The sequence below is a fragment of the Merops nubicus genome, unplaced genomic scaffold, assembly GCF_000691845.1.
Source record: "Merops nubicus isolate BGI_N331 unplaced genomic scaffold, ASM69184v1 scaffold6123, whole genome shotgun sequence".
NCBI classification, from domain to species: Eukaryota; Metazoa; Chordata; class Aves; order Coraciiformes; family Meropidae; genus Merops; species Merops nubicus.
The window spans coordinates 29998-80754 of NW_008598185.1; the positions used below are offsets into that span (position 1 = coordinate 29998).

Sequence of the window (50757 nt, forward strand, 5' to 3'; positions counted from 1 at the left end):
CACTCGAAGCCTGGAAGGGCTTGAATGACTTTGTGATGACCAGAGGTGCCCACAATGAAGCTAGCTGTGAAGGAGTGGGACCTCTCTAAACTGCTGGGCCTTCCCAGGAAGGTCAGCTGGAGTTTGACGTGGCACCAGAGCTGAGACAACGATTTGTGCCTCCTGAACTCCTCCCTGGATTTTAGAACCATGGCTTCACGCCCCAAATTTGGGGAGCTCTGCACAGCACACAGAGGATGGGGGTTATTCCCTCCCTCAAGAAGCTGCAAGAAGTTAAACAGCTGGAGGACCAAAGCCCAAGCCCAGTACTGGAAAATCCAGCAAGGGAAAAGCTGAGTTTGACCAACCCTGCACAGGGTCTGTGGCTGAGGAACTTGAGTTTCTTTGTCCTTTTGTCTCAAGAGAACAAACCAGACTTTGTGCACAGCTCTGAAGAGACAAAGGACGAATGCAACCCCAGCACACTGGGCTTCTGCCCACAGGGAATGCAGAAAAGCCCTAAAAGGCAGAGGAGGGGGCAAAAGTCCATCTCTGAGCCCACCCAAGATGCTAAGGAGCCTCTCAGCATTGTGTCTACGTCTCCTACTTGCTCTGGATGAAGTCTGAAGCCTGAGCAAGGGGTTTCAATACAGGCTGGGTGGGGGAAAAGCTTCCCCATCAGATGTCAGAACTGCACAGGAGAATCCAGCAGTTGACATCACCACTGCTGCCTAAAGACAAAGCTGCCCCATAACCCACAAACAAATTTTGGAGTCACCTCCTACCACACAACCAACCTCCACCTCCAGCTTCTCGGGCCTTGCTGGCTCCACAGTTTTGTCTGGATGTCAGCATCTCAGCCAGCCTGGGACAGAAGGAGCCAAGTGGCTGTTGAAGGAGACAAGTCTGTGCTGCAGCCTCTGCTGGGATGGATTCCCACCAGGGCTTCACTGGGACTCACTAAAGGGCACTGCCTGAATCTGTGGAGCTGGATTTAGCCTAGGAGACCCAAGCAATGAGTAAACCTTCTTGTCAGAGATTATTTTCAGTCAGTATTATTAAAGATGCTAAATGGTGGAGAGGAGAAAAAGAAGCTCAGAGGATGTTCTGAGCAGGAATCATTCCATCAGCTACAAAGGGGACCTAGGTGTGAAGAAAGGTTGACAGGGTTGGGTTGTTCAACCTGCAGGATAAATGACTCTGAAGAGACCTTCTTGTGGCCTTTCAGTCCTTACAGGGGGCCTATCAAAAGCTGGGGACAGACTTTTGAGCAGGGCCTGTTGTGCCTGGACAAGGGGAGGTGGTTTTAAACCAAAAGAGGGAGATTGAGACTAGAGTGAAGGAAGGGATGTGGGATGTTTTCCCAGGTGCTGAGCCCCTGGCCCAGGTTGCCCCATCCCTGGAACCATCCCAGGGGAGGTTGGATGGGGCTCTGAGCACCCTGCTCTAGCTGCAGATGTCCCTGCTCAGGGCAGGGGGGTTGGACCAGATGGCCTTGAAAGGTCCCTTCCCACCCAAACCATTCCATGGTTCTATGCCTGAAGGCAGCCTGCAAGAACATTGGACAGTCACTCTGAGCAAGGAGCTGAGATTAAATGGGCTCCACCCAGTTGCCCCCCACCTCCACCCTTCCATGCAACAGCTGATGGAGAAGAGGAAGGAGAAAGTGGGAGAAGCAGAGGGGCCATGGGGACTTTGGAGGGAGGTTTGCTCTTCTCCCCCTGCCTGCTGCCACCACAGCTTGGCCTTCACTCTCCAAAACAGAGCAGTGATTTAAGGTGATGCCATCCTGGGGGGTGTCCAGCATAAACACTGCAACAAGACCAACGTTTCAGGAGGTGCTTGATGAGTGGAGAAAGCCTCCAGAGAGCTGCCCACAGGGCAAACTGCAGCATTTCCCCTTCTCTGATTCACCCTTGCTCCTGGCTACCCAGCAAGATGAGGTAAGGAGCAGATGCAGAGAAGAAAAATGAAAAATGGTTGGGAAAACACAGCTAAAACCAGCTGCAGCAACCATCTTGCAATGCAGAGAGCTCAGCCAGGGGAAGGACACGTTCCAGTGCCAGCAGAGAAACTTGGATCCTTCTGTCCATGAAGGAGCATCCATACCCTCCACCTCTCTGCTCTTCTGCAGCACCCATCCCTGGAACCATCCCAGGTGAGGTTGGATGGGGCTCTGAGCAACCTGCTCTAGCTGCAGATGTCCCTGCTCCCTGCAGGGGGGTTGGACCAGATGACCTTGAAAGGTCCTTCCCAGCCCAACTCATTCAATGTTTGTTGGGTTCATGAAGCAGCGTGGTGGCAACATCTCTGCAGGTGCCAGGGCTGTGTGACACCCCCAGGGTCACACCCGATGTGTTTTTAGATCTCCTGCATGGAGCAGCACCAAAAAAGAGCCAGAACCTCCTCCCAGATGTGAACTTCCTTCCAGGTGGCTGTAGAAGTGTAGGCATCTCAGAAAGGTTTCATCTCCCCGAGGTGGCTGCCGAGAGAAGGGATTTTTGGGAAGCCCAACATCCCCTTGGCATGCCAATCAGCTGAGCAGCCAGGCCATGGTTGGGGTGACCAGTCTGGTGCTCTGCAGCCACAGAGCGTGACCCCCAAACTGGGCTCTGCAGCAGGGCTGGGAGAAGCTTCCCTGAAGTCACTGCTGCCAGGGCTTGGTTCTCAACTTTCTTTATGCCAGTCTGGTGGGGACCTGGAGCAAAGGAGGCTCAGGGGAGACCTTCTGGCTCTGCACAGCTCCTGACAGGAGGTTGGAGACAGGGAGGGTCAGGTTCTTCTCCAAAGGAGAAGAGGAAATGGCCTCAAGTTGCACCAGGGGAGGTTTAGGTTGGACATTAAAAAAAGTGTCTTCCCCAAAAGGGTTGTCCAGGGCTGTCCCAGGCTGCCCAGGGCAGTGGTGGAGTCCCCATCCCTGGAGGGGTCTCAAAGCCATGGAGATGTGGTGCTGAGGGACACGGGTCAGTGGTGACCTGGCAGTGCTGGGTGATGGTTGGACAACAACCAGCTGGAGACAAGAGTGGAGAGGCCAAGAGCTATTTTCTGCCCCTGCAGCTATTCATGTTGGGAGACATGACCCCTCTGATGGACACGGCCATAAATTGCTTAAACAAATGCAAAGTTCAGACAGCTGAAGAAAGAACTTGTCTCTCTTGCCAGAAGGATTACAAACCACCAATGTTTTCACAAAAACCCCAAGTCTGGGCAGCTGGCTTGCAAGAAGGGTGACAAGATGCTGGAGCTGGTGAGCAGGGCAGGTGGGGAAAGACTCAGGGTCTTGCCCAGACAAGACTTTTGGGCAGGGGGACTTGTTTTGCTCTTATTGCTCCCAAGAAAAGATGCAAGGTCACCCAGAGAAACTGCTGCTCCCTTTTCTCTCCTTGAAGGTGGGGCAAGGGAGGGGTTTTCACTTGGCACAACACCAGGAGCAGCTGGTAGTTGTTGCTAGTCCAAAAGCACCTCAAAACCATCACAAACCATCCAAAAAAACCCCAGTCAAAGCAACATTTAGGAGCTGTGTGCAAACCTAATGAATGAAAACCTCCACCCCTTGCCATCAACACCAACACAACTGCTGGTGGCCCAAGGCTCAAAAGCAGTCTTCAGATCCTCAAGCCAGAGGATCTTTTGTGCCCAACACTGTGGGCATGCCCTGGGGTTCCCACCAGTGTGGAATTCCTGGCATGGAGACATGACCCAATGTGATCTATCCAGAGATAGGAGACAAGGAGCACAGATAACCTTCTCCCCAAAATCCCACCTAGGGCTCCTCACCCACCCAACACCCCTCAAGCTGCTCTAATGGAGGCTATTTTTTCCTGGTTTACTGTGGAGAAAGAAAGAAGCCTCCAGAGGAGAGAGAAGCCACCAGGAGCTTGCACAGGCACATGAACTTAGCTGGGCCAGGTCATCAGAGCAGATGAACTGGTGGGTTCCCAAGTTCAGCTGCACAGAGATATGCACCCAGGTATGCAGCTGCTCCCTTGGGTGTGCTGCCAAACCCTCCCCAGATGTTCCTATGGATGATTGGCACATGAAGGAACCTCCCACCCACCCCCAAAGGTTCTTTTCTGAGCAATTCTTCCCAGTCCCTCTCTGAGCAGAAAGCTGTTACTCCTTACCTTGGTCTGAAATGGCTCATTCTTAGACCTTTCTTCTTCATTTCACCACCCAGCTCCATAATCTGTTCATGGTTTGGTCTTTATTGCAAGGATAACAACCCCAAAGCATATTTAGGAAGCAAAACTTGCTGCACCAGGAGCTTGAACACAACAGCTCAGATCCCACATGACTTCACAAAGGATCATTTAGAGCAGGAACATGAGCAGCTGAAATTTTAGGGTTTAGTGCCTGGGGTCTCCAGTTCAAGAGGGACAAGGAAGTCCTGCAGAGAGCCCAGCAGAGGCTACAAAGATGCATGAGAAGCAATATTTTTGGTTTAAAAGCTTCCTCTTGCTGCAGTGTGGCTTAACCTGCCATCCCTGCTCTGATACTGAAACATCTCTTGAGATCCTCGGTACACCAGCAGGCTGAGCAGATCCCAAACCCACCCAGGGCAACAAAACCACCTCTAGCTCTCCCCCCTACCTAGGAAAGGGGCCTTCAGGTCCCTTTATAACCTGACCACAAAACTGGCAGCTGCTGGGGACTGAGTCCCAGCTGGGGGAGGTCAGCAGTGATTCCCAATTTCCACCCCAGAAAGGTGCTGGGAGGAGATACCCTGAGTCAAAAAGAAGCAGGGGAGCACCCTGGTCCTAGCAGGATGGGATGGGGTTGGGTTGGGTTGGGTTTCTCTTTGCTCTGTGGTGGCAAAGGTTGAAGGCAAGGATTGCTGTTGCCCATTGTGGAGGGAGAGCAGGAACATCATTCTGCCAGAGGACAGAGTGGGAGGCTGCCTGGTGTGCTCCCCAACAGCTCTGAAGGCTTCACAGAGCCCCTAACCACCCCCTCCAGATTGGGAAAGTTGATGTACAACACTTGGGAACAGCCCTCACTACAAGGACATTGAGGTGTTGGAGGATGTCCAAACATCATGGCCAAGAAACCTGACGTGGCCCAAACCATTGGGGCGTTTTTAGCACCTTCCATCCAGGAATCTTGTCCCTGTGTGACCCAGGAGGTCTTTTTACCTTCCTCCCTTGGTGCTCCACAGCCTGAGGTGGTCAGGAACAGGAGCTGGGCCAGGATTGGTGATTTCCAGGGCCCCTGCAGCTGAACCAACCACAGCTCTTCCCCACAGGGTTTGGTCCTTGGGGTCAGAGCCACAGCTGGGTGCTTGAAATCTCCAGAGCTTCTGTAGACAGCAGCAGAGAAGATTGAGACAGCAAATGTGGATTGAGGACTAAAATAATTCAAAATCATGTTGTTGGGCTTTTTTTTTTCAGGTAACCAATATGCACAAGCTGCTCACAGCTCTTGGCTGTGCAGAACCCTTCCCTGTGCTGCATTTTAGCCATGCAGGAGAATCTCCATGGCATTGATCATTGATCAGATTGATCCACCAGGGGACAGAGGGACCTAACTCATTGGCTTTCTTCAGGGGCATCAAAATAAACCCATGGAAGGGTGAAGTCCCCTGGGCTTTCAACAGCCCCAGACCCTTCTTGGATGAAGTGATGGTCCTGAGGGAAAGGATGTGACCTCCTGACCCTCCTTTGGACAAAGCCAAGTGCCAGCAAGGCTGTGGTAGGCAGGATGGTGCTTGGTGCATGAGTGACAATGTATTTTGCTGGAGAACAAGGACTTTTTTATGTCTTTGGGAGATATTCATAAGTTTCTCTCTTTTTGAGACATGAGAGCCACTTGGAGCTTTAGATAGGACAAGGGGAAATGGCCTCAAGCTGCACCAGGGGAGGTTTAAGTTGGACAGAAGGGAATATTTCTTTGCAGAAAGGGTTGTCAAGCCCTGGAAGAGGCTGCTCAGGGCAGTGGTGGAGTCTCCCCATCCCTGGAGGGGTTTCCAAGCTGTGGAGATGTGGTGCTGAGGGACACGGTCAGTGGTGGACTTGGCCGAGCTGGATGTGATGATCTTCAAGATCTCTTCCAACCAAAACAGTTCCATTCTCTGGCCCCAGGAACCAGCAGGGCTAACAGCCCTGTGCCCCAGCATGCAGGGAGGGCAGGCACCAGCCTCCAGGTCCCCAATTAGGTGGGTGGAGCTCCAACATCTGGGAAGGCAGCTGCTGTTCCCTGGGGATTAGGCAGAGGCACCACCGTGATGGGACTTCCCTGGGAGGTGGCTGGTGGATGCTGGAGCCTCTCAGCACCTCAGCAAGGGCCTCAGGAGCTGCTCTGGTGGCCTGGAGAGGAGGGAACCTGTGGTCACCCATCCCTGTCTCTTCTCCTGCCCATGGCCCTGGTGTCCCCCAAGTGCACTGCCCTCCCCAAGGGTGGCTGCTGGGGAGCAGTATGGGAGGAGCACGAGCAAACCTCTCCCAGGAGAAACTGCCAGGAAGGAGGGAATGGTCCAAAAAGGCTCAGAGCTACCCCTGGAGCTCAGGAGATCCAGCTTGGTCATGGGCTGAGGTGGTTGCCAGCAGGGCCACCAGCTGCTGAGGCACATTCCACTTCCCCATGCAAAACCAGGGCCAGCTTTTTATATCCTCTCTAGAAGCACAACCTCTCTCTCCAGAAGTTCACATGAACACGATCATAACTACACAGAATCGTAGGATGGGTTTGGGGTGGAAGGGACCTTTCAAGGTCATCTGCTCCAACCCCTGGACATCTGCAGCTAGAGCAGGTTGCTCAGAGCCCCATCCAACCTCACCTGGGATGGTTCCAGGGATGGGGCAGCGACCACCTCTCTGGGCAACCTGGGCCAGGGGCTCACCACCCTCAGTGTCAAAAAAATACTCTAATTGTCAAAAGAACCCCAAAAAAAAAACCCCAAACCCCCCAACTTGATGTAGTTAAAGCTGCAAAGCAACCACATTCAGATGGCTTTCAGGCATCTCCTCTGGACCATCTGTCTTATGGACAGAAACATCTGAGTATCTTTTAGATGAGTGCCATGTGTGTCTCTTCCACGACTTCCAGGAATTTCTGGGCTACTGATCACTGTCTGCACAGCCAGAGATGGTCTTTTGTTGTTCCAAAATCTTGTGATCTGACTTAATTTTCTGGCTGCTGCTTCCTCTCTAACAGGCTCCCTTATTTTGTTAATTCTTTTGTGTTTAAAATCAACGTGACCTTACCTCTGGTTCTCAGCTTGATCTGTCCATGTCCCAAATAAGATGACTCTATGGGGTATATTTTTTCACAGAATAGTTTTCTTTAGGTTTTTTTAGAGCTTGTCTTGCAGGGAAATGATGGAAAAGTGGAGAGGTGGAGATGTTTTTCTGATTTGTCTGCTTGAGAAGCCATTACAACACACCTTGTATTCAGGGAAAGCTTTGTGCCTGCATCTTTCCCAAACCTTCTGAAGCCACCACGTAGGGATCTATGGGGTATATTTTTTCACAGAATAGTTTTCTTTAGGTTTTTTTAGAGCTTGTCTTGCAGGGAAATGATGGAAAAGTGGAGAGGTGGAGATGTTTTTCTGATTTGTCTGCTTGAGAAGCCATTACAACACACCTTGTATTCAGGGAAAGCTTTGTGCCTGCATCTTTCCCAAACCTTCTGAAGCCACCACGTAGGGAAAAGGACTCTGCATGTCCTCCAGCTCACTTCAGGTGGTGGTATTTAATTAAGAGGGGAAAAAACACCTTCTCTCAACAGGAACTGTGGCCTTGAATTCAAGATGCTTCTGAAGACCTCCTTTGGAGGCCCTGAGAAGGTGCTCCTGAGACAGGCAGAGGCTGCAAACGGAGCCTGAGCTTTCTGCTGCTCCAGGGAAACTGAAAACCTTGCTGAGCCCCTCAGCTGGAGGCCATAAGGCAGCAGATGTTGCCACCTGCTGCTTACACACAGGCTGACAGTAGCTCTTGGGCCATTTCAGGGCTTGGAACTGTTTTGTAGCTGAATAAAGCCTGGTTGGGGGAGTGCTGCATGTTCTAGGGACTAACAGATGATTTAGAGAGAGGGTGGTGAGCCAAAATCCAAACCAGTCCATGATTCCATGACTTTTTTGTGCTTGTCACTCAGATGTCAGTGAGTCCCCTTCCACTCTACTGCTGGCAAACATGACAGACCAGGAAGCTCCCTTTGCTGCTTGCAAATGAGGTGGGCAACCAGAGCAACCACACTTCACCTGCAAAGCCTTCAGAGGAGCCCCAGTAGGTGCTCCTGCAGGAAGGGGACAGGGGTTGAACCACTGCCCTTATTTGCAATTCAAAGAATTAGGGAATTCAAAACAATGCAGGGAGTCAGCAGCTCCTAAAGGAGAGGAGCAAATTATTCTCAAGGTATTTCAACAAGCACTCATGACCAAGGCAGAGTTTTTTTGAAGTTTACTAAGAGGAATCCCATTTCTGCTCTCAAGAGCTTGTCCTTGAGAGACCTTGAGAATGATTTGTGCCCTCTTCATCCACTTTTACAAGCTTTAGAGATTCAGAGCAGGGTGCAGCAGGCAGGGGTTACTCACCCCCACAGCCTCTGCAGCAGCACTGCCTGGTGGGATTTAGGAGATGTGGAGATGTGGTGCTGAGGGACATGGTTTAGTGGTGGGCTTGGCAGTGCTGGGTTAAAAGCTGGAGTCAACAGAGGGGGGAACCCCTCTGCTGGGAGCCCAGCAGGAAAGCTCAGCCTGGAGAAGAAAAGGCTCTCTACTCACTTCTTCATATAGGAAAATGCTTCTACATTTTCCTATCTATAGTCAAAAATATATTACAAAATAATCCTGGGCTGTATCATAGTAACTCTTCAGCTTATAGACTTTTTATTGGCTACACAGCTGCTCTATATTGCAAGCTGCACAGGTTGATGCCTCCTGTTCTCAATTTTACTTTTAAAATACTTCCTTCAACTAGAGAGTGCAGAAGGTCTGAAAAAGAATTATACATTTTGGTCAACTCGTGCTCTTCGGGTGCAGCCTGAACTTACTGTAAAAAAATAGCCAAAGAATTTAACAAGAAGTGCCAAAAGTCCTCCCAAAAGGCCAGTGCTCCATTTCAGAAGAGGACTCAGCACACTTGGTTTCTAGATGCCCTGAATTTTCATTCAAATACAAATGCTGTGTTATAGAACATCTATGGGCCCTCATACAAAAGATCTAACAAGAGCTTCTCCTAGATTCTGATCATCTGGAGTGTGTGGGTGGGAGGACAGGGTGTAGGAGTGGGGAAAAGAAGATAAGCTCAATTAAAACAAGTTTCCTGCTAAATGGAATCCCTGTTTCAGAGCAAATGGGAATGCTCAAGCACAGGCACATCCACAGGTTTGCTGAGTCCTACAAGCTGTGCAGAACCTGCAGCTTTTGTCCTAGCTGGTAACTCCTGTTGAGCTCAATTTAATGAGCCCTTTTACTCATGTAAAAGTGAGCAGAAGCAGAGCCATAGCAGGGGCAATACAAGGGACATCTGCAAGAAAGTGAGACATTCATCACTGCTGCACAGGCAAAAAGAGATATAAAAAGTCTCCAGTTTGGTCACAACGTACAGGGTGGATTTTAAAGATCAAGCTCCTGGGTATGACACGTATCAGAAATGACAGAAATAACTGAAAACCAAGACAAAATAAAGCCACTGTGCTTGCCAAGGAGCTAACAGGCACCCGGAGAGGCTGCAAGGGTGCTGTTGGAGAAGACCCCCAGCAGGCAGACAGAGAAGCTGGCAGGAGGTGTGAGCACCAGCGTGTGTGTGGGTGCCTGGTGCCCTCTTCTGGGCGAGCCACGAGTCTCCTCCTCCTGCCGACTCAGCACAGCCAACCAACAGGGGATCTGCTCACAATTCCACATCCACCCCTCAAATTCCTTCCTCAGACCCACGGAAGACACGGGTCCATCAAGTCTGGCTGGAAGAGAGTCCACTCCTTTCCCAAGGAAGCCCTTGGCTGCTCAGCTCCTCCGAAAGCTGCGACCCAGCGGCGTGTTACATCACAACATTGTTTATTATGTGACTTTTTACAATACAAACAAAAAAAAAATACAGAAAGGCAGGATATGAATGCAGCTAAATGCAAAATGGTTGATGTTTCTCTTGAGGCCATAGTCCCATTTCTAGTAAAATAAAGACTGCACACGGGGTAGAAACAGGTTGGTAGTTAACTCCACAATTTTGCCTAGAAATGACCTATAAATGAGTTTTTTTCCTGCTACTTACCATAAAAATGTAAAAAGGGAGTTAAAGGAAAGTTTTACTCACTGGTTCCTACCATATGAAAGAAGCTATATTCTATTTAGGAGGGCCAATATATGGAAAAATATCTAAATTAAATGTTATTACAAAAAAAAAAAAAAAAAAAGAAGCAGTAATGAGATCCTTCTGGCTAAAGAAGTTACTAAATGAGAATAGCATATATTTCAAGAATCCAAAACATAAAAGGGTTGTTATAAAAAGCTCAGGTGCACTGTAAGCCTACGACTTTTGTTTTTCCATGTGTACTTTTAAACAATGGAAGTGTCAAAAATAGGGTCAAACTGTGTTAGACTAAATTACATTATTGTATAATGCTGCACTGAATGGAATTCTTGTATTATAATAATAATAATAATAATAGAGAAGCATTGTTTGCATCATATTATGGCAATTAATCCTCACTAAAAACCGTCTAGAGTCCTTGCATTTAATATCCTGTAAACCATCAAGCCACCAGAACATGATTGTACAACAGTAAAATGTTTTCCTTTTGCATTAAAATGGCATGTTTTTTAAAAAAAAGAAAGGAAGAAAAATATAAAGGTACTTAGAGCTGTTATTTTTTCCAAGTACACAACACCCTAGACAATTCAAGGCATCTCATTCTCCATCAAAATTAACCAAAAAAAAAAAAAATAAAGAAGAAAATTTGTCATGCTGTTAAATCCATTACTATGGATACAACTGGTGCAAAATTGGTCAAATGGATCCAACAAACACTGATGTCCAGGCTGGCATATTGGCAACTAATACGTAACTGGTGGTCAAAGTGATGCTTTTAAAATATCTTCCCTTTCTTCTTATTCTTTTCCAAGGTTCTAAAATGATAGAAAAACAAAGTTCATTAAGTTCCACACCCATGCTCTGATTTGATGTAAAACATCACTGATGTCTAGCTCTTAAAACAGGTATTTACAGCTTTACTGGTTGAAATACACTGGCTGAAGACTCCAGCTTACCTGGAAGAATTCTGTTGTTCCAAAATCCGTTGCTGAGCTTCCCAGTTTGCCTTCTCATCCTCAAACTGGCGACGTTTCTCCTCCAGCTCTTTGTGCTGTGCCTCCAAATTCTTCTTCATTTGCTCGTGGCGTCGCTGCAGCTGCAGGAGAAGTGACAGAGTCAGTGCAGAGAACACCACGACTCCTACAACCAACATCAGCCACTGTGTGCAAGAAAATGCAGCATTACATCTGATATTTTCTTCAGGGAAAGTAACTCTTGGACCAAAAACTCTTAGGGTTATAGATACTGCCAAAAAGAGAAGCAAAAAGGGTGCTAATCCCATTGCCTCACTTGGCAGATAACAGAAACACACCCCAAATGCTGCCTGAGGGACAGCTAGGAGGTGTCAGCAGCTACAAGGGGCAAACAAAATGAAATTCAGGAATACTTTCTGAGGCAAATGTGTAGAAGCAAACTGCAGAGTGCTTGAGTATCAGGAAGGAATAAATGAGCAGGATCTTTGTGTGGGGGAAAAAACGCCAAGGTTTTATTTCACCCTCTAGTACTGGTGAGAGCAAGGATCTATTAGGGAAAACATTATGAAGTGGATTCATTTATTCACTAATAAAATGAATTCTGTTTAGTGTTATTAAAGTGAATTGTCTACCCTGGCAGAAGAGTGGAGGAAATCTCTCCTGCAAGTTGCTGGGACAGTTGATGGAATTGCATGAACATTTCAAACCTGCCCTGGCAGGATGCACTCACTCAAAAACTCATGAGTTTTTGTACATAAAAGAAAAAAAAAAGTGATGTTTTTTGTTGGTTTGTTTTTCATGTAGCAAGAAGAGTATGGAGGCCAGAAGTATCAATGGGTTCAAGAAGATTTGAGACTGAAATTGAGGCAGGATAAACCTCAGTGATTAATTAAACACTGGGACCCAGATAGAACATCTAGCTTTACAAGCCTCAGAGTGCTGACTGGTGTATCCCAGCATTTAGATCCTGATCTACTTCATGCTCCAAAAGGAAAAGAAAAAAAAAAATCAATCAGGATTGATGTATTTTTCCCTTGGATCTGGTTTGCCTTGGCTCCTTACAGTGCCTGGGCTGCCAAGCATTTCAACTGCCCTTCCAAGTTCCCTCACTCTCCCTCGAATTTGGAGCCAAACTTTCTTTAGGAGCTTTGACAGTTTTGATCTTCTCTGTTAGGCTCCTTGTGAGAAGCTGCCTGTACAAAACTTGAAATTCACTTGCTACTTAAATTTTGTAAGCCTCTTAAAAAATAAAACAAACCCAAACCAGTTTCACTGTGTGGACTTCAGCTGGAGGTGATAGAAATGCAGAATTAAATATCCTTTAAATTTGTGTATGTCTAAATGACACCAAAAAACCCAACATACCCCTGTCTCCTTCTGAGTCTATTTAAGACAGTTTGATTACCTCAGCTTCAGAGTCCTTCAGTTTTTGCACTTTCTCTTTGACTTTCATCTCAAACACCTGTTCCATTTCCATTTCCATTTTTTTCATTTTGGCTACATGCTCCCTCCTTTCCTCCTCCATCTGTGCCAAGGGGCTCCTGCCATAAATCCAGAAGAAGAAGAAGGAGTTAGCTAATAAGAACTTTGTTCCTGTCTGTTACATTAGGGCATCTGTAAGAAACAAGATAAAAATGCTGAAGCATTAAGATAAATCACATGTTATGCACTGCTAGCTTAAACTCCATTTGCATTATTCTATTAACATTTAGTCAAGCTTTCCTCAAAAAAAGACATTTTGTACAACATCTTTTCCTCCCTCACAACTGATTTAGGCTAACAGGAACTCTTGGCTGTCTATCTTTAGTTGAACCTGGTCATGGGAAGAGAGGAAAGCAAATTTACAACAAAAATGAGCATCTTCCAAAATGATCTTCAGGCGTCTTGTTCTTTCCCGTTCAAATATACACAAAAATTAATGGATATTAAACTTTCCAAAGCATTGCAGACAGAAGTCCCATTTTCCTCTCTAAATCAACATTCCAACAGTGTTGAGTGCTGTGGTCATGCTGCTGAGGAGACAGCAACCTGGCAAAAAATGGTTTGGGCAGCTGAACATCAGGGTTTCATGGAAGTGTGAGTTGGAAGATTTTCCTTTGGAAAACTAGTAATAAACTTAAGGTATAAAAATACTGCATATTATTTTTAATTTTTCTATACACTTCCTGGTAACTACTTTCCTGAATTTTTAAAGCTGTATAAGCCTGCTATCCATGTTATGGTGGTACAGGTTTTAAATAGCAAGTTTCACCTTAAATACCCCAAAAACCAAGATGATTTTGATCTAGTGATGATTGCTACATACAGCCTTGGAAGACTTTGCTGCTGTTCAGCACTGAGCAATCAAAATAAATCATTGCTCTTGTGTTTCAGTTTTGAGTATGTTTGGGTTTAAATGACCGAGTTTTAAGTATTGTGTTGGTAAAAATGTAGAACTGAATATTTGGAACTGTTCCAATCAACCAGCAGAAGGTATCTGGTGTAATGGGGGGAAAAGTCACTCAGGCTAGCAAATTGTAAATTAGAAGTGGAAAGCCTAAGCCCTATCCAAATAGTATTTTGGTTTTCAATTCTTAAAAAAAAAAACAAAACCACAACAAAATACACAACAAAAACATCCTGTTCTGGTTCAAATCATGCAAAGCCTAAGACCTATCCAAATAGTATTTTTGTTTTCAATTCTTAAAAAAAACCAAAGCCACAACAAAATACACAACAAAAACATCCTGTTCTGGTTCAAATCATGCATAAAAAGCAGTCTAAAATGAGAAAAGAATTGGCTTTCAGCTATGAATGAAACATAAGTAGCAATGTCTATTTTGATTCAGATTTTGCCACTCATTCTTAAAAACATGGAGGTTATATATATATCAAATATCTGGTTTGATTATTAATGGCTCATTTTATCCTTCTTGACTGTCCATTTTAATCAGCTCCCCATTGATTCACTCTATCTCTGATGAACTCAGGGCCATATGAACCTTTTCCTCAAATACCAATATTTTTAGAGGTGATAGTTGGGGGGCAAGGAGGAAGAAAATGGCATTTCTATTTATAAAAAAATAATTAAATTGAATCTGAACTAATAGCTGCAAATCTTGTTGAGTAAAATGCTGTGTAACTTTCAGAACTGAAACTGATCCTTAGTGTTTAGCCCTTCAAAAGGCCAACTGCTAGTGACTTTTGTCAAGGAAAACAAATACAGTTCAACACAGGTAACGTACAATAATACACAAAAATAAGAAGAAAATGAAAGATGAGGTGAGTAGCAGCACTTGTGGAAACTAACCAGCTGTCAAAACAACCCTGTTCTTGTTGTTACCTTCCAGAAGTGTAAAGTTCTCAAATGAAAAAATTAACCTAGGAAGCAGCTCTGACTACTGAGGAATCATTGCTGCAGTTTCTACAGACCCAGAAGGGGAGAAGAACTGTCCTAACCTAATAATTTAATGGGGACACTATGTGAGCTGTATTTGAGAGTGGTAAAAATCAGTCTGCACAGAAAATTTGATGAACTGACAACGAGCATTTACAGCTGAGAGCTTCACAACATAGGTCACAACTGATGGTGTCAGGTCCCAAGTATTTAACGTGGGTAAAAGTTCATCAGCCTGCACTTCAGGATAAAACTATCTATGGGACTTGAAGAAAAACCCCCAAATTGAAGGGAGATGTAAACCATTTAACTGATGGAACAGGGTGTGTGTTAAGAGTCCTCCAAGTGAATCTCCAAAAATGAGAAATGATTCTTGGGATGAGCAAAGTGGAACCTCTGCGAGCCAGTGAGAGGATAAAACCATGGTCTGGAAAGAGTCAAGTAATTCCCCAATCCCATGAAGAGCTGTAAATTTACAGATCAGGAGGGAAATTCCACTAATTCTTCATCAGCATCTAGATAAAGATTCTTTATAAGCATCTATGTAAAGCTGAGCTACGGATAGAAACTGGGGGAATTTCGCAATTTATGCACTTCTACTCATTGTTGAAATTTGACCAAATTTGTCTTCAGGTTTAGCCAAAAAGCTGCTAAAGAAGATGGGTTTTTACAGAGGTATTTGTCATTGATTTATTTATTAACTCCTAAAGTTTACATTAGCACAGCTTTAGAATAAACAAACTGCTGGGGAGGGAAAAAAAAACCAATGCCAAGAGCGGGATAACAGGAAAATGTTTTAAATTTGAAACATTAAACAGTGAAACCCATTTTGTGTTTATAAAATTTTTGTCTTTAAGTTTTTTGGAAAAATTTAAATGACCACTTACATGCCTTCAACTGTGTCAAATCTAAAAAACAAAAAATACAGAGGCTTAGCTTAGCATGCTTAAATAAAACCACAAAACCAAAAAGCAATAAATTTAAAAAGTAAATTCATTAATAGAGGCCTAAAGCTAATTGTGTTCCCCCAAAAGCAAATTTTTTCCACAGTAAAAGGAAAGACTTGTTAGTTAAAGCTTGTTATATTTATTTCAAATTCAGTTAGTCAATCACTACACCATGTAAATCTTAATGCTGGTTTGATGTGTGGATACTTTCAGGCATAGTTTCCCTAAAATATTCACGAATTTAAAGCGATTTTAAATATTTTAGTGACACCAACAACCACTTGCCCTAAACAAGTTTTTGGAAACCGATGCCATATGGAGGCTTATCTGTTTGATTTAGTGAAGGACATTGTGTTCAAACCCCCTGAATGTCCTGGTGCTACAAAAAGAGCACTTGGGTTCCATGGCCAGCAGAGGTCTCACCGGTGGCAGGGCTCAGCTCTGCACAAGGCTGGGCTGCAATCTCACCTCCCCAGGAAAAAAAAGGTCTGAAAACAAGATGCTGGTCATTCAGTCTCACCATATAGTAGGATGGGCTTCATAATATTAGAACCTTTTTACAGAATTCGTTAAAAATCTAGGCAAAAGGAGTTAGATGTGGTCTAAGCTAAGCAATCAGAAGGGCCTACACGTTGTGTGTTTTGTTACCCTGTGTGGCAGGTCACTGGACACCTTGTAGATGGCAAAGGCTCATCTTTAAATCTACAACATGACTGTCAATATAACAAGGTTTTACTTTTAAGCCCACTGAAGATAGCAGCTTCATACAGCAAACTGAAAAGATTTCTTAAGTGAAAAAACTTTAAATTTCAGAGTAAATGCCAATTTTCTCACATATCATGTAGTACATGTGAAGTTACAATTCTCACATAGTTTGAAGAGAGAAGTTATCCATATATGTGAAGATTATCCTTGATATTTTATTTTTCTAATGGTTGGGATGATGTTGAAAACCTGAAGAAAACAGGCACTAAACCTAAACCAGAAAAAAGGCTCCATAATCACAGAAAAAAAATATATGCTTTGGATTGCTCTTAGGCCAACAAGTCACTGGTAGAACAGTCAGTTTTACCAAATCAAAGGGGACAAAATAGCAAAAATTATCAACTGGACTGAAGAGACTGCTTCAATTCATCTGCACAGGATCACTGAAAATTGTAGCACATACTGATTTGGGCTTTGTTCACAGAAATGTGTTACCAGTTGCATGAAAAACAAAGACATGCCAAGATCATAAAAATAAAGCTGTTTAGAAGGTACAGCAGGTCAACCCAGTCTCCAGCAGCTGCAGGAGGAGATAATTTTGGAAAAGCTCAAGAATCACTGTGTGTACATCACCCCTCCTGCCTGCTCTCCCAGCTCAGAGAAGCTGAGCAGCTTTGGAGTTTCCTGAGGCAGAGGCTGTACCTGTGTTGAACAGCAAGCTTGGAACACCACCAGAGAGCACCACAGCAAGTCTCTGTGCTGGAGACACAGGACCTGCCTCCTGTGGAAGAATCAGATTTCCAGAGGGCAAGTCAAATGCTCTGTTTTGAGACAGACACTTCTCTCAGGAGGCAAGCATGAAATTCCCAAGAGGAGGCACAGACAAACTGTTAACATCTGTTCTTCCCTCTTTCAATTAATTTCCAGGAAGATACAGGGTTATAAGGACAATTCCTTCTATGCTGTTTCAAAGTTTAAAACTAAATAAAACACATAACAAGTCAAAAAAAAACCATGTTGAAGCTGAAAATGCTGTGACACAAGGAGAAGGCAACAAGACAAGAATCACAAGACAATAATGCTCCCTTGTAACCAGTATATCATTCAAGAATTTTACTTAAGTCACCCTGTGTTTGGAGGAACAAACTCTAAGGAAAAGTTCAAAATATTTCTTAGAAGTTTGCAATAGATTTTGCCATCTGAAAAAAAAAAAATCAAATAAACTTATTTTTTCTCTTGAAAAAAATAGAACCTGATTGCAAAGAGCACCAGTTGTATTTATTCACCTCTGAGCTGCAGCACTGAAAGGTCTTTTCCAGCCTTAATGATTCTATGCTCCCTAAAATGAAGGTTCTTCAAAAAATCTAAGAAAACCATACTGAGATATGGAAATGTATTTAAAAAAACAACACAAAACCAACTAAATCCCCAGATCTAAGCAGCTTCCTATGACATCCCAAATGACAATGAAAAAGCTTCACTTTTCAGTGGAGTAATGGAAATAATGCACTGAAAAGCACAGTCAGAGCAACTTAGGGGTCCTGGAGGCAATGTAGAGTTTTCTATTCTGCATTAATACACTGTCACCTCAAAGGTGGCTCAAGTGTTTGTACTCAAGCAGATTTTCTCCTCTGATGTGTCCACCTTCCCCAATCTGTTCTCAAGTGTGCAAACTACCTCAACGTGCCACCCCACCCATTCGATTTTTCCCCAATGACTGCCTCATTTAGTAAATCCAGTTCTTACAACTCCTCCTCTCCCTGCTATCACCACTGAACTGTTACAAGGAGAAGTGTAGCTGCAGAAATACTTCTAATTATTTACTATTTGAACTCAGAAGCCTTGAGGAGCACATCAGGGATAACATGACAGCAAGAAACATGATGGTGAGGAGTAACCATTGTGTTCTGGATACACACATGTGAAAACTTTTCTTTTTTAAGGCTTCACCTCACTCCAAACTTGACCTATATTTCAGGATGCTTTTGAAGAGGAGCTGGAACTGACAGATCCTATGTTATTTTTTGTCAGTGCTGAGCAGGGAAGTCTCCTGTAGGCTCACACTACATCAGACTAAATCATGTCCACTTACATCACAGCCACTTTCAAAGCATTAAGACAGTGTAGAGCAGACACTCCTTTAGTGAAAAAATAGCTTTGTAGCTGCCACATGGATGGGAACAACAGGTATTTCCATCTAATTTCAGGGATCTTTTTCAGGGAGAAAAGCTGTAATTTGGCATATCATTAGCTGAACAGAGTAGTACCCTATATTTTGGTTGAAATAAACCTGTATTTAGATATAGCACAAATAAAAGAAAGATAATCACTAATTTGATCACTAATTATTGTTGATACAAGCAAAGGAGGGAAGTTTTAAGAGCCTAGCTATTCTCAAGTAGCATTATAAACTGCAGAATACAGTAGAGCCTGCTTCTAAATCTTCCAATAACTTCATCAGGCTGGCAAACAACGTGCTGTCAGAAGTAATTAAACTTACATATTAAACAACTAGCAACAAATTCTCCAAAGCCTACATTGCAGCTCTCCCCTCTCAAAAGATAAGGATGTTGCAATAGTTTCCCTGCCATCATAAGCAACCACAGAAGGCCAGGGCAGCACTTCAAAGATGACAGCAGTGGGTCTGGATTTTCAAAGTTTCTAAGCAAATATTAACCCATTCTTCCCAAAAACATCCCTGACATGGAGTACTGAGCACTCATGGAGAAGAACCAGGAATTCCTGAAGTAGTACATAAACCAAAATAAGAACACTAATGCTCAAAAGCTTTAAGTACCAGTGAAATAAAACTCAAACAGAAGTAGTAAATGTAAGGATTGGCTTCAGAACTGGATCTGACTAAACCTCAGTTATTTATCATGTTCAGTTAAACTAGTGTAAACCTTAGTGAAATAGAAAAAAAAACAAAACAACCCAAATTGTAAGTAAATGAGAGGTATACACTGCTCAGACCAGAACACAATGAAGAAACAACTGACTGGGGGATAAATACAAACCCACCACATCCCAAAAAAAACCCCAAATCCCACCAACCAAAAACTAGAGCAAAAAGATTAAGGTGCAACAGACCCTTAACAAGAACTTACTTTGTTAGCTGCCCTTTATTTTTGTTGTTGTCGACCCCGTTGTATGTAACAGCTGCCAATTTTCTGCTCCTGTAGTTCTCATAATGTACATTGTTGGTGACATCCTTCAGGTCCTGCATATGAGTTCTGTCAATAAGGGGAATTTAGGAGCTTAGTACAAAACACTACCTGGAAAAAACCAGCCTGTGTACATTTTGCTGATTGACTTTAATTCTATCCCTCCATGAACATCCCATCCCCCACCGTGTTGTCCTTCCTCCACTTCAATTAGAGCTGCCAATAAAAGCTCAGTGTAACAGAATTTGATGGTTCTGTGGCTATCTCAAGTTTGCAGTGTTTTAAACATGAATTTACAGGCCAAATCTTTGGAAAATTTGAGTTCTGTGGATAAACTTGCAGGTATTTTGGGGAGGAAATTTGGTATTTGATAGGACAACAGGAAACGGCCTCAAGTTGTACCAGGGGAGGTTTAGGTTGGACATTTGGAAAAACTATTTCACTTAAAAAGGTTGTAGAGCCCTGGCCCAGGCTGCCCAGGGCAGTGGTGGAGTCCCCATCTCTGGAGGGATGTAAAAGCCATGGAGATGTGGTGCTGAGGGACATGGGTTAGTGGTGGGCTTGGCAGGATTAGGTTAATCATTGGACATGATCTTAGAGATCTTCTCCAACTGAAACAATTCTCTCATCAGATAGGAAAAATGTGTATTACTACAACAGCAGGTGTGTGAAAGCATGTAAAGCAAGCAACAAACAAGTCCAAACTTCCCTGTTTCTATCTTTTTAGTCTGCAAAAGCTAAATGTAAAGTTCAAGACTAAGAGACAAACACCAGCTTCCTTTAATAATTTTCCATCATCAGCCTGGAGAATAGCAGAGATTAATAATGAAACTCAGTTGGTACAGCAGAAGTCACTGAACTGCTCTGAGCACAGGACCAACACAGAAGAGCTTAATAATGAAACTCTATGTACTTTAATTGGTACAGCAGAAGTCTCTGAACTGCTCTGAGCACAGGACCAACAACACAAAGCTTTAGACAACTTCAGAGTCTATTTTTAGAGTTTTGCTTTAGACAACTGCAGCACTGAAAGCTTAAAAAAAAAAGCCTACAACTAAGTACACATCAGCACTAACAGACAACTAGAGTTCCTGTTGTTTATCACAGTTTAAGACCAAGTAACCAGAAGGTGAAAAGAACTATTTAAAAATAATCATCACCACCACTGCATGCTAAATACATGGTTAAACAAGGTATCATAAATTGCAGTATACTGTTTACAATTAGAAATATGGGGATTCAAATGAACTGACAAGCTCAAATCTTTTTTTTTTCTCCACTATGCAACTTTCCCACCTCTCAGATATACTAGAAAAACTATTACCTGTAAGTTACTCACCTTATCAACATGTTCCTCAGAATTGTGAAGTCACAGTGTTCACCGTTTTCAACTGCAAAAAGAGACATTTTCATGGGAAAAAGGAAGAAAAAAGCAGGATGAAGGAATTAAAATAACTCAAGTTCAGTGAATCCTGCATGTAACCTCTTTGTGTGTTCATCTTGTACTGGCATCCCTGCATTTTTTTACACAAACTGGTAAGTTCCACTCAGTATATGAAGTCACACACCCCAAAAAGCATCATCTCCACTTAGCTGACAGACTCAAAGCCACTTAAAGAGCTTCCTTTCAGTTAAGCTCATTCTGCCCAAAGTTGTGCAATCACATGAGCGTGAAACATCTCTGAAGTTTATGTTAAAATAAAGCCAAGTGGCACCATTTTGTGCATCTCCAAATGCTAATGCAAAAGCCTGAAATAAAGCTTGAGCTTCTCTGGTGCAGCTGGTTTCTACTTTCTGCCAAACCTCATTTCCTGCCAGACACACACTTCAAAGTCCCCCAGCATTTCTCTTTAAAGTATTGGTTATATGCTGCTTGTTGGTTGGGTTTTTTTGGTCTGTTTTACACTGCATCAAATTTATAGTCCACTGCCCTCAAAGGGCAGAAATAGTGAGATTTAAAAAAGAAACACAAAAGTTTTCTGTTTATTAAATGGATGTACAGTACAAGGAGAAAGTTCAATGATCATGGAAGAACAGTTCAATAGTGGCTGTATTTCATTACATAGCACAGTATAAGCCATCTAAAATGCCATTTGAAGGGAGTGAACAGCATTAAAGGCCAAGCAATGGTTGCCAGAACATGCAGTTACTTTCAAACCCCTCTAAAAGTAAAAAAGTGTTTTAAATTAATAATCATTTTTAAAAACTACCAAAAACATTCAATTCCTTACCATGTACCTTCCTGTTTCTATATCTCAACAGTTAAGACTCAGATGTTTTGGAGAAATAAAACCAACCAACACAAACCCAAACCAACCAACACCACAAACCCAAACCAACAAATCCTTCCAGAAACTTTAAACTGAATTTATACTAATGGAGCTGATCAATTAACACATAATGTGAATACTGTAGAAATAAGATTAAAAAAAAACACCTGTTGTTTTTGTATGAATAAAATTGAAGTCAGCATGCTAGCAAACAGTTGCAATGTAAGCCTCATCACTGCCTGGAGTAAGTTACTACAGGTTTTACAGTTCCTCAGTGAGGCTTCAGTGGGAACCTGCCTGCAAAGTTCCATGTTGCTGAATCTTCACCTTGTTCTGAGGCTGTCAGAATAACTGAATGACGCATTCAAGAAATTTCCAGAGCAAAGCACATTCAGATTAAGCATTTTCAATACAGACTGATGTCTAATAAGCTTTAAATAGATTTTTAAAAAAAATATCCTGAGAAAGCCTTACCTTCTGCCACACCCCAGGGGTACTGCCTTCCTCTGACTCTCTTGCCATTGACTTCAATGATGGTGTTACTACCTACCACAGCAAGAGGTAAACGGTCCTACAAGAGAACACATTGCTTTAAAACCCAGATTTCTCCTGCCAACCCATCCTGAAAGCACGTGCCTGTATGAACTTGATGTAAGCTAATCTGGTGCTACGACTCAGCTTGCCCCAAGTGCCAGAGTAGTTCTGTTCACTGACCTCTGCCTGGTTTGATGGCATATAAATACAAATACACCCCTCTGGAATTCCTTACGCTGTTGTGTTCTGTGAATTTTGTCAAGAAACAGACAGTACTGTTACTTAGTAAGCTAAGCACCAGGCAAACCATTTCCTATTTAGCCAACTTCACAGTAATAATTTATCAATTCACATCCCTGCTGGCTACAAGGACTGTAACTGGCTGGATCTTGTACCCAGTTCTCAAAGGTTTGGCAAAGAACTGCTTCAAGTTCTTGTCTTCAGCTGAACCAAAAATCCCTCCAGTGTAACAAGCAACAAAAGGAGCCAAGAGCAGCTTCAAGGAGCTGAGGAGAACAGTGCACAAAGCTAAGTATTTTGGAGTTTTGTCTTTGCTTTTAGTCTGTTCCTCTCCTTTAGGCTCAGTCCCAAGATATATTCCATTTGTGCTATTTGTGTTTATCCATCCTAAGTGATTCCCACAGCAACAGAAAAATTTAAAAGCTCTTACAGGCTGTTGAAGCCACTGAGCAAACAGAAGTGAGGCTCAAGGAATGTATACAAGATGGACTCTAACATAAAAGAAAAAAAACCAAAACACAAGTAAGTAAAGAAAAAGCCTTTCAACAACCTGAAAATCCCTTTGATTTTCTGTAATCATTTGTCTCCATTAAGATTTCAGTGTATCAATTAGTCAGACAGCTATTAAGTGTAACACACAGCCTCTGGGCCACTGCACACCTCTGTCTGAAAGACAAGCCTTGTCTTCTTCACAAAATGTGGTAGGTGGATAAAAGCCAGCTAGGGATGGAGTAAAAAAAAGAGAGTGATCTTTGAAGAGTTTATTAAATGAGCATGTGATCTAGTGCTCTTTATTTTGAATTTTAGCCATTACAGGACTTCAGTCACCTGTCAGAGTGTCAGTCCTTGCCTCTGCTGAGGAACAGTGACTTTCAGAACAGCTTTGCAGATGATTTTTATCTTCTAAGCATTTTGGTGGGTGCTTCATTAATGACAATAAGCTTTTTTCACTCTCTACCCTCCTCCCCATAACCACTTTTTCAAAAGAAAATTATTTACCTTTATCTTTTTCACAATCTTATTTTCTTCTTCATCGTCCGTTTCTGGAAATTCGTATATTTTAATTTTGTGTTCTTGGATTTCTTTCATTATCTAAATCCAAAAAATATATTTGTTTGAGGAACTCATACACTTCTTGTTGCCATCTGATTCTCCCTCCTTTTACTTGATACGCAATATGCTGGCATATTAATGTGACTAAGTTACACCACAAAACCTGCACATAGAGAATCCCAGCATGGCAGAGGTTGGAAGGGACCTCTGGGGATCATCTCAGCCCACCCCCCTGCTCCAGCAGATCACCCACAGCAGGGTGCCCAGGGTCACATCCAGGTGGGTTTGGGATCTCTCCAGAGCAGGAGACTCCACAGCCTCTCTGGGCAGCTGCTCCAGGCTCTGTCACCCTCACAAGAAGCTTGTCCTCCTGTTCAGGTGGAACCTCCTGGGTTTGTGCCTACTTCAGCCCTTTGAGTTCCCACAACAGCTACTGCTGTCATTCCTCCTCTTTTCTGTCTCTGCTTCACCTGAGCATCAGTGGCTTGAAGCAGGATCACCTGCCTATCTGAACAGAGCTCGTGACTGAGGGAGGTACTCCAGGGGTTTAGCTGTGTCAAAAAAATATTTGGAAGCACTAACAAAAATTCAAGGCTAACTGACAGCGTCCTCAAAACCGAGGCTGTGCTGTTTTCCTGCTCAATTTGTCTGCAGGGTATTTTTAAAAACAAACTGATTAGTTTTCCAGAATTTTAGAATGGAAAAATATTAGAGCATTTAGCTGACAGCTGCACTGCAGAGCCCTGGGGAGTATTTCTGGTTCATGGGTTTGCAATGCTGTAAGAACATAAGTTTCCAATTCATGCAAGGACTTATTTTCAGTTTGATTTGGGAAATTCTCCCCTATTTAACGTCGACTCATTGATACAGCTACTTATGTGTTAAGAAATATTCTGCCTTCTACTAATTTTTCCTCCTTTACATCAGAAGAAAAACATGAAATGCAACAAAAGCAGACTTCAGTTTCTACAAAGCAGAAAATATCCTTTAATTTTTAGTCTTAAACCAGGAGTGTTTTTACACATAACATCTTCTCATGCCTACTTCTTTTCAGAACCTGCACTCTTCTTAGCTAGGACTGGACACAGTTCAATAAAACAAACTCTGTGCCTTGTCTTGTCCTGCTCTAGGTCTTTGTCCTCCTCATACAATACAGCAAAGCCTCAATGTTTTGATCTGATCATGTAGTTGAAATAAAACAAACCACCTGAAGACTTAAATATCAAATTCATGCTACAAATACAAGGAAATGATATCAGTTGTATCAATGTTAGAATTACCTCACCACCTTTAAAGTGCACTACCACAGCCCAAGACTGAACAACAGGTATACTGATTCTTATCTAAAAACCTGAGGCATCTTTCATAAATATAGTGTATCAACAGGGATGAGTCCCACAATACAATCAATAATACCTGTGATACTGTTAAATACCACTGTTTTGGTTTGCCTTTTTTTTTTTTAAAAAAAGCCACACAACTTCTGCTAGGCACCTAAATCTTGAAAGCTTCCTTCCACCCTTGCTGATTTTTATCTCAGCAGTGAATTATTTTCCTTGCCAAGAATCATACTACACTTGAAACCTCTTCCCCTGAGGATAGAAACAAGATTATTTCACCAAGAAATACAATTAAATCTAGAGATATAAATTACTTAGCTTTGCTGTCTCAAGCTGTTGCTTCAGGCTTTAGACTTTGCATGTAAGAAGTTGAATCTCACCATTTCCATAGGGATCAACTTACTAAATTATGCCAGGTTGTAAATATTAATCTTTCAGCTCACCTGTTTTTTGAACTGTTGGCATTCCTCAGGTGTGAGTGTGTCTGCTTTGGCAATAAGTGGAATGATGTTCACTTTTTCATGCAGGCGCTTCATAAACTCTATGTCCAAAGGCTTAAGTCTGAAAGACAGCAGGAGAACTTTGTAATTTATAATCATTAAACATAAAAACCATTCAAGATTTGTCCTGACAGCTACTCCTAGGACATTGATTTATGAGTGACAGATGCTTGAATGAGATTCAAAAGGCTACCTGCTAAAGGAAATCCCCTAGAACTGTAAAATACCAGAGGAATGTCATTAAGTTAATATGCCAGGTCATGAGACTTCTGCTAGGTGAAATTACACTTATTTAAGCAAGTGATGAGAGCTCTCTACTCCAAAGGTAGCAGAAGACAGTCCCATTTAAAGCCTGACTGGTAAGAGTTTACAGCTGTGATTCATGCTCTGTTCACACAATGCAGTTTTAGTTTCTGAAAGTCATGTTTATTTGTATTTTTCTTCCTCAGAGTGTGCTTTTTATACATTAGATTGCTGAAGATGGTGAACTCTGTGGCCTAGGTACAAATGAAGTAGAAATATCTCATCTCTAAATTGTTATGTATAACAAAGGGATCACTCTGGAAGTGGATGACAATGACAAAACTCAAACATCCATTATATGGGTATATAAAACTGTCAATGAGGATCAAAGTGGTCAATATTTCCTGTAAACTCAGTAAAGCCACTGAGTTTTTGACACATTAATTCTTCAGAATTATAGCCAGTTTAGTCAAGCTTAAAGGGTTCACTTCAAGGATTTAACAAGATTATTTCTCATATGAAAGAAATTAGCATTAGGAACATTAAAACCAGATTGATCTGGTACTCAAATTTATTTGTTTATATATAGTTTGGAGAAAAAGCTGAAGAAAATGTTAGGTTAGGATCTAACCCACAAATTTTGTTCCTTATGAATTGTAACAAGCTGGCTTTGACAGCTGTATGAAGACTCCACCACTCATCAGGTGACATGTGCTGCTGTCTCCACAGGAAACATGACCCAAGACTCCATGGCCACAAAAATAGGTAGGAAGTGAGCAATGTCCTTTCAGAGGAGACAGTATCTTAAAAAAGGAAATGAATTCTAACAGCAGCACCAATTTTCTCTGTTTTCCATTCATTTCCTTAATTGGATGACAATTTCATGCATTTACTCCCATAATTCAAAACCATTATGCAAATCTAGCTCAAATTTACACTTTTTTCCTCCCCTCCCTCAAAGAGTAACATGAAATAGTTGTACAAGGAACATGCTTTTAGCCTCAAAAATGTAGTAAAAAACTCTATCTGAAGCATTACCTTTATTTTTCCTTATAAACAATTTGTTTAGGAAGTTTTAACAGATAAAAGGGGAGTGTGGGTGTGCAGAGGGAAGACATGTTTTCTGAGGAACCTGAAAGTTAGCTCAAAAAAGATTGACTAACACAAAGAATGGATCACCTTCCATTTATTTAAGCAGCATTTTTTGCACACTAGTAAAACAGTGGATGCTCAGGATTCAAGTGTGGGCATTTAAAACTGCCATGGGTGTTAAGCAAAACTGACAGGACAAACAAGGATGTTGAACAAGAGTGTTTTAAGTCCAGTCTATATAAGAAAATCTCTTCTCCACCCCCTAATATTTCTTTCCAATATCAGATGTCTGTGAGTTTGATATGATTGGAACCATTCCAATGCTAACTACAGATTCTGAGTGTAATAGCTGTAATTTTTCACTGAGGAATAGTCCTTAGAATTCCTTCATTATTCCCTCCAAGTTTTCTTACTTTTGACCCATAAATAGGCCACGTATCTTCCCCTCCTTCTAGTTTTGAAGGTAGAACTAAGGACTGACAAATTTAATCAATTCTAAAACAATAATAAAAAGATAGGCAATCAATCTGCATTTAATACACATTGGAAATGCAGTTCTTCCTCTCCACCACTAGATAGAAGTCTGATCCAGTTCAAAACACTAAATGGGGGTGGAAGATTGTATAATAATAGAAAATAAAAATCCAGAAAGCCTGTGTTGGAATTGTCACTAGACAAAGGATTACACCCCAGGTGAATTAAAGCATGCTTGTAAGGATGAATGAAAATTCCCACCTCAATTTATCATTAAAATCCAAGGGAGGGAGGAAGAGTGGAAAGGGAAAATCATGTTGCTCTAAGTGTGAAACAGTTTCTCCTAAGCATCAGTGTGTGAACAAAGACACAGATCACAAATAGACCTGGCACTTGGGAACAGCTGTGTATTTTTAATCATTTTAATGCTATTTTTCTTGTTATGTAATTAATGTGCAATCATGTTTTCTGGTGTTTTAACTTATTGCTCATCTGACTTGCTGATGTCTGACAAGCCAAAATAATCTTGACATCGAGCACGGTCTGCAGGCGATCAAGAAAATCCCGTTTGGAACTTTACAGCCCTGAGAATGCCAAATTTGGGTGTTTATCTGAGACAAAAGACAAAGAAAGATAGAGGACACTAATACAAACCCATGTCCTGAAGGAGCAATGAAGTATAGACAGCACTGCACTCTGTTATCTGGCATCTGGCGTCTGTTCACTCGAGACTCTGCGTTCAGGTAGTCCTCAAATTTACTGTCAATGTAGTCAATAACTGGCTGCCAACTGCAGAGGTTACAGGAATAAAAACCTGTAAGTTATATCATTTATGTAAAAAACAGTCTGTCTTTGCTAAGAAATAGAGCTACACTATTTCCTCACAGCTTTTTTTTTAAAAAGAAAGAGACTTCCAAGACAGCACTTTAAGTGATCAGCTCTTCAATGTACAACTGAGTCACACAGCTCTGAAGACACAGTCTGTGAGTTGGCTGAAAAAACCCCTTTCAAACACAATTACCTTCATTGTAATAGCATTAAACAGAACACTTAAGACCAGCAGGAGAAGGAATACACTTTACTGGGCACATCCTGTGACAGACAGCACAGGAGTGGGTTCTGTACTGTGTGGGATGCAGTAGTTATCAAACTACATAGTGGGTAAAGACCCAACTGCTCCATCCCCTGTGAAGGGAAAAGCTGACACCATTTCAATCCAGTTATGAAGCTACTTGGAACTACAACAGTTGGAATTTTTCAGCTAACTGGAGAGTTTAAAAGTGTTAATATTTTACCTGAAGATCCAAGTGTGCACTTAAAAAGAAAAGCCACAAGATATTGTATCTCAGATAGGAAATACAACTGGGAATTAACAAAGAACATCTTACCAATTACTATTATCCACAGCATCTCCAAATCCTGGCGTGTCAACTATTGTGAGTAGTAACTGAACACCACCCTCTTTGATTAAAACTTTTGACTGCTCAACCTGGAAAATGAATCAGGGAGGTTAAATTTTTAGTAATTTAGTCATTCATCTTAAACACTGGGAAAAGCATTCAATGAATAAGAAGGCTGACAAAGAATTACTAACATTTCTGCTTCAGAGGGATACTGGGTCTGTGTTTTGCTTATAAAATAACAAGAATTTAATAATAATGATTTTTTTAAAGAAAAAAGGGGTCAGTTTCAATGAAGTCAGTGATACAAGAACCCATCTAAGTGTATAGAACCTCTTAATGTTTTAACTCCTGTTGGAACAGGAAATACCCTAAACAACAATATTAATTCCAGTATATAATAACAATAATATGTTCAGAGATAGACTGTTAAACCTGGCATTATATTTAATGAAATTGTGAACTCTGGTCACTTGAAAGAAAACTATACTTTTCAAACCTAATCCTCCCATCCAGCACCTCAGACTCTGCATTTCTAGTTCTTTTAATGCCTTTTTCAAAAAATACTTTTATCCTTCAACTTGTACCACGCTTGGGAAAGGAATCCTAGAACAGGATGGTTTCCTGTGACAAACAGATTGATATTGGAAGGTAACACAATCTAGCTGCAACCTGCTGAGCCAGACCTCCTGGGACCTTAATGGGCTGGTTCCAGTTAGCTCAGGTGACTGCTGGAAACCTGGCTGGGAAGGCAGCTGCACCAGTATGATGCAAGAGCTGGGTGTGGGAACGGCCTCCAGACGTGACCACCCATCTGCAGCACAGCTCCAGGAGGCACCCAAAGCCATCACCCTGAGGAAGCACCTCACCACACAAAATTTAGGCTGGACTGCTACCCTCTTCTTCCTACTAATACCTCAGTAATTAGTGATGATGCCAGTGTGAGGTGTGTGTGCCTGAGGAAGTGCTGGACACTGCTGTCCTATCAGCCTGGTCCACACCACTAAGAAATGACAAACTCATAAGTGTGTTGGCTCTTTCCAAGTGCTTGCACATCTAATCATGTTTTTTTTTTTCCTCTAATATGATATTTTCTTTTAAATGAATAGTTTTCTAGATATAGATTCAATAAATAACTATGCAAGCCATTTATTCAGAGACACACAGGAACTGGCAGACTTGGAAGCCACCTTGTTGCTCACTGCTTAACATTTCTGAACCCTAATAGGGGAGAGAGAAAAAAAAGTTTTATTTTACTAGGTGAACACCTGCAAGAACATTCAATAATGAACTTCCAGAGAGAGTGGAAGCTTGGATAATAAATCCTATCTGGATGGTCTCTTGACCAGCTCAAGATGTGAGAGAGATGGTATCAATGCTGCTCGAGCACCTGCACATCCCTGGTTCTGGAGGTGAAACCAACTCTCACAGCCACACCTGAACCTTGCTGCAAACCCTCTGCAATCACTGCTCCTGTGATGCAACATCAACCTACAGGATGAATTAACACCCTGCAGAAAGCCAAACTGAATCCCTCTTGCACAAGCCCAACACTGATCCCAGTGCAGAAACACAGAGGAGTAACTAAGTGCAAAGAAAACTCAATATTTAACCTCTGAGGAGGCAGGATGCTATTTTTATCTACTCATCAGTAGGGATCCTACCCAAGCCAGGTCAATCCCTTTTGCTGCTAGGCCTCAAAAAATTAACTCAGCTACACTGTGGCTGTCCAGAGCATGCAATTGTCAAGACCTGGCTCCTCATCCAAGGAAAAGGCAAAGAAAGGTCAGTAAGGCAACTTCACAAAACAAAAGTCCCCAGCACTGGGCCACCTAGATGCTAGTCACAGAAAAATCCAGGTTGTGGTGGCCACCCAATTCAACCTCCTGCTCAAGCAGGCCTTACCACAAGGGTAGGAAGGTTTAAAAAGAAAGAAATAAAACCCTCCAAACAACCCACATCGACCAGTGTTAAGACACCACCAAGTTACCCTTTCACTAACTGCAACTCCTGTCCTTCCAGCAGAGTCCAGTCCAAAGCTGTGAGAATGCAGGAATACATTCAGTGCTGTAAAAGCTTACATTTTAATTGTGGTGAATGCATTTTTCTCCCCTCAAGGGTCCTACAGAGAAATTTTATTGTCCACAATGGATGCCAGAACTCAAGACTGATCCCCAGCCACACAGTCAACTCAGCCAAGAGTTTACTGCTCACAAGCTTCAGCACACAGGAGATTAACTTCTGATTCCTCACATTCTTTTTTTGCTGTCTTTTTGCACAGAGCCCTCCTATAACCCAACTCTCTGCAAGTATAAGAAATCTGTGACATTTTCAAAAGCCTAGAGCTGATAATGTTAAGAGCTGCATTCTTGCCAAGTGCTACAAGGTGTCAGTTTTATTCTCCAACACAAAAATTCCCAGCAAGACCCATTAAATTATTAAGCATTCACAGCAGAATGCTTTGACAAAAGCAGCAATTAGTAAAACATTATCTTGAACGTGTGTTTATAACAAAGGAAAAGGAAGGTCAGGAGATCTTTAGGAATGCCATGCCAAGCATTTTTCCTGATTCTGCAGGCTTGTGAAAATGGAAGTGTGGCTGAAGTGGTGAAGTCACCTCCTGATAAATGGCCTGCACTAGCAAGCTCTGCAGTCAGTGCTGATATCTTACTGGGTGGTGAGGATTTGAGTTTATTCTTAGTTTTCATGAATTCATGTAGGTCTCTTGCTACCAGAGTGGGTTTTCAACAAAGAACAAGAAACATTAGTTGGTCAAATCAAGTGTCCTGTGCTCGTGGACAATCAGGCTGTATGCACCATATATTCTAAGCAACAGACTGCTGGTAAGAGGCAGTGGATGAAGAACCTGCCATAAAGCCTCTGTAAAGTTGCATTTTTCTAACCTAAATGGATGTGTCCATACATGGTCAAAGGCACAGAAAGCAGCAACATCTGGAAAAGACCCAGAGAAACCACTGTAAACCAGTGTCATTCATAGTAAAACATCCAACTGCATCCTATCATCTCGTTTACAAGTATTCCCAAGGGATTCATGGAAAACATTAGTTCAAGCCTTGGAATTTAAAACTTTTCATGAAAAGTTTCCTCCAGACAGCCATTTTCCCATGCACTCCAGTCAGCTGGGTCACAGGGGTCTCTCCTTGGCAGCTCTGCACAGCACTCACAGCTTGGTGCCTGCTGCAGCTTGACTGCTTCTGAAGGATTACAGAGAAGCCTCCACCATACCCCATGTAAGAGTCAACCAGTGACCAGAGCAGGCACACTTCATACCCCCTCATTTCTGAAGAAGTTTCATTTGAATTCATCTGAAGATCAGGTCACTTACTCCTTTTAATTGTTTTTCCTGGGCTTCCCACCAGCTAAGAGCAGCTAATTACTGGTACCAAGATTTTAGGGTGCTCTGGTGGCCTGTCTCTTCTCTACCCTACAAAACGTCCTCCTCAACTTGCAAAGATTTACCCTGGCACAGAGTATAAATCCCATGGAGTCAAACAGCAGCTCCCACTATTCATTCTTTCATTTACTATTTGGAATCACTTCCACACCATACACATAGTTGCTAGCACACACAGCTTTTGAGATTGGAAGGGGAAACAATTTTATCTTCACTTAGACACTGAAATGAGACAATTTGTTTCCTTTTTAAAATGCTACACTTACTGATTTTTCACTCACCACAACAAGTAACTCAAATCAGTAAATGAATAAAAATCAAGCCACCTCTGAAGACCTCAAAAGGTCAGGATGACTAGATCATCAGCTTGAGTTGAGTTTGTCTTACCTAATCCTTTAGCCAGGGTGGGACTGAGTTAACTCTGAAATACATTTCTTTTTTTGTTGTACTTTCAGTGTAAATTCTTCCTATAAAAACCAATCTCCTAATGACAGGGAATCAAACCCATCACTAAGTCACTTAAACTATAACCCAGTGAACATCACCTGAAGTGGTTCAGCTTCTGGTATACCTTAGGTCCTTACATTTATGTCAAATCCTTTCATACACAGTTTCTAAAGGTCTCTCTCAAACAGCTGAGGAGTTTAGTGAACATCTACAGATATTTCTGAAAGATCCAATATTTATTTGATAATAAAACATTCTACTTCCAAACAGGACCACACCCATATGAGATTTCTGAAGTAGAGGGAGCACATAAAATACCTCAGGGCTCCCACACTTCAACAGGCTCTGAGTTTCAGAACCTGCATGTTTGCTATAGCCAAGGTACACTGAAAGACACATTGAATATTTCTTAGGAGTTCACATCATGGCTAAACTTATTTGAAATATAGGTGCTTATGTGACAGATCACCTTATGTTACTAAATTGCAAGGTACATTGTTCAAGCTGCAGTTTTTCCTCCCCAGACATACCTGTACAGTCTTTTTAATTCTGTGTGAAGGACCTGGATACTCTGGGGAATACAATTCTGTTAAGAATAATGAGTTGATTAATGTTGATTTTCCCAGTCCAGATTCACCTGGAAGAGAACAGAACAGTTTCAGTGAAACCAGGAGTACCAACACTGAGCATAAACACTGAGATCTGCATTTCAAATGCTCTTGACATGTCACAGCTGGAAACATGCACTGCACTCTAAGGCTTTGAGAATCTGTTATCTCCAGTTTCAAGCAGAACCCTGCAAACCCAACTGTTGAGTGTCACTGTTGGATTTTAGAGACCAGTCTTTTTACCTGATCACATTAAGTCCTTCTCCATTGCTCCCATCACAACACACAGAGATGGTATTACCCTACAGTACATTTTATAAACCAGTTATCCTCCTGGTGTGATTTCCTATCATAATGTCAAAGCAGACTAAGCCATCTCCTTTATGTCAGGTATTATTTGAAGGTCTTATTGTCAGGGAGGGGAAAAAAGAAGGGAGGGAGAGGGGGGAAAAAAAAATGTGAGAGATTGACATAATTTTGGTTTAACTACTAAAGCCACAGGAGCTAAACTGAAGTTCCAGAACTCTGTGGTTTGCCTGGGAATGTTGTTGGTTTGGGGGCAGGGAAGGGGGATTGCATTTTGTTTAGGTTTTTTTTGGTCACTTGTTCATGAGCAACAATAAGTCAGCCTGGCTGAAGAATCTGGAGACATTACTGCCATGACACTCCAAGCCAATGCAGTTACAATTCCCAGAGCAATGATTACCCCCTTTACAGCTCTACAGAGACAGGAATAAGAATTTCAGATCAACTCCTTATTCCAGTCTTTACAAAGACAAGACTTTTGCTTCATTTTCTGTTGTAAAGCAACTACTACGACAGAACAAGCTTCCAAATTTCTCGAGATACGCGACCTGGGTTAATGCAAGCAATGAAGAGTGCCAGAAGAGAAAGCAGTGGGGAAGCTGAGCACATGAGCCCCTGTCTCCACTGGAAGAGGCAGCTCAGTTTCATACACAAGCCAGCTTACACACATCAGCCATCTCCATTTCAGTGGCGTGGCTCAGGGGCTCTGCAGGGCCTGGCAGAGCAATCTGATTAGCGCCGCTCTAAACGGATTAGCGGCCGATGAAGCGCTGCAGCCAGAGCTCCTGCAGCTGGAGCAGAGCTCCTTCTTCAAAGCCCACCTCGTGGGACAGAGGAGCTGACCTGAGGGCAGCTGAGGAACCTGGAGATCCTCCAGTCAGGACCTCGAGGCTTCTCTACCAAATTTGCAGTCAAGGAGCTTCTGGAAAGCACAGCTTTCCAACCTCACAGCTGCTGACGGTTTGAAGCTTGACCTTCTCCATCTCACAACTCCTCTCAAGATGGACACTCAAGTTAAACTGGAGTTCATCCACCCTCCTGAACTCCTATTTTGTAATGTACAGTTCATATTCTTTCAAACACCACCTTTTTAGTTGACCATAATTTTGTAAAACGCTCTCCACTGCACTGTTGAAGGAAGATTTGTGTATTAGATTCTACTGCAAGATACAAAAGGGTTGTTGTCCCTTCTCCCTTCTATCAGGGTTATTGCTGGTCTTAACATGCTACAGAAAGTCAAAGTTGAAGACTCTCAGAACAAACCCTTCTCCTGAAAAATCAGAGTGCTTGTCAAGTTGCCACTGAAATGCAACATACAGAAATAAGGTTTTCAGCTTTGAAAGAACATGGTGGAAAACCAGCAGCTCTCCCTAGATGGTTCCTGCAGCTGGGGCCACTCCACACCAAGTGGTTCCTGAGAAAAATCACAGTGCTTGTCAAGAAATGCAACATACAGAAATAAGGTTTTCAGCTGTGAAAGAACGTGGTGGAAAACCAGCAGCTCTCCCTAGATGGTTCCTGCAGCTGGGGCCACTCCACACCAAGTGGTTCCTGAACTGCTGCAGCATCACACCCCAGAAGATTTAGAGGTTTCTTTCCTTTCCCATACAGCAGCAAAGATGGGAAGGCAGTTTTGAGCTGAAATTAGTGAGAAGACAAGTGTGCTGGAGATATTTACACATCCCCTTGTTCTCAAAGGTGTCTTGGCCTCCTAGATACTCATGGCCACACTCACTTCAGCCAGCCAGCACAGATTAGAACAGTTTAGACTCTTTAACTGCTGAAGTAAGAGTTTGCATCCATGCTCCAGTCCTGGCTGCAGTTGTGCAACAGTCAACACCTAGGATGGCAGGAGGTGTGATAACAAATAAAACAATCACACTGAAACTGGAGGCAAGACCTGGAACTGGAAGGTTCAGTGCTGTGCTGTGAGGAGTCGTGCTGCTTCCACTGCAACCACACAGCAGCTTCTCTGCTGACTGCAGGGGAAGCAGAATCAGAGAGATAAAAGCATCTGAACAATCCCAGCAGCTTTTTCAGACACATGAAAATATTCTCATCTTAGCTAGAAATACAGTTAAAAAACCCCTCAAACAATCCCCTCTGTTCTTCCCCTGTAGAACCTGGTTCAACTCAAACTCACATGAAAGGTCCCTACTGGAAAGGCTGGGAATGAAGCTTCCAGTGAGGTCTCCTGTTTTCAGCACAAAATGTTGTTTCAAACAGAAAAGAAAAAAAATAAGTACTCTGACTTTGCAGGGTGAGCCTGAAACCAAGAGTCTGATCATTCTGGGTATCCAGGTACTGCTTTTACCTTGCTCTCCCTCTCCCACCAAATGTTTCATCTATGTTTCAGGTTCTTCTGAACAAAGACAATTCCTTTTCTTCATTGTTTTGTGTCTCATGCTTATCAGGAAAATAATGTTTCAAAGCTTCAGCATTTTATCAAGCTCTGTCACATTCAAACACAGGGAGGTGGGGGCTCTCCTTGGCAGAATCAAGCACATACTTTTTCTACAAATGGCACAATATTTTTCTTTCAAAGCTTTCATTCCATTCCAAGTAGAAATCTGTATTTAGAGTTATGTGGTACAGTCAAAACCAAACTGTAGCTGCTTTATCAGAAGGAAGATATCCAACAATGTTTCTTCTCTGATGTGATGGGGCAGAGATTTTTAGTGCCTTTGGCAGCCCCAAAGGCATCAATTTCAGCAGAAAAAATGTTGTACTTCTCCACAACTTAGCTACACAGAGTGTTTACATCAAAGTATGTTTTATTTTTAGCAGGTGAGACATTTTAATGGACATTTTTCCATTTTATAAATTCTAATTATTGTCACAGTTTTTGCTTAACATCTAATCCCATCACTTTGGTGCTGGTGACTCAAAGAGGGGCAAAAAGCTTGTCAGGAGACCTAAAATATAATGCATTTCATCTTCTTTCATCCTTGTACAATTCAGTTTATGGGCATGACAGCACCTACAGCCTTATGCAAATGTGCAGTGGCTTTGATGTAACAGGTTTGGCTTTTAGACAAGGGAGGCTACATGAATAATCCAAGAGCCTGAACTACATACACCCAATGGTATGATGGACCCATCCTCTTGCCAAAGGGGAATGATACTCTCCCATGTCATTAGAGGTGACAGCAAAAACAGGCACTACAAGATGGCTTTAAGTCTGATTTTAGAAGCTTTTCTAAAGGATAGTTGCTGTCTTTGGTGCTCTGCAACACATGAACCATGCAAGAACATCCACGTGAACCCTACCAAGAGGGGAGGTGGGAATTGCACCACACATCTACAGTTCCACACAGGGCAGTATCATGTGAAATCATGCAAAAAGTTCAACTTTGTGTTTCATAGGCATTTCTAGAGGAAAGAAAGCCAAAGCTCCATCATTTCACAACTTGAATTTGGAACATAAATTATGGAAGAAACATCTGTTAGAGCCACGAAGCTGATCCTAGGAAAACAGGGTAACAGGGAAGTCTACCAGCAATAAATTCACTTCTGCCTTCAGCAACTGCATCAACAGCAACAAAATTTGAGCATTTGAGAGATGGTAAGACAATTTAATCAACTTTCTTAGGGCAAAATCTAAGCTTTAAGTGCAATAACTGAGGACAGGCTCTTAGCATATTGTTTTTGTCACAGATGCCATTTAAATAACTCAGAAAAGCCACTAAAAGCAGGGAAGGGAAGTACTTCAGAAGAGTATTGCAACAGATTCTAGATAGCTTCTTCCAAGGACTATTATTTACAGCCACCAGATTTGTTTAAGACAAGTCAGATCTACAGGTTTCCAAAAAGTGGGGAGGGTAAATGTAAAAAACTGCATTTAAAACTAGACCTCCTCTCTGCAACAAAACAATCACCAACAATTCACAAGTCAAAAAATCTGTGGCACCTCATGAAGTCACATTTGCTTTGCTCCTGGATGAACAGCGTGTCTGCAAAGTAGCCATTTAAAACAGGGTAGGTTACTTAATTAACAAGATGGGACAACGTGGGCTTCAGCATTCAATCTTGCAGGGAATTCATGTATTCAATAAGCAGTTTAAGCCCAGGCTTGCCAGAGCCTACCTGGCTTTGTCCTCACCCTCAGATAAAACACAACTCCTGCCTGATCAAGCTGCAGGCACGCTGCAATGCAGCTCCACAGAGCCTACAAGCCACCAGAAGTTGTCAAAATTGACCTACATGGAGAAGCTGAATGCACAAGCTTTCTGTGAAAGAACTGGGTTAAGGGACTCAACTGGAAATGACAGAAGCTGTAGAGCTCCAGGACAACAAATCTACAGTTAAACTTGAGAACTGGAAGCTGCCTTGAATTAGCATGGGTTTGACAAAGCCAGATAAAGAGCCTTCACAAGAGGAGAAAAAGATCCACATTGCTTCAAAACATGAAGAAGAAGAACAGAAGCAGTTGTGAAAGATGCTAAAGAAGGATGCTCACTTGAATGCTGAGCCCACCACTGCTTGCTCTAGAAGAATGACACATCTAGAGAAAGCTGCAGAGCTGGACTTAACCCTCTGGAGACATATACAGCAACAAATAACAATTAAATTCCCCAATTGTATGAATTTTAAAAAATAGAGATGATAGGAGCATGAAATTTCTCATCTAGATACACTACTACTGGCAACTAATTGTACAGCATTTCCAGTATATAATTCCTAACATTTGCTGGCTCAAGAATGAAAGGTGCATTAATCAACAGATCACAGATTAATTAATTAGTCACAGCAGGATCATTCATTACTCAGGCAGCAATAAAACCCACACAGCTACCTACATGCTGAGGAGGAAATGACAAGAGGGACTAGATTTACTTGATCTTTACAACTGAAATACTTGGTGCAGATACCAGGTTGACACCTTAAAGACAGTATAGTTTGCATCACTCACATTCTACCTCAGAGCAAGAAGTATTACAGATCAACTTGAGCAAAAGCAGAGGGTGAAGCACATGAGGCAGGATTTTACTCAAAAAAGAAACCAAATTAACACAGCTAAAGACATGAATATCACTGGAAGTTTCAAAAGAACATAAAGAAAATTATTTTTATGTGACCACTAGTGAGTCTCTGCAGAACTCTACAAAGACCTAACACTGTATCAGCTGTTCCACTGAAAATTTACACATTAACACCATAAAAACTGCTGGAAGTAAGAACAGAGTGCTCTCAAAATATGCCAGGTGGGACATGCTGCTGTTAGGCCAATCCACAAAAATCTGCCACAGGACTGACCTTAGAAGGTTTCTAGTGCTAATCAACACTTCTTTCAATATCCTATACCTTGTTTCTTGATGCCTTCTCTCCTTGGTGTCTTTGGAAGCACTTGTTACAGCAGGCAGCACGAGTGAAACTGTGACAAGGATGAGCCAGTTAGGTGGCACAAGAGACAAGACACAGAGAGTTCCACAGAGTTCTGCAGGTGGCACCACTCTTGGGGCAGTGAGGAAGGACAAGTGAGGGCAGTGCCATTTGCAAGCTAGGATAATTCTGCTTTTCAGCATTGGGTCTGCTGGTACTCAAGGAGCAAAGGGTTCACAGAGATGTTCTCTGCTGGATACTCTGCTGCCACTTCTAAGCAACCTTGGCAAAGTACACGAATTTGATACCTCTGTTACCTGAGGGCAGTCACCTGATTTTGTTTCCATTAGAAAGCTAAAAAAACCTTTTTTTTTTTTTTTAAAAAAAGGGTATTTATCTCTAAAAAAGGCTGAGGTAGACTGGAATAAGGTTGTGTTGGCAAGACAACACCCTTTTTAATACAGTGAGCTGTTTTGCCTAAGTGCTGAGCCACTGCCTCCAAATTGCTGCCACTACTTTTGTTTTCTCATCATTACTTGGAGGAAAACTGAGCTGCTTTTGTAGCCAGCAACAGAAGCTTCCATTTACAAAGCTGGAAGGAAAATGGATACACCTGATGTTGAGGTGATACCCTCAGATCTGTCTAGAGTCCTTGCTCTGTGGATGAGCAGAGAGGATAGACACTGGAGATGGACCAGGACTCCTCCTGGAACTCCTGCCAAGTAGGGAGGACACAGCCTGCAGCCAAGGATGCAGAATTGGGTAAGTCACAGGCTTGTCCTCATATATATGCTTAAATCATTCAGTCAAATGCAATGTAAAAATAAAAAAAAACCTGACTTACTAAGTTAGAAAAAACCTGACATCCCCTTTCCTCTCCCAGCAATCGCTGAGCTGTCAGCTACTGGTTTCTGCTCTGCCTGGCACTGATGTAGCAGAAAAGTGGTGAATAAATACTTGCCAGTAGCCAGTTTCCTCTAAATTAGCAACTTTGCATGTACTCCCATGTTTCTGCCAGCAGTGTATGCCTCTGTGAACTAAAAAAATACAGAAATCTTGCAATCCCTCCTTCATTACAGTGTAACAGTATCCCTTCAAATTAGCTTTTTCATTACCCAATATCACAAAGTCTCACCTCACCTCCATTTCAACATTTATGCTACTCCAAGGCTGAGTTTCACTGTGGATTTTCAAGTTACTCACTTCTGTAGAGCTAGCAGCAGAAAATACTCAAGACTTCCTACATTCCTTAAGTCAGACTGTGAGGACAGCACCTTTGCAGTGCTGTGGATCTTCATTGTATCTGAACTTCAAAATCTGAATTAAAGTCTCATGCTGCTCTCCTACACCAGAAAATTTACTACTCCTCACACAGTTATTTGTTTCCAGTTTAGCATGTGAAAGCTCCCAATACAATAAAAACTTGGTGAGCCATTTGAAAATATGTACAAATAAGATTTCCATACCCCACAAATTATGATGTGTTTGAAAAACCTCATAAATAACTGATTTAAACCCATTGGGCTTGTTCAGCCTGGGGAAGAAAAAGCTCTAAGGAGAGAGACCTTATTGTGGCCTTCCAGTACTTCAAGGGGGGCCTACCAGAAAGAGGAAGACAATTTTTTTTAGCAAGGCCTGTTGTGACAGGCAAAGGGTGATGGTTTTAAACTAAAAGAGGGGAAAATTAGGCTAGATAAAAAGAAGACATCTTCTGTGCTGAGGGTGGTGAAACCCTGGCTTAGCTTGCCCAGAGAGGTGGTAGAAGCTCCATCCCTGGAAACATTCCAGGTCAGGCTGGTTGGAACTCTGAGCTCTAGCTGCAGATGTCCCTGCTCCCTGCAGGAGGGTTGGACCAGATGGCCTTTAAAAGGTCCCTTCCAACCCAAAATATTCTAGGATTCTAAAGCCAAGATTGTATGTATGTTAAATGACATATTTACACCACTTGAAGTTGTTTTTAAAGCAAAGAACAAACCTTCATCCTATGTCACACTGGGCAGCTGCAATGACCAGTGCTTCAAAAAAGTGTCAACTCCCAAGCACACTGGCAAGTGTAGAGCTGTGCAGCTGTTAACATCTGGTCTGCTGCATGACCAGCTGAGCAGTGGGACACATTGTGCTCTTCTCCTGAGCTCTCAAAATTTTCAGACACCTACAGAAGCCACAAAATACAAATTTTAAATGTTAATCTAGGAATGCTTTTCTGTCACATGCTAGAAGACTGACTCGTGCATAGCTTCATTTGGTATTTTTAGTATGAAGGTTTCCATAGGATAAGCTGCTCTTCCATCTATAGAAGTCCTAAAATTCTCCAAGAAAACAACACCAGTCCAAACATAGATACCTCATTACAACCACCACAGTACAGTCAGTAATTACAATACTGAGGGTTTTTGGCCAAAAGCAAACATTTCAATGCCACCATTTCAATGCTTATTTTGACAAGTTTCTGAATAAAATGCCTAATAACTGTCACATCAACTGGTAGTGCCACCAAAAAAGAAAAAAATTAAACAACCCCAGCCCCCATGAAACTCCTTTGTGCTGACAAAGGGTTCTTCTTTTGCTGTGCTCCAATCAGACTGAAGACTGTACCTTCCTTGCAGCTCCCCAAAAGCTCTCCCAAAAGCTGGATTCCCACACCAATCCAATTGGGGCTGAGTGCTGTGAGTTCTTTCAGCAGCAGCACAGGCTTAGGCCAATTTAAAAGCTGTTCCTCCAGGCTGAAGTTCAGATGCTATTGTTGGATCACAGTTTTTCCCAATTAAAGCAGGAGGACACGTCATAAGTGTCGTTGAGGCCAGTATGCCTCTGAAGTACTTCAAAATGACAGAACCATTCCTGTGCTCTGATTCACCCACCTGACACCCTCCACATCAAGCAAACTTTCCCATCCAAGCATCCTCAAAAGGTTGTCCACTATACTAAAAAACAGTGTGAAAAGGGAATTCCATAATCTGTAAAAAATTAAGACTCATTAAAGAAAGGTTCTACAGCAAAGCTAGTTGAAAATAGGCTGACCACATATGGAATGAACTGTTTAATTTTTTCCCCTACACTTTGTTCTGTTTCCATTAGGCAAGAAAAAAAAAAAAAACCTTCAAGTTTTTGGGCAGGGCTTTTTTTTTGGGGGGGGGGGGAAGGTTCTCATCTTCCTATAAGTCACTGTAACCTGGCTTGGGAAAAGCAGCTGACAAGCTCACAATACTGAAATGAAGATATTCATTTGAATGTTACAGCTCAAAAAACACAAACCTTGAAATAAATAAGTCTAATGGAGACTCCAGTGCCACATGAAGTAAGATTTTTTTCTGTTCAGTGTTTTATCCATTAACATCTGTGATGCTGATCACCCTTGCCATGTTCCAACAGGAAACCTCTCAGAGGAATCAGGCATCTTGGAGACAGCAGCTCCAGTTATTTTCCAGTGGTAATTTTCTGCTTGTCACATTATACATCTACCAATATTAAAATGATTGAGGGAGGACTAGAAAAAGACAATTTGCCACATCAGATTGGTTGATGGAAAAAAAACAAGCTGTCAAAAATATCCATTGGTACTGAGATATGAAAAAGCAGCCAAATGAGGTAAAGAACTGCAAAACAGAGTCATGGTTAAAGCAGTGACTGCCAAGGAATCTGCACTGGTTCTCATCTTTTTGAAAAGGAAGAGGCAAAACTGGATTATTCCTTGCTGTTTCCAAATTCTCCAGCTAAAATGGGTCATTGTGAAGTACAACATCCTTCTAAAAGGAGCTGAGGGACAAGGGCTGGGACTTCAAGACTTTCTGTAGCACCAGTTATTGCTCAAACTCACTATGATGAAAAAAAACAGGGTAAGTTTTTGTACTTGAATATCCAGAGTGTTATTGGGAACTCTGTTCTCAAAAGCAAAAGGCAAGACAACAGCCAAGCCAAGATCCCAAAAACAGAGGCCTAAGTGAAGCAGCCTGAAAAGAGAAGGATGAAGGCAGCAGATTCAGTAGTTCTGCACTGCAAGGTGTCTCAAACATCAACACTCAGAGGGTAAAACAGCACACCCACACACACCAGAAAAACAGAAAACCTGGGGCTGGGATGAGGGGAACAGGGAGGTGAGAAAGCTGGAAAGTCTTCAAAAAGCACAAAAAAGTTTGATTCAATTTGAAAAATAAGCTGCTAGCCCTATGTGAAAATAACAGCAACACGTAGGCAGCCCAAATCTACTCTGCTTCTGAACAAAACTTCTCACCAGTGAAGCACTTGAGCCACACAGACTGATCAGAGAGAAAGCAAGGACAGAGTCCCAGCCTGAGGATCATACTGGGAGAGCAGTACCAGTCCCACCAGCATCCAATTATACTGGGGTGAATTAGCCCTAGCAAATAATCAATCAGGAAGCTGTGGAAAATGGTTTTAGGCAAGATACAGACTTCAGTGAAAATTTCTGCTGCGTTGAGCTGTGTTAGTGTACATCAATAAGCTCCCTCTCCCAAGAATATGCCTTCCAAAAATAAACTCCCCATAATCAACCACAACAAACCTCCTCTTCCCAGTACACGCTTCAGGCTAACTGGGTTTTTTTCTCCAGTTGAATCAAAACTCATCTATACTGTAACAAAGATCAAAGTGATCACTACCACCCCTCCAAAACATCATCTTTCCTCCCAAATTTCAATGCACTATGCTTGGTTTGTTTGGGTTATTTTCCTCTCCCTATTCATCTTTAATAATGCTTCATTTGAACTATAGGCCTAAATTGCTCAGGAGATAATTCAGGTGCTGAAATGACCAAAAGATATACTTGTTATTTGACATAACTTCTATTTTTATGACCAGGGGTGTTCCACAACGTCCTCCACTGCAGATGCAGCACTGCAATCTCCATCAGGGCTTTTTCTTTCTGCTTTACAAGTTCAGAAAGAAAAAAAACTTCCTCCTCTATCAGCTAACTTCTCAATTACTGGAAAAGAAGCATCCTTCAGCCTCCTGCAAAAGGAATATGAGATGCCTACTCTTGCCTCCTCTTAGATTTCAGAGCTTCCCCTCTCCCCATCACAACCACGAGCTGTGTCTTTCCTGCTGCTTACAACAATCCTGAAGTTCCTGTGTTTCTAGCTGTGATTCTGAAAGGAGTTATTTAAAGCAGATTCAGTAAAGATTTCAACTGAAAGACTTCTTTAAAAACACAATATTTCAACCAGCCACTCCTGAAGTCATTGTATGAGGCCTACTGGGGGTATTGCAGCAAAATGTATATGCCAGGGTTAGAGTTTGGGGAGGGGTTTGTTTGGTTGGGGTTTTTTTGGGGGGAATTTGAAAGGCTTCATTGCAGTGATTAGATACCATGAGTGTGGGAGATCAGATCAAGTGCCCTGGGTGGCTTTTTCCAGTCCCAAAAGTATAGATTCTTTTTTTAAAAAATTATTATTAATTTAGTTAGTTAAATATAAATAGCCCGTAAAGAGCTACATTAAGATCTTTAAAACAATCAGAGAACAGCAATGTCTGCAGCACAGGAAGAAGCATAAAGCCCATTTTCAGACACAAGATACTCTTTGGCATTAAATTGTTATTTCAAACCAGGTCAGATTCCCTCAAAGCAACATTGATTTCACAATGTTTAGATAGAAGCACAAAGACCAATTGATTACATCTTTATTACCCATCAGATTTTAAAGAGATTTTGCTGGTTTCTTTTTGCTGTTAGGATCAATCTCCTGATCTTACAGAGCATTGAAACTATTGGTTTTCACTCAGCAAACATTTGGAAGCCCCTCAAGTCTTCTACAGACATACTGTACTTATATCCCATCTTCAAAGGTCACAAATGGGAACAGAGGGGGGAGGAAAAACAGGAATTATTAAAAACTCACCATCCAACAAAGAGGAATCAGAATTACCTGCTAATTTCCTCCTTAGGAAAAGCAAACACAGCAAGCCCACTGCAGGCCCTCAAGTGCTACCTGTCTGAACTGACCACCTCAGCATTTGTGGGATTAAGATGAGCAAGGTTGAAGCTCTTCACTGCTGACAAGTTTGCAACAGTTGAGCCAAAGCAATCACTAAAACACAGCTAGGGCTACTCTGGCTAATTGAATTTAACTTCAAATGTTTCAGTTATACAGCCTGTTACACATGCCACGTGCTTCTATGGATTCTCAGTGTCCACATAGAAAACACACCCAAACTCCTAAAACTTGCTACTAGACATTTGGATTCTTTTTCTCATAAGCTAAAGCCTGCAAAATTTCCTTGAAAAGCTGTAGTACAGGAATTAAAATTCAGTCTTGGCTACACCTAAGGGCACGTTTACACTTTTACTGGAACAACAGCTACACTCAGAAAAATTGTTTTCACTAGTAAACAGTTACTAGTGGTTTAATTACAAATATACATTTACAAAATGTTTCCCAAGTTTTATGCACTATTCTCATACGAGTTGTTCCATATCTGGCAGAACCAAGTTTGGTTTTCTCAACAGCAGTGGGAGTTGGTGCAGGTTCCTCTCCCAGCCCTCTCACCTGCCTCTCTCTTCCTCAAAAGCAGCCTCAAGGCAGACAGACAGTGCTAATTAGCAAATGGGCCTCAGGAGAGGTAATCACATGGCACAGCCTTCTGATTTAGTATTTTTTCCCAGACAAACAGAGCTCATTTGCTGTCACGCTGCCCCACGATGTGAATGGGAGCCCAGTGAATGGGAGATTCTCTTCATAAATGGAATTAAGATCAGAGCTAGAACTCCCCTGCAGGTGCAACCATCTCTCATGCTGTTCCACCAGACCAGAAACACAAGTGAGACCTGCTGGCCAGTAAAACTTGTGCTGACTAATCAGCCAACTAACACCAACTGTAGAATAGAAAATCTTATTTATATTGTCCCCCAGGGAGAGAAAGTCAAACATGCCCATAAATTTTTGCAAAACCAGCACCTATATAATTAATTACATGTAATTTCTAGTCTTCGGTGTCCTTTGAAATTCTTTAAGAGGTTCCAGTGTCAGGTAGTGGAAGGTGATGGAAAACAGGCAGCATGAGCAGTTGACATCCCAGCTGTAAGGAAGAACATGGCATGTGTTCTGGTGCCAGACAACAGGTATGGGGAGAAACCAGCACTGCTACTCTACACACATCTGCAATGACTTTGACTTTAAACACTGACTTGGAGCTCTGAACACAGAATGCTTGCTCAGTCCCAAGGGGCTCTTCTGCATGATCACCACCGGCCTTATAGCCACCTAAAAGCTTTTTCCTAGATAAACTATTATAGGGGTAGAATTTATATTCAGTTCAGAAAGGAAACAAACTTCCCTTCTCCCCTTTTCCTCAGAACTCAAGGATCTGTCTTTCCACACACAGGGATGGGAGCAAGGAAGTAAACTGTTATTCAACCTAGAGAGGAACACGCCCCAAACACTTTTTTCCTTATATTATGTTTCATATGCATCTATGTTAATGCTTTTGGACTCCAGCTTCCTTACCCAGAGCCTTGGTGTTGGTCTGTTTACTCCCTGTCCCTCCAAGTGCAGACACGTTGCTTCCTCTACAGCAGAGTGGTGCTTTCCAGTCCTCAACCCCCCAGACCCCACCAAAACCCCGTGGTGATGTGCCAACCAAGGCAGCAGGATTCACACAGAATAGCAGAGATGATTCCCCCTGCCAAAGCCAACGCTGAAAATTTATTATAATGTTGAAAATTTATTATAATCTTCATGTCTTGGAAGTAGAATGTAATTACTGGGAGCAAGCAGTTGACTCCACTATCAAACAGGGGCTAGAAATTAGTTCTTGTAACCTTCTATTCAGAAATCCTGCCCAAGAAAACAAACCTGAAATAGCTGATGTAAAACCACACAGTTTTTGCAACCACACTCCTACTCAGAGATTTCATAACCCACTGAACAAATTTTATTTACAATGTTAACATTAGTCCATTGACCCAGGCAGCAACAAGCTCCAGAATATGGTTACATTTTTTTCAGCAGTATTTTGGCAAGTAGGTATGAATGGCTTATAAGAACATGAATTGAGCATCTTTGGATCACAGGGGAGGAAAACTTCATGCAAAGTCTCTCCTCACAGCATTGGAAATGAAGGATGGCACAGTAGGTAGCAAACTCCTACTTTGAATGTGTTATTATGCACCACGTCTCCTAAGAAAACACCAATCTCTTAAAAAACAACATATCTGAGAATCATTTTGCATACAAGCTTTATGTAAAACTAAATAAATTAGTATTCCTGAAAAGCTAACAACCCCCCAGACCCCCACAGCACTGCAGCTCTAAAGCTGTCCTTATCTTTTTCACCCACATCTTTCCAAAAGCCCTGTTGGACCCAAAACACACATAAAATACTGGTTTAGCACTTCAGTGCATTTAACTGGGAAGGCTGAACATTAAACAACTACTACATTTCATATACCCTCAGACAAAAAGTGCCAAGAAAAACAGGCATGTACCAAGACAGAAAGCTCTATTCATTCACCCTGCTCCTAGCACACACAAACGGTGCTTAGTTTTGATTTATGCCCAATGCTAACTACTAATTAGCAGGCTTAGAAATGAGATTTTAAGAAGCCTGTTCTGAAAGACAAGCTCGAGTAGTTTGGACAAGCTTGAGTAGTTAAATTCTCAGCATAGTACAAGTCACAGTCACTAGGCATAAACTCAAATATGCCCAAACGGGGAATACAGTCATGGTAAAAAAGAAATAAATAGGCCAACCACACAAGAAAACCCACCAAAAATCCTACACCACCTTTCAAAAACAGCATGGCACAGTGATTTTGATCCATAAATGAAAAAGGTGTGTAAGTTTTGCTAAAAGGCAGCAAATTTTTACTTGAATGAAGTGAGCACCATGTCTATGCAGGAATGAATTCAGCACCTGCATGGTGCTGGTCTTTGTTAGACACAAATTGTATGAGTCAAGGGGGGAAAAAAAGCTGCCCAGAGGATTACTGGATGTATTTAGTGGTATTTCTGATGATGGAACAGGCAGGACCAAAATACATTTAAGCCTTCCAGAGGAAACACCCAATGAGGTCACATGTCACAAAACCAGCAGAAGAGCTTCCGATGAAAGAGGGATGGGGAAAAATTTCTGTTTATAAAAAGGCCTCATGAGACAATATTCAGACCAATTCCAAAAGCTGAAGTGGAACATTGGTAATTGCACTCATTCTGAACAGTGTCTGGACATGGTGTCCCAGGCATGGTACCCACCCCACTCAGTCAGCCAGACCACAAGCCCTCCCCAACAGATCTGCTTTGCAGCCAGTTAAGTGCCATCTCAGTTATCCTCATCTTTTAAGGAAACACTGTGGGCCACCACCACCATGGTTCCAGTGCATCCTCTGATCCTTTCCTGCAAGGATTTCAGTCAGCTCAAAGACAGCTCACCAAAAGCTGTGGCATTCACAGCAGGTCTGAGATGAGAGAAACTCTTCTGGGTAGCAGGTACTGTCTGACCACCTCGTGTGGCATACTGCAGGAGGCTGAGCAGAAATTCATCTTTGTTAGAAGATCTGACCAAGGAAACTTCCTCAGGAACCACAGCTCTCTGCTGTTCCTTGCCTACATGACCACCAGCCAACCACGTGGTCTCCACCACTTCCACAGCACCCAGTACTAAAGCTCAGCCGTGGGATTCAAACAGAGGGCAGCACGCAGCAACAACGTCCCCGTTGGGTTTGCCCACCTTTTTATCCAAGGAAATTTAATTACTAATTACTTTTGCAAGTCAAAACTTACATTTCAAGACTAAGCAGCAAGACATGAAGCTTCCCTCATCTTGTTTTCACCTTCCCTTTCAGTGCTTTGCCACCTTCGCACCCAGCACAGCCAGCCCTCACTTTCTCCCAGAATAGCTTCAACCACCACAACTTCTGCTGGCTTCTAGAAGATCTCTCTGAAGCTAGACATATGTTTTGACATATGCAGTCACTTTGTTAGGCTATGTGGAAAGAGCTAAAGATGATTTTGAGCAGTAAGTAATAAAAAGCCTTCCGGATAGGGTCTAAAGCACGTCAACAAAACCCGCAGCCAGAAACATCAGAAACAAGATCTCTGCAATTTACTGGACATGAAAGGAGGCTAAAAATACTCACAGCAGTACTGCTGTGACACAGCACCTCCAGCACAACAGGTAGAGAGGCCTGCAAGATATGGCCTCTCATCTGCAAATTCTCAGAAGCATAAAACATAATCAAGGCCCAATTGAACTGAAAAGTCACGTGGGTTTGTGTACAGAAACCAAAATGGGTCGTTTTAGTGACTGCAGTCTTCTTAGCTGGGAAGCAAAAATTACTCAGTGGTTCATTTCTCCTGTCTGTTTTGTTTGTTTTTTTTTTTAATACCTCATTTAAAAGCTTCTCACTATTAAAAACTGTTTTTCAAAATCCTTTTGTAATAAAACCTACCATAAAACTTCAGCTATGAAGAGGCTTCGTATAAAAACAAAGGGAGAGGGAGAAGGTGGGTGGTGGAATCTAACAGAAAATTCAGATTAAATCTGAATTTAATCTGCAGTTCATTGTTAAGAGAAGCTGCAGATTTAAAACTCTTCATAATAAATAGGTAACATATATGTTACCCAGACAATACTGTCAGCACTGCTAATATCTTCTGGGATAAACCAGGTATTTTTAAAACACAGCTACTTCCTGGGGAAAATTCTCCTGAGAGGAAATCTACAGCAATTACTGCCAACCTAAATTGGGCAGACACACCCAAAAAGTGGTGCCACCACAATCTGCAATATTGCTAACAGTGGCAAGGCTGATCTTCTGTCGAGCTAAAAGTGCTAGAGGCTCCCAAATTCTTTTCCAGTAAGAGCCAGCCTCCAGCTTCAACTACAGTACACTGAGAGTGGATGTTGTTAGAACAACGTGTCTACCAGAAGAAAGCAAACAGCACTCAAGATGTGAGGCTTTTTCTAGGAAGCTCTGACTCTTCTGGTGTGCTTGCCAAGGTCTAGTTCTCAGTAGTTGGATAACAAGCCAGCAGCTTGCTGCTCCTTAATGGAAACCTATGCAAAACAACAAGGAAAAAAGCAAAGCAAACAAACATCCCACCACTTCGTTGTTGATTGGATAGGGAAGGTGGATCTGGAGGATTTGAAGTTTTACAGGCAAGGATATGGATGAAAAAGCAAATGAAGCCTTTAGCCACTCGCCCAGGGAGAGAGGGTGATGTTTTCATGAGGGAGCGTTCCACAACGCACAAACACAGCACAGAACAAGTTGGGAAATGCCTCCCCAGAAACCACAGAATGCAGTTCAGGAAAGATTCAGCTTCACTGAGGCTAGGAGCTGAGTTTTAGTGCTGATTTTTACATCTGGCAAGTTGAAGTTAACCTAACCTTAGAAGATGTTACCATTTAAACATGCAAACGAGTAAAGAACCCAACATCTTGAGTGAAGCATGGCTGCTGGGCTTTTTTATTGTTATTATTTCATGGCAATAAGCTATTTAAATATCATAGACAACATTAATTCATAGTGTCATTTAAATAAGAACTGTCATTACATGTGATCTAACTGAACAGGAGTTCCAACCTAAGGCAACCCTATTTAATCTTTGGTTAAAAACTTACTTTTTCATAAAATAGTCACAGATCTGGTTAATGAGACACTGGAAATGGCCTAACCTCACCTGATTAGCAACTGCAAAGCATGTCAGGACACAAATTTAGCCAGACAAATACTCTGAAGTGTATTGGATTCACAAAGATTTCTGAGTCCTCTCTACTATCAATGCATTTCATCTTCCTGAGTTTCTGCTTCAAATATTAGAGAAGCATTTTAGTAGTTAAGCCTTTTTTCAGAGGTAAAATGAGAAAGCTTAATGACAAGAATTCCTCTGCAGCACCTCATCCACGTGATGAGCCTCTAGGTCACAATGCTGTCTGTGTCTGGAAACCCTTGAGCTATCAAGGGAACATCACAAACCCATTTTACAGAACTATTTGTCAAGCAATTTTAATAACCAGACTGGAGAGCCTTGGTTTAAGTTCAAGAATGGAACAGACACCAAACCACTGCATAATTTATTCAAGAGGACATGGTCATCCACTGGACCAAATATGCTCCACCACACCTGGACTGCAACAGCACTGTGTGAACATCAGCAGGGCAGTCCTGCTG

At 42.2% G+C, this 50757-nt stretch overlaps 1 protein-coding gene across 1 annotated transcript; it reads right to left on the reverse strand.

The window, feature by feature from the left end:
• Positions 1 to 9950: 9950 nt before the first annotated feature.
• Positions 9951 to 33031, reverse strand: SEPT7 (septin 7; the record flags this gene model as incomplete). Its single annotated transcript, XM_008936949.1, has 12 exons — positions 9951 to 11035; positions 11177 to 11316; positions 12600 to 12735; positions 15458 to 15478; positions 19330 to 19455; positions 20726 to 20777; positions 22131 to 22227; positions 23430 to 23522; positions 25267 to 25384; positions 27787 to 27921; positions 28521 to 28621; positions 32925 to 33031. Coding segments are annotated over 12 exons (1166 nt in total), but the record flags the coding sequence as incomplete, so codon positions are not given.
• Between the last annotated feature and the right edge of the window lie 17726 nt (positions 33032 to 50757).